General features: G+C 35.9%; 2 protein-coding genes, 1 long non-coding RNA gene and 1 pseudogene across 5 annotated transcripts; 2 read left to right on the forward strand and 2 right to left on the reverse strand.

Moving 5' to 3' along the window:
• Positions 1 to 18,851: 18,851 nt before the first annotated feature.
• LOC132287245 (U2 spliceosomal RNA) lies at positions 18,852 to 18,961 on the reverse strand (annotated as a pseudogene).
• Positions 18,962 to 25,466: 6,505 nt separating this feature from the next.
• LOC132283532 (uncharacterized) lies at positions 25,467 to 38,844 on the forward strand. Of its 3 annotated transcripts, XR_009472053.1 has the most exons (6): positions 25,467 to 26,721; positions 28,078 to 28,166; positions 28,300 to 28,397; positions 31,977 to 32,246; positions 32,552 to 33,741; positions 38,587 to 38,844. XR_009472053.1 is itself a non-coding variant. In XM_059785492.1 (4 exons), the coding sequence occupies exons 1-4, from the start codon at positions 26,712 to 26,714 to the stop codon at positions 38,675 to 38,677; spliced, it is 288 nt and encodes a 95-aa protein (XP_059641475.1). In that variant the 5' UTR covers positions 25,477 to 26,711; the 3' UTR covers positions 38,678 to 38,844. The 3 variants fall into 3 exon arrangements, 1 of the variants encoding a protein (XP_059641475.1); XR_009472052.1 differs by lacking the exon at positions 31,977 to 32,246; XM_059785492.1 differs by lacking the exons at positions 31,977 to 32,246; positions 32,552 to 33,741 and having other exon boundaries at positions 25,477 to 26,721.
• LOC132283533 (uncharacterized) lies at positions 33,748 to 36,091 on the forward strand. Its single transcript, XR_009472054.1, has 2 exons — positions 33,748 to 34,714; positions 34,800 to 36,091. It is a non-coding gene; the product is annotated as an uncharacterized LOC132283533 (long non-coding RNA).
• A 1,784-nt stretch (positions 38,845 to 40,628) lies between the features above and the next one.
• On the reverse strand, positions 40,629 to 63,567 carry LOC132283531 (protein MODIFIED TRANSPORT TO THE VACUOLE 1-like). Its single transcript, XM_059785491.1, has 5 exons — positions 62,875 to 63,567; positions 61,520 to 62,269; positions 61,017 to 61,172; positions 41,564 to 42,532; positions 40,629 to 41,112 (listed from the first exon to the last, which is right to left on the reverse strand). Exons 1-5 carry the CDS (start codon positions 63,079 to 63,081, stop codon positions 41,071 to 41,073), a joined length of 2,124 nt encoding a protein of 707 aa, XP_059641474.1. The 5' UTR covers positions 63,082 to 63,567; the 3' UTR covers positions 40,629 to 41,070.
• Between the last annotated feature and the right edge of the window lie 8,522 nt (positions 63,568 to 72,089).

Raw genomic sequence — 72,089 nt, forward strand, 5'->3', positions numbered from 1 at the left:
GCCACACCTGGTTGCTGTTGAGTCGACATCCTCTTCGCCTTAACTTGTGTCAGCATATAGCATTCCTTCGCTGCGACTTGATCACCCCATAGATTAATTACTTCTTTCCCGTCCGGAGATAAGCACCGCATCACCTGGTGGAGGGTGGACGGAACTCCTCTCATCCGATGTATCCAGCCTCTTCCCATGATGAGATTGTAAGAATGATGGATCTCTATTAAAAGAAAGTTCTCCTTCAGAGTCCTCTTCGCCACGGTTACGGACAAGTCTATTACTCTAAGGGGATTTACTCTTGTACCATCGAATCCCATCAACGGGCTGGAGGTAGGTCGAATAGATGATGACGAGATCTCTAACTGATCAAAGACCGTCTTTGTGACTATGTTAGTGCTACTTCCTGGATCTACCAAAACCCTCCTGATCATACAATTGGCCACTAAAAGACTGCTGACTAATGGATCCTCGTGAGGGAGTTGCACTCTGGATAGGTCGCCATCTCCGAATCCAATACTAATGCTACCAGAATTGATATCATTGACCGAGGATATCTTCCTGAGCTTGTGGGTCGCCCTCAATCTGGATCTGTACACCTCCTAGGACTCTTGATCATCTTCAGACCTGCCATGTATTGCATGGATGACTTTTACTTGCGTACCTTCTACCTTGCGGGGTTAGACCTCGCGGGGCTTTGCATGCTCCTTTGTCATGAGGTAATCTGTCAGCTCACCTCTGGCGATCATATTCTCCACCTGTCGCCTGAGGGATCGGCAATCGTTAGTTGAATGCCCATAATCTCGATGATAAACGCAATGCTTGCTTTTGTCCCTTTGCTCCAGGGGTTGCTTTATTGGCTGCGGAGTTGTGAACTTCGTCTTATTCTCTTGGAAGAGCCGAGCCAAGGTAGTTCGGAGAGGTGTAAATCCTTCCTCTACCCTTTGCCTTTTTTCATGTGCCTGGGTGACCGGCGTTAAGGAACGTTGGCTTTTTTGAATCTTTAGAGTTGGGATTCTTTCTCGAGGCTTGTTTTCCACTGTCATGAGGGTAGCGTGCTGCGCTCGGTGGGCTATATTTTCCTCAAGCCGAATGTAGATCTGGGCCCTGGCATTTAGAGTCTGCATGTCGGGAGGAGAATACTTGACTAGGGAAGTGTGGAACTTCGTCCCCTGAATCATTGCGAGTTTAAATGTCTCTATAGCAGTTGCGGGATGACAATCCGCTATTTCTGATGCCTCCATGTTGAATCTTGATAAGAAATCCTGCAATGTTTCCCCCCTTTTCTGCCTTATGGTGAAGAGGCTGGCAATGCTCTTTTTTTGCTTCTTATTTCCGCAATACTGTGCTAGGAACATGGTGCATAGAGTTATGTAATCCGGGATGGATTTATACGGTCTATTCCTGAACCACTCTAGTGCTGTTCCTGTCAAACTGGTAAGAAAAACTCTGCACATCCAAGGGTCATTACGATCATCTAAAGCCATCTTTTAAGCATAATGATCTAGGTGCCGAGAAGGATCCCCTGTTCCATCAAACTAGGTGAAAGAAGGCATGGTGAATTTCTTGGGCCTCTCAACCAGATACATATCGTCAGTGAAAGGAGTTTTGATCAAAGAATTTTTGTGTTCTCTAGCCATCTCGGCAGGTGTTTGAATCTTCAGGAGTCTCTTCTAGTCAAAGGCATCCTGAACACCTGCACCATCTGGTATTCCATTGGACCACACCGTAAGCTTATGGCTGGATTCGACTTACTCATCCTGCGTGCGACGAGGGACGTTATCTGAAGCCGTAGCCTCGGATCTTGCCTTCCGTTGCTGCTGAACCTCATTGGGTCGTGCCCCATTAGGTGGAACCCCATCAGGCGGAAGTCTAGTAATCGGAGGAATATTCTGACTAGGGGGTGCTGCTGTGTCACCCACTAGTGGCGGTGGTGCCAACTGAGCCAGCGTCGTTTGCAGAGCGTTATTCTGCTGTTGAAGCAAGGCGATATGAGCCACGCTTGCTTCGTTTGCCTGACAAAGTACGTCAAACTGGTGCAAAAACTCTTCACACATCTTTTGCATTAACTCCGTCTGTTGATCTGCTAAAGATCCTCCGTTCGACATTCTGGATGGTTAGCTGCAGGATTCACTTGTGAAACAAAAACAATAATGGGAATATATTTGCACACGGTTCCCACAGACGACACCAAAGTGTGGGTGCAAAATTCTGCTCAACCAATAACAATTGAGAAAAATAATACAACACACTCAAGAATAGTAAAAATAAATAAGAACAGTGTATAAAGAAGCGTAGAATTGCTTGGATCCCTTTATTGGAGGTCTGGGCCTCTATTTATATACAAAAGTTAGAGGAATTATGGTAGGACTCACGTTGCTTGTCCTCTAATTCTTTCCATATATCAATTTCTTTACAAATAGAATTATTTCCTCTTTATAATTCTTCCCTTACAGGATTTTCCTTACACAGAACTTACTTCTTTTGATGAATCCTTTTCCTTGTAGGACCGGCTCCTTCTTTAAATGGATTTGGGCCGCATCTAACTTGGTACACATGATTGCTGGTGTCTTGATTTGAGCTTTAGTAAAGCCCGTAGTTAGATAACAGGAGTTTTGGGCTAATGACCAACTCAACTTGGGCTTCTGACGAGATGGGCTTTGACCTTTACTGAAGATAGAGTTATATTTATGATGACGTGGATTGCTCTTATTGGAGGGAGATTTTTCCCTCCACACTGTCAAAATACTTCGATCTGATCGAGGAGGTGAATACTTCTTGGGGGATTTCAAGGATCATATAGTCAATGAGGGTATTGTGTGCCAGTTATCCGCACCTGACTGCCCCTAACAGATTGGAGTGGTAGAAAGGAGAAAACATAACTTTGCTTGACATGGTTAGATCTATGATGAGTTATGCCACATTACCTCTATCATTTTGGGGATTAGCTTTAGAATCAGTGATGTACATCTTGAACTGTGTTCCATCCAAGTCTGTTTCAGGAACACCATATAAGTTGTGGTTTGGACGAAAACCTAGTTTAAACCACATGCATATATGGGGGTGTCCAGCGCACGTGCTTAAGAAATAAGCAAACAAATTGGAAGTAAGATCAGATGCATACTTATTTGTTGGCTATCCTAAAGGCACTAGAGGTGGATTATTTTATGATCCCAGGGACAATAAGATTATTGTCGGTTGTACACCTAGAGGAGGATTATATTATGAACCACATACCTAGTAGCTGAATAATGTTAGAGGAGATGGTTGGTACATCAGTTATACCCCCTATGATGAGACACAAGAAGTCCCTGTTGAAATACCATCGTCTAGTACATCAAATCCTGCACCGGTACTTCGTCGTAGTGGGAGGTCTATCATCTGACCCGACAAATTAATGCTTTTAGGTAAAGCTTCTGAGGCTGTCCTCGATAAGCATGAGTAGGACCTAGTAAGCTATGCGGAAGCGTTGACCGATATAGATGCAGATCATTAGAAAGATGCCATGAAATTAGAGTTGGAATCTATGTATTCTAACAAAGTCTGTGAAATTGTACAACTTCCTAGTGGGATTCAGCCCATTAGTTGTAAGTGGATCTACAAACGAAAGAGAGGAATGGATGGGAATGTTGAGACATTCAAAGCTAGACTAGTTTCCAAAGGCTTCACTCAATGTGAAGGTATTGATTATGAGGATACATTCTCACCAGTTGCAATACTTAAATCTATTCGCACTCTTTTGGCCATCAATGCTCATTATGACTATAAGATATGGCAAATGGATGTTAAGACGACATTTTTGAATGGCCATCTTGAACAAGACATCTACATGAGGCAACCAAACAGTTTCATGGTAAAAGGTCGTGAGGACTGTGTATGTAAGTTGAATAGGTCCATTTATGGACTTAAGTAATGTGACGACCCTGGTTTTTAGGCCAGCGTGTCCTGTAATGAACCAAAAATTGACCCGATAACGAATCCAATATGCAGAAGCGAAAACAGAAAACAAGACTCTAAGAAGTCAAAGTGACCTTCCATGAGGTCGTGGAACTCAATGAGAACTGATGCGGAAGCAAAAAATCAAAAATATGACAATTAAGCCCCCAGTGGCAAAATAATCATCTCGTATAGAAATGACGTCCCTAGAATGTAAATTGTTCTCGAGACACATCCATGACTTCCCGTGAAGTCACGGAACTCAAAAGAAAGTAGCGGAAGCGAATTACACGAAAATCGGACAAAAATAGCCTCAATGGCAAAATGGTCATTTCTGAAAAATATGGATTTAGGTGCCACCGAGCACACCGCTGAAAAGACAAAAAAAAAATAATAATAATTGGGATGGACTCAAGAATCACAAGATTCGGAGTCTGGATGAAGGAGAAACGGCCTGACGAAGAAAAACGAGCACTTAAGGCTAAAAGGGTAAACTGGTAATTATCCAGGAAGATCCGGGTGCAACTGAGCACACCATTGGAAAGACAGTGAAAAATTAGTCAAGTACAAAAAAAAGTTCACTCGATTTGGAGTCCGGATGAGGAAGAAGCGAGGGTTTGAAGTTGAGACGTCGCGGCGGCCCAACGAAAGCCATGGCGCACACGGCTCCCATGCACGAGCCCACCGGCGCCCGATGGCATGCACATGCTGACAGCAAGAGAAAAAAAATGAGCTACCAGAACTGAGGCTTGAAAAAGAGGTCAAGATGAGTTTTTCTAGAAAAACACGAAGAAGAAACCCCCCCTAAAATCGAGTTTTCTACCCGACTTAGTAGACGGAATCAAGAAAAACTCACTGTGAAATCCCCAAAATGCCCCTAGATCAGAACTGGACAAGAGGGCAAAAAGCTGCTACAGGATCTGTCTACATCTGAGATCAAAAACGGGCAAGAAGATGAATTTTTTTAGAAAAACACAAAGAAAAAACCCCCCTCAAAATTGAGTTTTCTATGTGACTTGCGGAGAATTAAAAAAAAAAACGTAATGTAGAATGCCCGAAATTCCCCTCCATGAAATCTGGTCATGGAGGTCCAAAAAGTTGCTAAATAAAAAAAACAAAAATCTAAACTTTGCGATGGATTTCTGATACCAAGAGGATATTTTCTGGAAAAACATAAAAAAAAAACCCCCCCCTAAAATCATGTTTTCTATGCGACCATATTGAAAGAATAAAATAAAATTGATTTGAAAGGTCTAAAATACCCCTAGAACAGATTATGCAACAATAATGCAAAATGAGTCCATAGGAGGCTCATTTCACCAAAGAAGAGGGTTTGCCCGGAAACGACCATGCACGTAAACGTAACTTACCTATTTGGACGCGCTATTATGATCCACGGCTTAAAAATACCGCCGATACAAAATCCGATCCCCCAACGGCCAAAAAGGCAAAAATGGACTTGAAATGGAAAATATGGAAACCAAAATTAGGAAATGGTTTCAAATGACCGTTTGGCCCTTGGCCACACTTTATACAAGAATATAGAATCCCTATGAAAAAGAAAGAATGGAATTCCCATGCCCAATGCAAAAGTTATGAAGAAAAGACTTGTGAATTTTCAATGTTTTCATAATAACTTTGAAAGTAAAGTGCATAGAATACATAATGCATGTTATTGGCCTCCGGCCTCATCTTATACATGTTGAATACAATGAAAAGAGTATATTTATGCCCACTTTACATATTTAGAATCAAAGAATACAAGTTACATACATTAGGCTATGAAATGGTATTTCGTGCTAACACTAGCGTGAAATGGAAACATAAAAGTTATAAGCCATCTTAATGAACAATGAACATCACGAACCAAGTCTTCGTACCTGTTAAAACCCCCAGTGACTTCGGGGTGAGTAAACAAGACTAACAAGTTTACTCGTAGAGAATGAGCATGCATCGACTCGATTTCTTTAGAGATTTTTTGGACTAACATGATATAGTTCAAAAGGGATCATGCTACCTAACATCTATGTTAAAGATTAGACTCAGGGATCATCCTAAGCTACCATAGAGTATAAGCAACAAGAATCATGATTTATATACATATATGAACCAAGTCAAGATTGGGATAATCCAAAGACACGATAGGAAGGATACTAGAACATAGATTAACATGAATTGCATTATCAATACAATTAAGCAAGGTTTACTATAATCTGTATAACACGATAAGGAGGATACTTAAATACAAGTTAACAAGAACTACATTATCGATGCAATTAACATGATTAGTACATACCAATTAACACGACAGAAATAACACACGAAACCAAGAGTAAGGCATAAAATCTATGCAACTTAACATGATTGGAGCATTCCAATTAACACGATAGGAATAATACATGAAGTCAAGAACAAGACATAATATCTATGTGATTAAACAAGATTGGAGTATTCCAACTTACAAAATATGAATTACACATAGAATCAAGAGCAAAGCATAAAATCTATGCTATTTAACAAGATTGGTGCATTTCACATAATACTACAAGTTTAAATCTTCAAGGAACAGCAACTTGAAATTTAAAGAGAAAAATCAACCAATGTGGAAACTCGGATATCGCCCGGATTAAAACCGTACTCTTGAGATCACTTTAGGGCTACTAACCCATGGGTACCTTTCCCCTAGTGCACACTATAGTGTAGGAGGACAATCCCCCGTACTAGAACCAAGTCCTAGCCATGACAATTCTTGATTGATATCCCAAGTCCCAAAATCAACAAGTTGTGCAAGTCAAGATTGTATCAAAATACAAAAAATGCATTAACCACATATCATGCACAACCAAGATTTTGGAACACACAAGTCATGCCTTAAGTTCTCAACTATGATGGCATGTGAAATGTCAAGAAATCAATGTGTGCATTTATATAGACTACAACCAAGATAAATAACACATGGAATCCATTGAAGCAAATATAACATAAGTATAAGATACATGATTTAATTGTATACTAAATAACACATGTGTGAATAAACCATTCCGAAACAAATGAGCATGTTCATTAAGCACATTAATGAAACCAAGATCCAAAAAGTCTAGATACATAATATCAAGGCATGATTAACTCGAGAGAGACATAAAATGAAATTTAATCTACTTAAGGGATTAAATTATCAAGGTTACATGGCAAGTCCAAATGTTCTACGAACAAGTTATTTCAAGGGTCATGTCAAGGCCAAGTTCATTGTCAAGTTACAAGTCCATTACATACAAGATGCAACCATGTGAGGAAATTAATTAAATATAAGTTTGAAGACTTATCCGATTATTCTTGATTTGATACACGTGAGAGAACTTGCCAAGGAAATCATGAATACAAGGTTAAAAACTTAATCTAGCTCATGGAACCGTTGAATGGAGTTTAATTAATTCATTAAATTAAAATATCTAGATTTTGAAACTCATCCAAATGATCTCAAATTAATATATGTTATTAAACATGTTAAGACTTGATTTAAGAGCATGATACAAGTACATTCTATACAAGTTACGGCCATGTGTATTAAACTTTAATACAAGAAAAATAATAAATGAAAGGTTTCAAAACCAAATCAAATATTCTAGATTTAATATATGTGAAACTATATTGCATGCACATCAAGAATTTCAAGTCGAAAATCCAACGGGATGAATAGTACACTTGGAGCAAATTAATTAATCTAATAAATTAAATATTACTAGATTTCAAAACTTCTCCGATTACTCTCAATTTAATCTATGTTGAAGAGCATGCTAGGGCCTAATATAATATGCTATCACATGTTGATTTAAAGCTAGATAAGGTCACATGATTTAATATTTTATTCAAGATAAATATTAAATAAAATCTTCATTTCTTGTCCAAATAATCTAGGTTTAATATTTGTCAATCTACATATCAAGGGTTAATATTCTATCATGCCACATGATTAAACAAAGCTATGGATAACCAGAAAAATTAAATCCTTCACAAGAAAAATAAATAATAAAATCTCTAAATTTTGAATCCAAGCATGTAATCAAGTTGTATAAGCATCACAAGCACATAGTATAGCAAGAATTTAAATTATAACACCTTCTACCTCAATTTGAGATGAAAATCCCAAATCCCCACTGGAAGAAAAGTGTTCCGAATCCGCCGAAACCGAAGGGTTTTGTCGGGGGCAACAAGATCTACATGAATCCGAAGGAAGCCCCATGAAAATCAAAACTTGACCTCAAACCCAAACTCAAAATTTGGCCAAAAATAGATTCCAATAAGGGTGAAAGAAGCGCGTAGTCAACACGAACACAAAACGCAAAGACACTTCAACTTTTTAATAAAGGAATGATGTTCAAAAGAGGAGAGAGGTGGTGGCAGCCTCCCTTGGGCTGCCATGGGAGCTCTGGTCGTGCAAGGTGAGTGGGGAAGATGAAAAATAAAATATCTCCTCCCACTTTTATAGAAAAATCTAAAAAGTGCCCCGAAAGGGCCCCGCCAAGTCCGGAAAAGTGCATTTTGAGCAAACGCGCTCAAACGGCAAAACTCCATTAACAAAAAAGATTCAAAATGAGAAAATATAAACAACGGAAGAAACAACATCAAAAACTGAGTTCCGAGCAGAGAGTTATGCCCCGAACAAGTTCGGCGGCAACCGGATCCAGAAACTCTGAAACAGGAGAAAAATGACCAGAAGGGAATTCTATGAATTTACGAGTCAACGAAAAGTGAAAATGAATCCCGTACGAGAATTCAGGCCCCAGACGAGATATTTTGCAATAACTTTCGTTAATTGCACAATGGCCCCTACAGAAAGGGTTAACTGCGAAACTGCCCCAGAATGAAAATATCTTCCAAAAGATATTTTCTTACATACCCCTAAAATAAAATATCTTCAAAATATATTTATGAAAAACACCCCAAGAAAAGAAAATAATTCCAAAGAATTGTGCATCCATGTCCCTATGGACACCGGGAGCAACCAGAGTACTTTCTTGCAAAAGTAAAGATACGTATTTCGAGGAAACCACTGAAGATGAAGATACGTGAAGTCAAAAACCAACTCCGAGCATGAAAAGTGAGGTTGTGCCAAAAACTGGCAAACGGGAAAAAGACAGAATAGGGAAAGGATGAAATAGGGAAAAGGACAAAAGTGAAAAGTGTCCCAAAAAGTGAAAATGCGAAAATGACTCGGTCCTCAAAGGAAATTGTCAATCCACACGAAAGAGTATCAGAAGCCAATTCTGAGCACTTGAGATGATACTAAACGACGAGAAACAGATCTCAGAAAAGAGAATTAAACGGAAAAAATCCATCCGTAAAATTTCAGGAAAAAGGAAAAGAAGGAAAATGACCTGGTCATTACAAGCAAGCTTCACGCACATGGAACATCTATTTTGATCAGACAGTCAAATTATTTGGCTTTGAACAAAACGTGTTTGAACCCTGCGTTTACAAGAAAAAATAGGGTAATGTCATCATGATTCTCGTTTTATATGTTGATGACATCTTACTCATTGGTAATGATGTAGAGGCTTTGTCATCAGTTAAAAGGTGGTTGTTCAATAAATTTTAGATAAAAGATCTTGGAGAAGCAAGCTACATTCTTGGGATTAAGCTTTTGTGAGATCGGGTTAAAAAGAAAATATGCTTGTCTCGAGAGTCTTACATTGATAAAGTTCTGACCAAGTTTAGAATAGAGAACTCTAAGAAAGGGTTTTTACCATTAAGATATGGATTGGCTCTTTCCAATGACCAGTCTCCCAAGACTGATGAGGAAATTGAGCAACCGAGGCGGATACCATATGCTTCAGCAGTTGGCAGTCTCATGTATGCGATGGTCTGTACCAGATCGGACATCTGCTACACTGTAGGGATTGTCAGTAGATATCAGTCCAATCCTGGACTTGATCATTGGTCAACTGTGAAGAATATCTTTAAATACCTTAGAAGAACTAAGATTCTCATGCTCAATTATAGAGGTGATGATCTGGTTCCAATTGGATATACGGATTCTGATTTCCAATTGGATCCAGATGCTAGGAGATCTACATCTGGATATGTGTTCAAACTCAATGGAAGGGTAGTTAGTTGGAAGAATGTGAAGCAAGGTTATACTACTGACTCAACTATGGAAGCAGAGTACATTGCAGCCTCTGAGGCAGCAAAAGAAGCTGTTTGGTTGAGAAACTTTCTAATTGAACTAGAGATTGTGGAGCATATAGATCGGCCTATGACGCTTTATTGCGATAATAGTATGGCTATAGCCCAAACCAAGGACCCAAATTTCATAAAGTAACATGACACATTTAAAGGAAACATAATGTGGTTCGTGATATAGTAAAACAAGGAGATATACTCGTGGCCAAGATTGCATCGGAACACAACCTTGCTGATCCATTCACAAAGGCTTTACTGATCAAGATTTTTTATCCTCATATGGAAAATATGGAAGTTAGATGTGATTTGAATTGGCTATGAGGGCAAGTGGGAGCTGTTGGGATTTGTGTGCCCTAGCATATCAAATTTTTGCTTAGACTGAAAAAGTCATTGTTCTTTATCTGAATATTATTATTAATGCATTATACAATTGGTAAATGTAATGTATTATTTATATATATATATTATGGAATTGATTATGTCCACTTAATTACAAGATATATTTATATATGTCTGTGATGTCAATTAATACAATGTTATAAATAGTAATCATAAATGGTTCAAAGTCGGTAATTATGAATGGACATTTAATTAACTAAGACTTGAATCGAATCCACAATAGGTTGAGATATATTGCAAGAACCATCGTATGCAATTACTCTCTATCACTATCATGTCATTTGACCCTCAAGCATAAGAGAAGTATAGAATTTTTTATTAATTAATAATTATTTTGATTTGTTCGGTGGATACTTCAGGATCCAATGATCGGCACTTTGGGTATTTATGTAATTAATAGTTAGAATGTTATATTCTCAATATTGCATCAGTTCTACTTGTATTTATTTTGTATTGATTATGGTTGATCACAAAGTAAATTCGAAGGTCTTCGTATATTTTAGACAAAATGTTTTCTATGTATTAATTTACTAAATTATTATTTTTGTCAAACAAATTTTTATTGTGATCAAGTTGGATATAATCAAAGGTACCAAAATAAATATATTAATTATTTAGTCGGATTGATGGCTTTATAATCCGATAAATAATTATGCATAGAAGGGTAAAAATGCAACATTGACTTAGAAGTTATTTACTATTTAATTGGAGTTCTATTAATTTCTTTTAGTGGAGTATAAATTAATTTATGAATTAATTGAATTGGGTCCATGGTTTAATGGACCAGGCTAATTATTAATTTATAGTAGCCAAGAAAGTAGTAGCCCAAGAGATTCTCACCCATAACCTAATTTAATATTGGAGGCCCATTAGATTTAAGATATCACGTGAATTTTAGAGATTGAGAAAAAATATATTGTCTTTAATATTTATTTTTATTTTGCCTACATATACATGGGTCCATGTATATTTTAGGTTACGCCTTTGCAAGACAAAAAAAATATATTTTCTCTCTCTAGATTTTTAGGGTTATCTTTCTTATCTAAAGGAGGCTACCACAAACCTTGCCTCCAAGGTTATTCATCAAGGTTTATGGGTGATTCTTAAAGGGAAGATCACTACCAAGAAGAATGAGATCATAAGAGAAAAGATTTTGCTAAGGGATCTACAAAAAGTGAAAACATTCACTTTAGAGGAAAGATTTAAGGTTTACTCAAACATTTGATGTAAGTATTTAATCTACTAATTAAATGATTCATCATCTTATTTATGCATAAAAAGTTTTAAAAACTTCAATTTCCCCAACACTTATTGTTTCTGGAATGCAATACATAAGAAAGTCTAAATCTATCATCCATGAATATCATAGAGCACTAGCTTTTTGGCATTTATAGCCTTCTAAGTTGAATTTTGATAGGGATAACATAACAGCATCGATACTTTATTCAGTAGTTCAAAATACTATCATAATCCTAGGGCTTTAAGGCATTTTTTCTTTTCTTTTCTTTCTTCGTCTTCATAAAAGTAATTGTCATTGTCACTCTCATCAATTAATCTAACTTTTGCATTTAGTTTGCAGTTACTTGAGGCTAGCCACTGCCTTTCGTGATCCCTCGGGTCTGTATAACTTCCAAGGTTTGATTTCGAGTTCCCTTCTTCTCTGCAGCCTCTTCTGTTTTCTCTCATTTGCTTATAGATCTAAAAAGACAAAATAAAATAGCAGTGAAATAATGTAAAAAGCACCGAGAATTAACGTTGTACAGAAGGACAAACTCAAAGGAGAATGGCCCTCAAACTCAAAGGATGTTGTCCTACTAGATCTATTGAAGATTTAATGGAGGAATCAGTGGAGGAAAATATTTTAGTAATTGATGTTATTTCTTATTATTGAAGATTTAATGGAGGAATCAGTGGAGAAAATCCTCATTGTTTCATATTTTCTAATTCTTTCCATTCTCATAATTTCTTCTCCAATATAAATGAGCATCCACCATTGTATTATATATGAATTGAGAGAGTATTATAAAAATTATATTGTATATAGATTGAGAGAGTATTATAAAAGTGATGTAGCCCTCTGGACTCTTTGTGCCGTGGATGTAGGCCTTAGTGGCTGAACCATGTAATATATGTGTATTCTACTTGTTTTATTTATCTATTCGCTTCTGTTTTATACTTTACAACATGGTATTAGAGCTTAAATCTCTTTCTAGATTCAGACCTCTATTTTGGGGTATTCCCTCAGCTTCTGAAATGTTGCTAAGGGTTTCTCGGTACTATTTGTGACTTGTTTAGACTGCCGGTGTGTTCGGTAGTACTATTCTTTGCCTTTGCCGTGTCTCCGGTAGTTTGTATTGATTTGTTTGGGCTGATGGTTTGTTCGGTAGCTTTGTCTTCGCATTTGCCGTGTTTCTGACAATTTTTGTTTGACTTGTTTCGGCTACCAGTGTGTTCGGTAGCATTGTCTTCGCCTTTGCCGTGTCTCCAGTAATTTTTGTTTGACTTGTTTGTGCTGCCGGTGTGTTCGGTAGCATTGTTTTTTGTCTTCTCTCATCTCTCTTCATCATTCGCATATGTTGTTACTTGTCATCTCAATGACAAGTTGTGTATTCATACTCCAACTCGAGAGAGAGTATCAATGGAGGAAAATCTTTCAGTAGTTGATGTTGTTTCCTATTATTAAAGATTTGGTGTTACTAAAGGAATCAGTATAGAAAAAAATCCTCATTATTTCCTATTTTCTAATTGTTTCAATTCTCATAATTTCTTCTCCTATATAAAGGAGTCTCCACCATTGTATTGTATATGAATTAAGAGAGTATTACAAAAATTATATTGTATATGAATGAGAGAGTAATATAAAAGTGATGTAGCCCTTTGGGCTCTTTGTGCCGTGAATGTAGGTCCTAGTGGCTAAACCACGTAATATCTGGGTGTTCTACTTGTTTTATTTATCTCTTCGCTTCCGTTTTATGCTTTACAATAGGATCCTATCACCAGAATCTTTAAGTTTAAGAAATAGAGTGATCTAATTTAACACAGTGCCACACACACATGAAAGTTTTGAAATAATGGCTAGAAACGTGGGGTCTTATTGGTAAGAAATGAAGCTAGCAAGCAACTAGTGTGATTTGCAGAGAAATAAAGCTAATTTCTTGTTATTTACACAAAGAATATGTTGTAATTAGTAATGTTTTTTATTATATCATTTTCCTTTATATTCTAAATGTAAATTTAACATATATGAGAGTCTAAAGCTATATGTGGGGGCAAAAATCTTCCCTTCCAATTAAGACAAGACACATCAACTCATAAGGGGACCACCACAAATACTGAGACTATTCAACTTTCATATTGGGCTTCTACAAGAAACTTGGGCCGGGTCAACTAATCATAATGGGCTGAACTCATTAAGGAGGCCCGAGATGATGAGACCCCGAGCCCAATTACGAATATATTACTAAACCCATTTCAGTAACAATTCTTTTAGAAGAATAATTATTATCTATGGAAACCAAATAATGTAAATCCTTCTTATAAGGAAAGTATGATGTAATTCAGATTCTTAAGGGACAAGCAATACGAGTCCTAAAAGGAATCGATTATGGTTTTTTCTATATAAAAATGGCTCAGGACCCTCAATAAAGGGCAGATAGAAAAAAGGGCAAAGCCCCCGAAAAGAGAGATCCAATTCTCATTGTCAGAACTACATTCCGACCTGATTCCTATGCTCCATGCGGGATACGTAGGTAATCATAGGTTCGGTCATATCATCAAAATACCCCCTCATCTCTATATAATTTCTCTAGTTCATTGTTTGTTCTATATTACTATTTTGAGTGTAGTAATTATAGAGAATTCGTTGACTTGTCAAAGTCGAGCGAATTTTTGCACCTACACTATACATTAACTGCATTTGAAATCTTTTCAGGAGTTGCCAACATGATGATATTATATACTTGTAATGGATTCGAAATCAAGAAAGCGAAAAGTGTATTCATTAACAGGTCAGGCATGAAGTTTAAAAGGAAGAACAACAAGGCAGACATAAATTTCCTGAGTTAGCACCAGTGAAGGTTAAAAGTTGAATTGTTTCATTTTTGTGATCATTCACCAATAATTTGTAAAAAAAAAAAGGTTTGGTTTAATAGTATATTGCATTATTGGTTGTAAAAACAAAGTATGGGACTTAGCTCTTCCTTGTTCTCTTAAGTCACTTGAAGAAGTGGATTTATGAAATGTTGCTTCTCAGGTCAATTTTCATCTTGCTAAATTGTTCATGATAATCTTGCAAAATGAACTAAGAGGGATGATAGGAACGGATTAAACCTATTGGTGAATCGAATATGATAATAAATATTTGTATTCAATTCGATTATCTTATCAATTATATAATATTCAATTTATATACATGCTTCTTCTTTTTTTTATCTTTTATGAAATTAATTTTTTATTTTCCGGAGTCCTCCCTTCAAGAAGTACCTCAATATTGTCCAACCCCTAACTTAATCTAACTTCAGGTTAGGTACTACTAGCACAAGTAGTATCATGGATTAATTTTTATTCAGCTCGTGCTATGAACAATGTCGTCTAAGCCTGAATTGAATGTGACTTCAAGTTAGGTATAACTAGCGCAAGCTATATCATGGATCAATTCTAATTCAACTTATGCCATGAAGAATGTTGTCCAAGCTCGAATTGAATGCAACTTCAGGTTAGGTACAACTAGTGCAAGCCATATCATGGACTTTTTGAACCCTCGACATTCCCAAAGGATGAAGTAGCTTTAGGCTACAAGCTCGAGTGACCTTACACTATTACATACATATATATACTAGTAAAAGATACGTGCGATGCACGTGATAAATGTTTTGTAACTTATTGAATTTTTCTTTTCATATATTTTTAACTTATTTTATAGAAATTATTTTATTTTATTTATATATATCCTTATCTAATTGGATTTTCTTTTATTAAAAAAACTTATAATAAATAGATAAGTACATAGGTTATATGTGATAGATTTCTATTTTAAAATTAATTAATAAATTTTTTTATATTAAAAAATAAATACTGAAATGCTAAAATCTTTACACTTTTATACTTTATTTATATGTATTATTATATTATTATATATTTTCTTTAAATATGTCATTGTCTAATGTGATAGAGTTTTATAAAAAACAAAATAGATAATTTGTGGTAGAGTTTTATAAAATAATTTGTCATTTGTGGTAGAGTTTTATAGAAATTATTTTATTTTCTTTAAATATATCCATATATTGCTTGTTTTTATTTTCTTTTAATAAAAAACTCATACTAAAAGGTAATTTGAGGTAGAGTTTTAGAAAAATTATTTTATTTTTTATATCAATTATTAAATATTTTTATATTAATAATTCTTGTCTAGTTATTATTTTCTTTTATTAAAAAAATCATAATAAATACATAAATAGGTAATTTGTATTAGAGTTTTATATAAACTCTTTTAAAAGAATATTTTATTTTCTTTAAATATATCGTTGTCTAATTTGATTTCCTTCATTAAAAAACTCATATAAATAGATAAAAACAGGCTATATGTGACAGAGTTTTAAAGAAAAATAGAATAAATAATTTGTGGTACAGTTTTATAGAAATTATTTTATTTTCTAGAAATCTATTTATAATATATAAATAAATAGGTAATTTGTGTTACAGTTTAATAAAAACTCTTTTTATATCAATTAATAAATATTTTTTATATTAATAATTATTGTCTAATTAGATTTCATTTTATTAAAAAACTCATAATAAATAGATAAATAGGTAATTTGTGTTAGAGTTTTATAGAAACTCTTTTCAAACCTCTTTTTATATCAATTAATAAATAATTTTTTATCTTAATAATGCTTATCTAATTAGATTTTCTTTTATTAAAAAATTCTTAATAAATAGATAAATAGGTAATTTGTGTTAGAGTTTTATAGAAACTCTTTAAATATATCTTTGTCTAATGTGATAGAGTTTTATTGAAAATAAAATATGTAATTTTTAATAGAGTTTTATAGAAATTATTTTATTTTCTTTAAATATTTCCTTCTCTAATTAGATTTAATTTTATTAAGAAAAATAAAAATAAAATATGTAATTTGTAATAGAGTTTAATAGAAATTATTTTATTTTCTTTAAATATATCTTTATCTAATTAGATTTAATTTTACTAAGAAACTCATAACAAAAGCTAATTTGCAGTAGAGTTTTAGAAAAAAATTATTTTATTTTATATACCAATTATAAATATTTTTATATTAATAATTCTTGTCTAATTAGATTTTATTTTATTTAAAAATTCATAATAATAAATAGATAAATAGGTTAATAAGAATTTTATTAGGTTGATTTTAGAGTTTTATAAAGTTTTTTTTTTTTTAAAAAAAAAACTCTTTTCAGATCAATTAATAAATATTCTTTTATATAAATAAATAAGTTCTGAAATACTAAAACTCTTTGCACATTTAATAATAAAACTCTTTTTTGGCATAGCTTCTGTATTTTATAGATAAAAACTATTTTTATATCAATTAATAAATATTTTTTTATATAAATAAATAAATGCTGAAACTTTTTGGTAGAGCTTCAGTAATTCTGGGTCTATGCCCCCTCTGAATTTCTAGAATTCTCAATTTTTTTTTCAGAAAAACTATTTTATTTTTTATATCAATTAAAAAATATTTTTTACATTAATAATTCTAGTCTAAATAGATTTTCTTTTATTAAAAAACTTATAATAAATAAATAAATAGGTAATTTATTTTAGAGTTTAATAGAAACTCTATTAAAAATGCTTTTTATATCAATTAGTAAATATTTTTTATATTAATAATTCTTAATGAATATTTTTTATATTAATAATTCTTGTCTAATTAGATTTTATTTTGTTAAAAATATCATAATAAATAGATAAATAGGTAATTTGTGTTATAGTTTTATAGAAACTCTTTTAAAACCACTTTTTAGATAAATTAATAAATAATTTTTTATATTAATAATACTTGTCTAATTAGATTTCCTTTTATTAAAAAACTCTTAATAAATATATAAATAGGTAATTTATGTTACAATTTTATAGAAACTCTTTAAATATTATATCTTTATCTATTGTGATAGATTTTTATTAAAAATAAAATATGTAATTTGTGATAGAGTTTTATATAAATTATTTTATTTTCTTTAAATATATCTTTATCTAATTAGATTTGATTTTATTAAGAAACACATAATAAAAGTTAATTTGTTGTAGACTTTTAGAAAAATTATTTTATAATATATCAATTAATAAATATTTTTTATATAAATACATTTTGTCTAATTAGATTTTCTTTTATTAAAAAATTCAAAATAATAAATAGATAAATAGGTTAATTTAAATTTTTTTAGGTAGATTTAAGAGTTTGATAGACTTTTTTTCTTTTATTTTCTAAAAATAAACTCTTTGCATATAAATTAATAATTTATTTTTTTCTGTAAATAGATACTTAAATACTAAAACTCTTTACATATTTAATAATAGTATAGATAAAAACTTTTTTTATATCAATTAATAAATATTTTTTAAAATAAATAAATAAATACTAAAACACCTTGGCAAAGCTTCTGTATTTTATTATGAAAATTATATTTTCTTTTATTAAAAAATTCATAAAAATAAATAGGTTAATTTGAATTTTATTAGGTAAATTTTAGAGTTTTATAGAGTTTATATATATATATATATAAACTCTTTTCATATCAATTAATAAATATTTTTTTATATAAATAAATAAATACTAAAATAATGAAACTCATTGCACATTTAATAAATATTAATAAATAAATAGTGACACTTTAGATTTACTTTTATTAAAAAAATTCATAATAATAAATAGATAAATAGGTTAATTTTAATTTTATTAGGTAAATTTTAGAGTTTTATAGAGTTTTTTTAATTCTTTTGTTTAATTTTTTTTATGTAAAATCTCTTTCAATTAATAAATATTTTTTTATGAGAAAGTAGTATTACACTTGATTTTAGCCAAAAGGCTAAGAAAGGTTAGCCAAAAGGCCAAACCAAAAAATTTAGTACTACACTTGATCTTAACTAAAGGCCGGGAAGTGTGATTATTATTTCTTTAACTCTATAGTTTTATAAGAGACTTTTATATAATCCTTTTTATTTAAAATCAATGTGAAACTTTGTAATTTGAATTAAACTCTATTTATATTTTGTTAATTTGAATTAATTTTAATTTTATTAGGTAATTTTGAGTTTTATATAATTTATATCAATTAATAAATAAATACTGAAACTCTTTGCACAAAGGCCGAGAAAGTAGTATTATACTTGATCTTAAAAGGCCAAAAGATGTTAGCCAAAAGGTCAACCCAAAAAAATTTAGTACTACACTTGATCTTAGCCAAAAGGCCGAGAAGGTGTGATTATTATTTCTTTAGCTTTATAGTTTTATTAGAGGCTTTCATGTAATCCTTTTTACTTAAAATCAATGTGGAACTTTGTAATTCGAATTAAACTCTTTTTATATTTTGTTAATTTAAATTCATTTTAATTTTATTAGATAATTTTGAGTTTTATAGAATTTATATCAATTAATAAATAAATACTAAAACACTTTACACATTTAATAATAGTATAGATATAGATATAGAATTTATATCGTGGGATATAATAATTAATGAGAGCTCTTTATTGTGAATTAAACTCTTTTATATTTTGTTAATTTGAATTACTTAAAACCAATATGGGATTTTGTAATTTGAATTAAACTCTTTTTATATTTTGTTAATTTGAATTAATTTTAATTTTATTAGGTAATTTTGAGTTTTATAGAATTTATATCAATTAATAAATAAATACTTATTTTGTTAATTTGAATTAATTTTAATTTTATTATGTAATTTTGAGTCTTATAGAATTTATATGGATATAATAATTAATGAGAGCTCTTTATTGTGAATTAAACTCTTTTATATTTTGTTAATTTTAATTAATGAGAGCTCTTTAATTAATTTGAATTTTATTTGGTAATTTTAAGTTTCATAGAATTTATATCAATTAATAAATAAATACTGAAACTCTTTGTACAAAGGCCGAGAAAGTAATACTACACTTGATCTTAGCCAAAAGACCAAGAAAGGTTAGCCAAAAGGCCGATTCAAAAAAATTTAGTATTACACTTGAGCTTAGCCAAAAGGTCGAGAAGGTGTGATTATTATTTCTTTAGCTCTATAGTTTTATAAAAAGCTTTTATTTAATCATTTTTACTTGAAACCAATGTGGGACTTTGTAATTTGAATTAAACTCTTTTTATATTTTGTTAATTTGAATTAATTTTAATTTTATTAGGTAATTTTGAGTTTTATAGAATTTATATCGTGGAATATAATAATTATTGACAGCTCTTTATTGTGAATTAAACTCGTTTATATTTTGTTAATTTGAATTTTATTAGGTAATTTTGAGTTTTATGGAATTTATATCAGTTAATAAATAAATAATGAAACTCTTTGTACAAAGGCCGATAAAAGTAGTATTACACTTAATCTTAGCCAAAAAACTGAGAAAGGTTAGCAAAAAGGTCGACCAAAAAAATTTTAGTACTACACTTAATCTTAGTCAAAAGGCCAAGAAGGTGTGATTACTATTTCTTTAACTCTATAGTTTTTTATAAGAGACTTTCATATAATCCTTTGTACTTAAAACTAATGTGGGACTTCATAATTTGAATTAAACTCTTTTTATATTTTTTTTATTTGAATTAATTTTCATTTTATTAGGTAATTTTGAGTTTTATAGAATTTATATTAATTAATAAATAAATACTAAAATACTGAAACACTGAAACTTTTATAAAAGGCTTTTATGTAATCCTTTTTACTTAAAACCAATGTGGGACTTTGTAATTTGAATTAAACTCTTTTTATATTTCGTTGATTTGAATTAATTTTAATTTTATTAGGTAATTTTGAGTTTTATAGAATTTATATCAATTAATAAATAAATACTTATTTTGTTAATTTTAATTAATTTTAATTTTATTTGGTAATTTTGAGTTTTATAGAATTTATATCGTGGGATATAATAATTAATGAGAGCTTTTTATTTTGAATTAAACTCTTTTATTTTTTCTTAATTTGAATTAATTTGAATTTTATTAGTTAATTTTGAGTTTTATAGAATTTATATCAATTAATAAATAAGTACTGAAACTCTTTGCACAAAGGCCGAGAAAATAGTACTACACTTGATTTTAGCCAAAAGGCCAAGAAAGGTTAACCAAAAGACCAACCCAAAAAAATTTAGTACTACACTTGATCTTAGCCAAAAGGTCGAGAGGGTATGATTATTATTCCTTTACCTCTATAGTTTTATAAGAGACTTTAATGTAATCATTTTTATTTAAAATCAACGTGGGACTTTATAATTTAAATTAAACTCTTTTTATATTTTGTTAATTTTAATTAATTTTAATTTTATTAGGTAATTTTGAGTTTTATAGAATTTATACCAATGAATAAATAAATACTTATATTGTTAATTTTAATTAATTTTAATTTTATTAGGTAATTTTGAGTTTTATAGAATTTATATCGTGGGATATAATAATTAATGAGAGTTCTTTATTGTGAATTAAACTATTTTATATTTTGTTAATTTGAATTAATTTGAATTTTATTAGGTAATTTTGAGTTTTATATAATTTATATCAATTAATAAATAAATATTGAAACTTTTTGCACAAAGGCCGAGAAAGTATTACTACACTTAATTTTAGCTAAAAGGCTAAGAAAGTTAGTTAAAAGGCCAACTCCAAAAAAACTTAATACGACACTTGATCTTAGTCAAAAGGCCGAGAATGTGTGATTATTATTTATTTACCTTTATAGTTTTATAAGAGGCTTTCATTTAATCATTTTTACTTAAAACCAATGTGGGACTTTGTAATTTGAATTAAACTCTTTTTATATTTTGTTGATTTTAATTAATTTTAATTTTATTAGGTAATTTTGAGTTTTATAGAATTTATATCAATTAATAAATAAATACTGAAACACTTATAAATATAGATATAGAATTTATATCGTGGGATATAATAATTAATGAGAGCTCTTTATTGTGAATTAAACTTTTTTATATTTTGTTAATTTGAATTTTATTAGGTAATTTTGAGTTTTATCGAATTTATATCAATTAATAAATAAATACTGAAAGTCTTTGCACAAAGGCCGAGAAAGTAGTACTATACTTGATCTTAGCCAAAAGACCAAGAAAGGTTGGCCAAAAGGCCGACCCAAAAAAATTATTGTGAATTAAACTCTTTTATATTTTGTTAATTTGAATTAATTTAAATTTTATTAGGTAATTTTGAGTTTTATAGAATTTATATCAATTAATAAATAAATAATGACACTCTTTGCACAAAGGCCGAGAAAGTAGTGCTACACTTGATATTAGCCAAAAGACCAAGAAAGATTAGCCAAAAGACTGACCCAAAAAAATTTAATACTACACTTGATCTTAAGCTTTATAGAATTTATATCAATTAATAAATAAATACTGAAACTCTTTGCACAAAGGCAAAGAAAGTAGTACTACACTTGATCTTAGCTAAAAGGCCGAAAAGGTGTGATTATTATTTCTTTAGCTCTATAGTTTTATAAGAAGCCTTTATGTAATTATTTTTATTTAAAATTAATTTGGGACTTTGTAACTTGAATTAAATTCTTTTTATATTTTGTTAATTTGAATTAATTTTAATTTTATTAGGTAATTTTGAGTTTTATAGAATTTATATCAATTAATAAATAAATACTGAAATTCTGAAACACTGAAACATTTTGCACATTTAATAATATATATATATATATATATATATATATATATATATATATATATATACAGTCCCGTTCAGTTGTTCCCTGATGTGCAGGGAGAAATATACGCGACTTATATTTCAGTCGTTGAATTTCATCCAATAATTGAAATTGAGAACAACTATTTTAGTTGTTTCTTGTTTTAAGACTCCGATTCTAAAACCACTCAATTTGTGCGTTTTAAATAAAATAAAATACCTTATAATAAGGAAGTATTAATAATGAAAAAATTAAACAAATACTTCCACTAAAATCGTGGAATCCTTCTATTATGGAAAAAAACAAAAATGGATTTCTTTTGTATTCATTGTTTGGATTTCTTACAAACTCTGCAAACAAGTTTTGAATATCATCTAGCTTACTATCAAATGCATGAAACTCTTTAGTAATTACATTTAGTTCTCTGTTTTTTTAAGCTTGTTACTAATTGGACTGTGGATTCTGTTAAAGATTTAATAGAATCTGTAATAATTCTTCATTTAGTACTTGTATATCTTTTCAAGGTTGGATTTCTTTTTCATTTAATGGTCTTACTAGATTAGTACTATTTTTGTCAATTTAAATAAATTGTATTTCAATAGTAAAAGAGCCTAATATGGAGGGCTAACTACTGGGGGTTATGTTTGTGTTTGAAAAATGCTGTAATGCTGTATTGAAATGTATATGTTCACCTTTATTTACCCATCATTTGTCTTGCTCAAAAACATTGGCCACTAGAGTTACTAACAAATTTTCTTCAGTACATATAGAGGAACATTTATAAATAAAAAATGTCATTCATCAATTAGTTAAGGTGGCCTTATTCAAATTACATTTCATCAAAATTTTAATAAAATTTTTCAAAAGACACAATATAAGAAGAGAGACTTAGGAATTTTTTTTTCCTTAAGGAAGGTTTTTTATTTTATTTTATTTTTCAATTTCGTTGAGGAAGATTGGTTGTTTTTTTTTTTTTTTTTTTTTTTTTTTTTTTTTTTTTTTTTTTTTTCGTTAAGGAAGTGTTAAAGGTTTTTTTTGTTTCTCTCTTTTCAATTTTCTTTTTGGTTAGGTGGAAACAACTAGAAAAGAAGAAAATTTTTAATTTTTTTTAGAGTTTGGATAGATAAAAAGAGAAAACTAATGGAAAAGTTTGTTTCCATACTTTTATTTTCTCTCAAAACTTTTCATGCACAAAACACAGGGAAATAATTTTTTCGCCTAAAATGTTTGCCTTTTTATTTGACATTCCTATTTTACCCATTAACTCAATTGTGAAAAACAATTTATTCCTTTATTTTTGTACCGGATTTCTAAGATGCAAGTTATCTGCAAAACAACTTTTTCTTTGTTTTTTTTTCCCTCACCCCTTTTTTTTTTTTCACGAGTTCATATATAACTCGCAACAACAAAATACAATCAATCTCTCCGTGTTTTTTTTAAGTTTTATTTCTCATACACTAATAATTAGTTCTACTTCTGCCTTAGAAAATATTATGAAGTCTTATTTTAAATATAAATAAATTATAAATAATTATATTATTAAATTTAATAAACCATTATTTTACTATTTCCTTGCTAAAATATACATCAACAAATACAAATTCATTTATTTATTAGTATTTAAAATTATAAGGGTAAATTTGGTATCTTCAATCGATTTTTTTTTTTTTTTTTTTTTTTTTTTTACTTTCATGCTATCTAAAATAACAAATTAATATTTTTCTACAATTTTCTTGAATAAATTTTCATTCTAACCAAATGTATGTTAGAAAATAATTTTTTTTTCAACTCACTTCACTTTTCTTTCATTTTCCATTTCTTTTCTTTTCTTACTTATTTCCATCTAACCAAAAGAAGTCTTAAGAAAGGTTTTTATTATTATTATTATTATTATTATTTTTATAAGGTATTTTATTTTATTTAAAACACACAAATTGAGTGGTTTTAGAGTCTTAAAACACCAAAACAACTAAAATAGTTATTTTCAATTTTAGTTTTATATATATATATATATATATATATATATATATAATTTGAGTTGATTATGGATGCACTCTGTACAAATGTTCATTTTATGCAATTAAAGGACCTTGCATTATTACACATATAAATTGAGTTGATTACAGCATCAATTAATTTCGGATTGAATTATTCCTAAGCATATAATATTCTAGAAGCTTAATGTTCAAAAAAAATTACAAAGAAAATATGAGAATTAATTCTCCAAAATATTAGTATACAATAAACCAAGATTTAAACAAAAATAAAATTGAAAAGAAAAGGGTGATGTTGTTTAGGAGTTATATTTCAATCAATGCTCCAGTTATTTTGAACTGAATTTTAATTAAAATTTAATTTATTAATAAATTAATCTAATTAACTTTTGACTTTAAAATAATACAAAATTCACATCTAAATAAAAAATAACGGTATAATTTAATGACATTATAATAATATCATTTCATACTCATCTAATTCCGTAACTTATTATTGGTGACATTATTCACACAGTAATTGTCCTTAGAGAGAGGAAAAAACGAAAAAATAAAAAACAAACAAAAAATTAAATTGTTGGAAGCAGCCCATTATATGTAAGGGTAATGCTAGAGCGAGGGCGTTCTCATAAGAGTACCCACGAGCTCTCCTTTTGCAGCCGTTGGATGAAATTTCCTAGAAATTCTCGAATGCCAGACAAACGTCGTCAGTTTCACTCCTCCTTTCCCTAAAAAATCACTCTGCACAACTCTCCATCCCCAATTTCTGTAAAGGTGTGTTTGGTAGGGTTGGTTTAGAGAAATAGGAAGAGAAAAAAAAAGAGAAGATAGTGTAAGTTTGTGTTTGGGTAAATTAAGTGGAGGATAACTATCCTTCCTTATCTTTTATTTGTGTTCTCTTCAATTTTGAAAAGATAGGGAAAGATAGGAAGAGAAAACATAGGACTTTTAAGTAGTATTTTAATAATACCAAAATTAGGAAAAGGAAAAAAAGTAATTTGTTTACTAATTTTTTTTTTAATTTTTATTCTATTCAAATAAGAATTACTATAATTTATTTTCTTTTCTTCCTATTTGTCCAAACACTGATATAAAAATTAGACTCGTCCCAAAACAGAACAACCCAAACTTCTTGGACGACCACGACATCACCGCCGCAGCTTCACCACCGAATAGTCTGTGGTCGCCGCCGCTGTGGCCCGAACACAGCAATCCAGTAGTTCCATCACACGACGTCGCTGCTCCATCACACGACGTCGCTGCTCCGATCGTCGCCACCGAGCGCTGTAACACAGAAATCAAAACCCGCGGGTTGCTGTTGACGCCTCGGAATTATCGGGCTGCGGCGTCATAGGCACGCGCCGCCTATTCTGCCGTGTCGAAGGAAACCTAAATCAAAGATATACTCCACTGTAGAGTGATTTTTCAGAGAGAGAGGAGAGAGGAGAGAGAAGATGAGAGACTTCATTATCACTGAGAAAGTTAGTTCAGAGTTTTTGTTTTGGTGTTGATTGGTTGGTCTCTGTGCTTCGTCGGCGCCATAATTAGGGGTGTAAAAGATTGACAGAAATCGATCACCGTCTGTGAAAGTGATTGTGATTTGGGTTTGCCCAGCCCTTGATATTTTGATTCGGGGGTTTTATTTTTCTCTTGCGACCCAATTTGGAGGATAGTAACCGGAGGGACAATACAGTAGCCGAAGACTTCTCTGTGTGTTGGCGTCTCTTCATCATCGACGAGTTGTCTGTCAGATCGTGAAATTTCCGATCTGTTTCTTCGTGCCGCGACCTCATTTTTTGCTATCGCCGGAGTTTCCTTTCTGTCGTCACCCTGTGTTGTGTCCCTAGCTTCATCACCGGTCGTCTTCTTGCTTCATACATCGGCGCAGGTGTTTCTAGCTTCACGCGACTCGGTTCGTTGGTCGGTGGCTGCCGTCTTTTGTTTCTGGCCGGTAGTTGCAGCTTTCGTTGAAGAAGAAGAAGAAGTGGTTGTGCGGTGTTTGGCTACAGGGGTCTGCTATCCCAAACCCAGAGAAAAAGAGAGTTGCAGAGTGGTTTTTGAGAGACAGAGAGACAGGACAGACAAGAGGAGTTGACGGCGTTTGTCTGGCGTTTGTGAATCTGTAGGAAACCTCATCCAACGGCTGCAAAAGGAGAGCTCGTGGGTACTCTTATGAGAGCGTCCTCGCTCTAGCATTACCCTATATATAATGTAATACAGTTTTGGGTTGAGCCGTAGCCCGCAGGTGAAGTCTTTCCAGCTCCAGTACAGGGTTTATCTTCAGTTTTTTTAACAAATGAAATCAGAGTCCAAATTTATCAAATGAGCGCAGGTATGAAATCACCTCTCTCTCTCCTTTACATCATTCTCTTAGGGTTGCGTTTTTCTAGTCTTCCTCATCTCGTTGCCATATCTGATGTTGATGATGATGATGATTCATTTGATTCAATAGGTATAATAACTAGGTTTTTTTTTATTTTTTTGATCTCACCCTAATTGGTTGCTACATATAACTTCGATATTATTAATTGAGCTATCGAATCCTTACAATATCTCACTTGATATATATATACTACACACATATATCTTTAATGTGTCCTCTACTATTGAATTTCATGTTTGTAAATCCGATTGAACGACCAAACTAGAAAGTCACGATTTAATTTTGTTTTACTGTAACACCAATTTAATGTTATTGAAAACCCAATATCCATTTGATTGATAATTCTCACTGGTGAAAACTCTGATCTTTTGGGTACCATCAATCTGCAATTTTCTGCAAAAACCTCTACTCTTACCGGCACTGCGTTTACTTGAATTATGCTTGTGAATGATGGTCGGTTTATAATCAATTTTTGGCCTGAAACAAACCTGCCCACTTCCTCTTGTTGACACATTAAAAACAGTTGATTTGTGTCTCTCTACACAAACATTGAGAGAGAGAGGCAGAAGTGAAGATTAAGTCCTATATTTTATACACCTTCAAGTCAAAAAGTAAATGAGAAATAGATTCATCGGGCATCGATATAATCACGACGAGAATCACATACATGGTCAACTTGGCGTTCTATAAGAGAGCCGATAGGTGTAAGGTGTGAAGTGTGAATGTACAAGTAAAGGACACAAAAATAAGGACACAAAATAAAGATGAGACTATGATGGCTGAAAAAGAGTATAGCTCAACTCTCCATTTTTATGTATACACTAGATACATCTATTTATATGTAATGTGAAATTGATTACAAGCATATATCATCATCATTATTTCCTTTTTCCCAAATTAACGGGGGTCATCTAGATTTCAAGCATATATAGAGAAGTAAATTGCAAGAGTCAAAAAGAAACTACTTCAATAAAGCTATACTTTTTTATGTGCATGAATCCAATTATAGAACCCTTTATCCGATGCTGGGTCTCAATAAAGGGTGAAATGTAACTGCCCATGTACCAAATAGGATATGCCCTCATGTTCTATTGCTCTATGTATAGCTTTGATGGGGTTGATCATTTTACTAACCAAATTGGCCTTCATGTGATATAACTGCTGACACTCTCATTTTTATTTATTTTTCATAATCTTTATACATGTGAAAGAAAAAAGAACCTTCTCATAGATGTGGTTCAACATTTGTGTGTTTTCTTTCCATTTTTCTTGTTGTATTAGGAAACACCATATTTATTTTTGCAGGCGGAGCTTTTGGTGGGAATAGGGGAGCGAGTCCAGTACCACCAGAAAAGGGAGTGTTCCCTTTAGATCACATGCATTTATGTGACCTGGTAGTCTCTTCTTCAAAAATTTCCAGACACTGATTTTTAGTTCTGATACTATGTTTTTTAATTGTCTATATATATATATATTTATATATATATATATTCTCTGATATGATGTCCTCATTATCGCTCTGTTCAGGAGAAGAAAGAATACATCACTTGCTTAAAGTCTTCTGGACATAAATCTGAAAAGTGCAGGAACTTCTCAAAAAAGTACCTGGAGTGTCGTATGGAAAAGTGAGTGAATTAGTTGGTTTTCTCTGAATATTTTAGTTTGCATCATACATGTGATTGTAATAAAACCTTTCTTGTGAAGTCATATCTAGAGTCATTGACTTGTGACATTTAATAAAATCATGTCTGATGAGGCTACTTGTATGCTAGGCCTAAATGTTGTTTAACCTGATGGCAAGATGTTTTAGTGCTTTATCAAAAGGCGTTACGTACTCCAATTCACATCACCGAACTTGTTGTAGTTTTGTGCTTTACTGCTTATACTACAGAGGTCATCTCTCAGTTTCAGTTCACATGTTGTATTAACTCTTAGTTATTTTTTATTACTGTAATCATAAAGACCTACGAAATCTACCAATCTATAGTTAAGGGGAAAAAAATGACCATTCTAAAATGCTGTGAATAATGATGATGATGATGATGATGATGATGATGATGACGACAACGACTCTGGTTCTGCCTCGTTCTTGTTACAACCTCTCGTATATGTAAGCCAATTTTAGGGTAATATAACTTTTAGGAGACAATTATGCATCTTTATCTTATTTCTTTTCCATATTTACAGCTTGATCTTTGTGCCGTATTATGTGGACATCTTTATCAAAATTAGGTTTTCTAGAAAATGATGATAGGTGAACAATGCTCAATTTACTAATTGGAAGGACTAAATTTTGTGCTGTTTTGTTGCTATGATGCAATTTGATGCAGTCATTTGGCAATGTCATTCAAACGACTGAAGAAGCAACCAAATAGGCTTCGGTAGTACCGTTTCCTTTACCTACGCATTCATTGGACCATCTTTTCTTTTCCAGTTATGAAAACACAAGGCAGAAAGAAAGTCTAGGGCATACCCTTCGACTACGAGAATCAAGTAGTAAAAACATTAAAAATAGCTTGCAAATCAGCCAAAGAAATAGTCAGAGAGGTGAGTCCTTCATGGCAGGCATCTCTGGCTACTACATCAGCTGTGGAGGGATCTCCACCATGCAATACCTTATTTCTGTGATCCCAAATACTCCGTTTAATGGAAGTGCAAAAGCATTTCTGAAGTTTGCTTCTCATGGAGCTGTCCTTAGTTTTGGAGATGAACCAGATTATGGCTTCAGAAAAAGAAGATGAAGTTAAGAGCTCTCCCCATTTGCAAATGTCACTAAACCACTCCCATAGTTGTTGAGCAAATGGGCAAGACCAGAAGAGATGAACATTACAGTCCTCATCATTATAGCAGTTGTGGCAGATAGCAGTGAGTGTGATCCCTTGCTTCTTGAGATGAACAAGGGATTTGTTGGCCTGCTGCATAACTAGCACAACAAATAAAGAAATGCGTGGTCTGCTATCATAACATACTAGTGTATACCAGGTACACTAGTACCATGATGTCTAACACAGGTTCCATGCAGCCTTGAAACTAAACTGTCCATTGTTCCATACTATCTCATCTTCTACAGAATGGTTGTTGAAGGGACTTAAGAACTGAGAGATTTCCAATGGCCATGAGGAAGGCACAATCCACTCAGAATTATGCCGAAGCACACTAAGCGTATCATCATGATGAAAGCCTGTAATAAGATACCTTAAACCAAATCTCTGTTGAAGGGAAGTCCCTCCATACCAAGGATCAAAGAATAAGCTGAAAGATGTACCATTATGAATTCGGAATTCCAAAAACTGCAGCATTGTTTCCCTGACAGAAAGTATGGCCCTCCAGATTTCTGAGTCTGAGGTTCTGCCCTGCAAGTTCCAGAAACAGGTCTTCCTGAGATATTTATCTCCGAACCACCTTGTCCAGAGGGCTTCTTTAAGCTGAAGGAAGTCCCATAACAACATACACTTGCTTACATTGGAGATAACTTTGTAGGCAAAGTGACTTTATCCCAACCAAACAGAGGGTTTACCTTTTGATCAGCTTTCCCAGACCATAACATTGTCCCACTTTCTTCTCAATGCAATGTTGAACACTGATTGGAATGGAGAAAACAGTGGACCAGAAATAGTAGTAAGAGGTAAGAACTGATTTGATTAATTCCACTTTACCTGCTAATGAAAGGTTGAAAGAGTTCCATGCTGTCAGTTTTGAATCGATCTTGTTAGTCAATTTGGTGCAATGGGATTTAGTCAATCTTCTGTCCACCAATGACAAACCTAAATATGTAATGGGTAGAGAGCCCTCTGTAAAATTCAGGATGTTTTTTATGCTGCTTTTTTCTTCTTACAGAAGCAGAGAAATAAACCTCATTTTTTTGAGTAATAACACTCAGACCTGTGAAGTCTGAGAATTGCTTCAACAGAGCATTGAGACCTCTAGCATTTGGAATACTAGCTTGAATGATCATGAACAAGTCATCTGCAAAAAATACATGTGAAAGCTGAGTGTGTGATACTTCTGGACGGCCTGACAAAGTTGCAGATCACCTCTTTGAACACCTTTGTTAACCATCTGAGAGAAAAAATCAGTAACAAGACAAAATAGCAGAGGTGAAAGAGGGTATCCTTGCCTCTAACCTCTCCCAGCCTTGAAAAACCCTTCTGGCACACCATTAACAAGGATTGAGAAATGGGCGGAGTGACACACTTCATGACTCAATCTGTCCAATTCTCACCAAAACCATACCAGATTAAAATATATTTTAGAAAGCTCCAAGAAATACTGTCAAAGGCCTTTGTCAAATCAATCTTCAATGCCATTGTGGGATGTGTACTTTTGGAGTTGAAACCCTTGAGGAGGTCATGAGCGAGTATAATATTCTGATGAATTTTCCTCCCCTTGATGAAAGCAGCTTGTTCAAGATCACCACAGAACCAATCACAGAGGCTAATCGTTGGCCAAAATTTTTGTGATAAATTTATATATAGAATTACACAATGAAATAGGCCTATAATCAGTGATCTTCAGACAATCATCCCTTTTAGGAATAAGAGTCAAAAAGGCGCTGTTTACTCCTTGAGGTAGGTTGCAGTATAAGAAATAGCATATAGCAGCAACCAAATATGATTTTAGCACAATTCAAAATTGCTGGAAGCAGGGGTGGCTCAATATAATTTGAGGCCTTAGGCAAAAAAAATAAAGTTTCAATTTAATAGAATCTACCCATATGTTCATGCTAGTATCTTTTTTCGTTACTAAGTGGCTGATTGAATCCATCCCTTGACTATACCCTCCGCTAGCATTTCGTTTTGACCCCCAAGGGTGGAGTGTCATCATAATGAGTCCAATAGCCATGGTTAGACCTTTCAAAAATGTTACATACATATTAGCTGTTGTACAGTATTGTATGAGTTGTCACATGTGTACAGTTAATATTATATGAGTTGTCACCTACCCCTCATTACCATATATACAATTACCATGTATAGGATTTTCTTGTTCTCCACTCAGCTACTCCCGTAGCTTCTCCTATATAAACACCATTGTATTATTGTATTACAAACTTAATAACATATACTTTTTCATATATTCTCTCTCTCTTTCAAGTTTCAACATGGTATCATAGCGGAAATCGATCCCTCTTTAATTTTTTTTTTTTAGTCTTATTTAGACTCTGATCTTGATTCCATCTCGGCTTTCTCTCAATCTCTTCTCAGCGATCTCTCCTCGGTGATCTCAGTTCTTGTCTCAGCAATCTCTCTCGGATCCCTCCTCGGCTCTCTCCTCGATGATTTCTCTCGGGTTCATCTCGGCTAGATCTTGGTTCTCTTATTTCGGCTCCCTCTCACTACTATATCTCATTTGTTCAGCAACTCTTATGATGGATACTAAGGAATCCCATATTCTTGGGTCAATCACCAGCACCAAACTAGTAAAGCGTGAGCGTGCAAATCAGCCCTCCTCCACCTCTACTATCGTTACTTCAGGTAATACGTGTCTCCATGCTTCATCTTCTACACCTTGGATCATTGATTCAGGGGCATCTGATCACATGACAGGTAACCCATCTCTTCTTTATGATATTTCTCATGTTTTCTCACCATCGGTTGTTACTATAGTGAATGGTGCCAAATCATCTATTCATGGAATTGGTACCTTCCGCACTTCGGGTCTCACTTTTTCATCAGTTTTATATGTCCCTCCATTTTCATTCAATTTGTTGTTAGTTCGCAAAATCATATCAGATTTAAATTGCTCAGTTACTTTTTGTCCTTCCCGTTGTGTCTTTCAGGATCTTAAGACGAAGAAGACGGTTGGTGGGGGATTTGAGAAGGATGGTCTTTACTACTTCTAGCCAACTGCTGCTCCGACCGCTCTACATTCCACCTCCTCTTTAGCTTACCAGTGGCATTGCCGCCTTGGACATCCCTTTTCAAATAGTCTTCAAGCCTTGGTCCCTTCTTTAGTTGATTTTTCTAAGTTTAATTGTACTACTTGCGAACTTAGTAAACATCGTCGGGCTACTTTTAAGTCTTGTTATGATAAAAATTTAAAACCTTTTGAGTTAGTACATTCAGATGTTTGGGGACTAGCTCGTACTACTGGTTTATTTGGTGCTCGTTGTTTTGTGTCATTTATTGATGATTATTCACGTTTATCTTGGGTTTATATTCTTAAAGATAGATCTCAAGTATTCTCTATTTTTCAATCCTTTTATGCTGAAATTCAAAATTAGTTTGATGCAAAATTACTTGTTCTTAGAACTGACAATGCCCTTGAATATCAACTTAATGTTTTTCAAAAGTTTCTTGAGTCGAGGGGCATTATCCATCAAACATCTTGTGTTGATACCCCTCAACAAAATGGAGTTGCTGAATGGAAGAATAGCCCACTCCTAGCTATCGCTCGTGCCTTAATAATTCAAATGCATGTTCCAAAACATTTTTGGGCAGATGCAGTTCTGGTTGTTGCTCATCTTTTAAATCGCATGCCTTCTAGGGTCCGTCCAAATGATGTTTTCTGACAAAAATCCTTTTTCCATTCCTCCAAAGGTGTTTGTGTGTGTCTATTTTGTTCATAATCTAAGCCCAGGACGAGACAAACTTGATCCTCGTGCTCACAAATATATTTTCTTAGGTTATTCTCGCACTCAAAAGGGATATAAATGTTAGTCCAACTCTTCGTAAACAATTTGTGTGTGCAAATGTAACTTTCTTTGAGGATGTTCCTTATTGTTCTCAGGAAGGCAGTCGTCTAGAGGACTCTGTTTTCAAGAGGTTGTTTTTCCAACTCCAGTTTTTGATTCTGATATCCCACTAGCTCTTCGTGTTTATGCTCGTCGCCAGAAAAGAGTAGTTAATCATGTTCCAACGACTGAAGTAGTAAACCCAGCCTTGCCACTTCCACCAGTCGCTTTAATGCCTGAAGATTCTTCCATCTCTTCGGACTCTGATCTTGATCAACCTATTGCTGTTCGGAAAGGTAAGCGTTCTTTTACCAATCACCCTATCTCTAATTTTGTATCGTATAATAAATTGTCCTTCTCCTTTCCTTTTTCTTTGTCATTATCCTCTATTGCTCTTTCTAAGTCCTACAGGGAGGCACTTTTTCATCCAGGGTGGAGGAAAGCTATGGAAGAAGAAATAAACACTTTAAGATTGAATCATACTTGGGACCTTGTTCCTAAGCCTGCTGATACTTAGGTTGTTGGTTGTCGTTGGGTTTTTACTGTTAAACAGAAGCCTGATGGTAGTATTGATCGTCTCAAAGCTCGACTTGTTGCTAAAGGCTACACTCAGACTTATGGCTTTGATTATACTGAGACGTTCTCTCTTGTGGCCAAACTGAATTCTGTTCGTATGATAATCTCTCTTGCAGCTAATCTAGACTGTCACCTTCATCAACTTGATGTTAAAAATGCCTTTCTGCACGGTGACCTTAACGAGATAGTCTATATGACTCAATCACCTAGGTTTGAGTATAAGGGGGAGTGTGTGTCATCTCAAGAAGTCTATCTATGGCCTTAAATAGTCCCCTCGTGGATGGTTTGATAAGTTTTGTAAAGCAGTGGTAGCTCATGGTATGACCAGAAGCCAAGTTGACTACTCTCTCTTTTTTAAGAAAACGAAACGTGGTATTGTGATTCTTGTGGTGTATGTAGATGATATTGTTATCACTCGCAGTGACAAAGATGGGATACAAGTTTTAATCCATCACTTGAGTTCTAGCTTCCTTACTAAGGATTTGGGCAAACTTCGGTATTTTCTACGAATTGAGGTGGCTTGGTCAAAGCAAGGCATTAGTCTTTCTCAGCGGAAGTATACTCTTGATCTCTTACCGGATACTGGATATCTTGGTTTGAAACTTGTATCTACACCCATGAAGACTAATGTAAAACTTAAGGTGGATGATGGTGACCCACTCGATGATCCAGAGATGTATCGGAGACTTGTAGGTAAACTTATTTACTTTTTTGTTTTTTTGATAAGTAGGTAAACTTATTTACTTCACAATCACTCGTCTAGACATCTCCTATGCAGTTAGTGTTGTGAGCTAGTTCATGACCAGTCCTCAGGTACCTCACATGGAGGCGGTTGTACGCATCTTGAAGTATCTCAAGGGTGCTCCAGGACGTGGTCTGCTTTATTGATCTTCTGGACATCTTCGGATTGAGGGATATACAGATGCAGATTGGGCTTGTTCTCCTTCTGATCGATTGTCCACCACGGGTTATTGAACCTTCATATGAGGAAATCTAGTAACTTGGAGGAGTAAGAAACAGTCAGTTGTGGCTCGTTCCAGTGTTGAAGCAGAGTATCGTACCATGACACACTGCCTGTGGACTTACTTGGTGGAAAACTCTTTTACAGGAACTTGAGATTTCAGTCCAGTACCCATTTCCTCTCCATTTTGACAATCAGGCAACTATTCATATTGCTAGCAATCCAGTCTACCATGAGAGGACTAAACACATTGAAGTAGATTGCCATCTCATTCGATCTAAAGTTGACTCGAATGAGATTGTTACACCTTTTGTTCCTTTTGGCAGACAGCTGGCAGACATCTTCACTAAGGCACTTCCTAAGAACTCTATTGATTTTATATGTAGCAAGCTGGGAGTTTTTGATATTTACTCTCCAGCAGTGTTGTATGAGTTGTCACACGTGTATAGTTAGTATTGTATGAGTTGTCACCTACCCCTCATTACCATATATAGAATTACCATGTATAGGGTTTTCTTGTTCTCCACTCACCTACTCCCGTGGCTTCTCCTATATAAACACTATTATATTATTGTATTACAGACTCAATAACATATACGTTTTCATATATTCTTTCCCTCTCTCTCTCTCTTTCAACATCAGCTGTGGCGCAAGTAGCGCTTTTCTCGGCTGGTTCGATTTCTGAAATTCTTAGACAGAATAGCCTCGCCACTTGGCGAACCAAAGACATCCAAAGAGAGAGCCTTGCATTGTGATTTTTAAACTTTAGCACTAATATTTTTTCAATCTCTATTTCCATCATTAGTATATTGGCTATGTGCTTTCTAATAGACATATTCAACAATATAAATAAAAATGATGACAACAATAAACAAAATATATAATTTTATAATAAAATTAATAAAATTATAAACTAATTTAAGTTATAGAACAATAGAAACTGATTTTGAAAATTTTGGTCCAATGATCCAACAAATTCTTCAATAGAATAGAAGTGTTGTATTCAAAGTCTTATTGTGAGATTGTAAATTGTAAGAGTGGAGAAGATGAAAAGAAAAAGGTTCTAATGAGAAGAGAAAAAATATGTGAGAAATAAGAAAAAAAGAGAAGATAGAAGTTAATAGGAGTATTAGGAAAATATAGAAAGTTTCACCAATTCCCACCACAATGGTTAAATATATAATGAGGAGAAATATGTGTGTGTGTGTGTGTGTGTGTGTGTGTGAGCTGATGTAATGAGGATGAGGAGAGACAGAAAAAAAAGGTAATATACGAATAGAAATATTTTGAATTTGGGGGCCCCTTAAGAAAAAGGAGAAAGGATAGAAATCTTTTAGGCCCGCTATCAGATCTCTCTGTTCGTTGAGATTTAATAATTAAAGGAAATAATTGTTTTAGGAAAGTTATAATATTTATTAAGAAATGAAAAATTATGAAGCCTTCTTATTGGTTGGGGCCTTAAGCGACCACCTAACTCGCCTAAGGCTCCAGCCGGCCCTGGCTAGAAGAACCTATCAGGAAAGGCATCCGGACCTGGGGCTTTATCAGGGGCCATAGACATAATGACAACCTTGATATCCTCTTCAGTCACAGACACTTGAAGGGATTCACAAGATTCACAAGAAAGCACAGACCTGGAAATGAGAAAAGTAGGAAGAGAGGTTGTACTAGCAGCATATAAGTCCTTGTAGTACTGGACCAACCAATCTCTAATGTGTCCTTGATCTCTGGAGCAAACCCCATCATTATTCTGAAGGATGGATATTGAATTGGAAGTCCTCCTCTGTTTCATTTTTCTGTGGAAAAAGGATGTACATTTATCATTGTCCTTGATCCACTGACTTCTAGATTTCTGAGCCCAAAGAATTTCCTCAAATTGAAGAGAGGATTCCAACTCTGCTTTCCTGCCTGTTCCAGATGAATGAGCTCGTCATTCAAAGGGTCTTCCTGAAGCTTAATTTGAACCTCCTCTAAGAGTCTTCTACAGCATTTCACTGCCTCGGGAATGGGGGGTCCAGATAAGTTCTGATTGCCTCTTTGACTAATCTCAACTTTTTCTGAAGGATATACATTGGGGTACCAGTCACCTTATTAGCCCAAGCATTAGATACTATGCCTTCCACACCATCCATCAAGCACCAAACTTTCAAGAATTTGAAAGGTTTGGGGCCTGAAGAACAGTGGGTGGATGAGGACAATACAAGTCCATAATGGTCAGAAAATGAAGAGGAAGATAACATCACCTTAGAGTTTGGGAAGAAATCCAGCCAATCAGTATTGACTACACTCCTGTCCAACTTGGCACAGATTCTTCTCTTAACAAATTGTTTATTAGTCCAAGTCCACTTGCCATTCAACATAGGGACCTCCTGAAGATCACAAGCATCCAGAACTGAATTTAATTCATCTAAGACAGTTTGAGGGACATGCTTACCACCAAGTTTGTCCCCATGGTTCATCACAACATTCCAATCACCAATGGTGAGCCATGGGCCACTATTGTTACTGGCTTGATTAAGTAGTGACTTCCATAAAAGTCTTCTCTCCCTTACTGTATTTGCTGCATAGATGGCTGAAAGAGAAAAATGAATAGGAGAATGTAGATGTTGTATCTTTACTAGCAGAACTTGAGCATCCTCAGAGACCACATCAACATTCAGGGACATGGGATTGCATCCAATCCAAGTACGGCAATTTGGATGACTGGCATAGTTTGCACACCATCTTCAGTTTCTATTAATTCTATTTGTAATTCTCTGGAAATTATCAATTTTAACTCTAGTTTCCACTAAAACAACAATCTGGATGTTAAAGTATTTTAAGCTAGAAATTTACCTCCTTGTGAGTGTTTTTTAGTATAAGGTTCCTTGCATGTTATTCACCAAAGAAGACGAAGACACCGTTGAGAACCATGTGTATTTGTTTTTCTTTTGGGACACACACACACACACATTTAGAGAGAGAACCTTGGTAACACTAGAAGTACCAAACATATTATTAAGCTTTTGTCAGGGTAAGTCCATATTACATTAGATCGTCTAGTTTACTCTTCATGAGTTAAGAAATGATGCTTGTGTTTCAAAATCTGGCTTGCCTTAAGTTGCTTCAGGTATCAATTTAAAGTAGAAGGCTAATTTAATTTTTGGAGCTAGTCGAGTTATTTGATTCCCTGCAAGAACTGCTTGTGAAATTAATTTCAAATAGCACCATTCTAGCCTTATCTGACTGCTGACCAAGTCAGTCAATATAATAGAAATTTGTTGATCATATCTGTGTCACTGTGATAAGGCATACTTATGTTGTTCAGAGAGGTTAGTACATAAAACTTTCATATCTGTGATGTTTCACTCTCTTTTAGGGTGCCTTTCAAAAACTTCAAGAATCAAGAAGAATAACAATGAGAATTGAGAATGATTGGTGTTTGTGAAACATCGAACTGTATGATTACTGCCGAATGAGATTATACTTGATGATCATCATAGTGTATTCTTTTCCCCATTCTTAAAAACTGTCATGCATTTGTTCAATCAGTCCTTTCCAACTTTAAGAAAATGTTTTATCTTGTACTAACAGCCTCTCTCTCTCTGTGTCTGGTGCCTTTCAGGAACTTGATGGCAAAGCAAGACATGTCAGAACTTGGCTTTGGTAAGGAACCCAACATGGAAACTACCGGTGAAAAAGAAAATAATAAATAACTGAAATCTCATCACTGGATTTTCAAACTATTTTTTAGGGGGGGGGGTTTTATGATTGGTTTATTTTTTTTTTTAATCATGGTAACACGTGAAATTATATGAATGCAGAGAGTTTAGAGTTGTTTGTATTATGAACTTATTGAGCAAAGTTGAAATTTGTTTCTGCACATCCATAAATTGACATCTTTATTTCATTGCACAAGGAACTGTGGAAATGCACAACTGCCAACAATTACAATATTATTTTATTTTATTTATTTATTTTGCCTTAGACAAACTAGGAGTGTGACTCAAACCCGGACACACCGACACTCCACCTGAGCCCTCTACCAACTAGGGGGATATTGCCCGTCAGTTACTCTTGTAATGAGCAGACTGACATTACTTAGAAAAATCTGGCTTCTCTGTAACACTCCCTATAGAGATGAGTCATCTCAATTATTTGGAATGACTAAAAGAAAATCAACCTTAAGCGTACCCAACACTCCTCGAAAACCATTCTTGCATATACGTATTGATGCTTCTGAAGCATATTCATAATTTAATTTTTATTTTTTAATTTTTTTAGTTTAGACGCGTATGTGATACTACTTCTCACACACTTTTATCATTTATTCAATACTTTTTAGATGTTGAATGACACACATTTAACAAGTCTTAAATGCTAAAGGTGTAGAAATATTTAAAAAAAATTTAAAAATATAAAATTATTAAGATATATATATTATGGCTAATTTAATTTAAAATGTATCGATGTAATATAATTTTCAACTATCAGCTTGTCTTTCAAAGTGGATAGTAAAGATTTTGAGTCTTTGAAGGAGTAAAGTGGGTGTGTGAGTTTTTTTTGCCAGTGACCAAAAAAAAAAAAAAAAAAAAAAAAGACAAGAAAGAAAGCTTATTTCTCTAATCTTTCATAAATAAATGTTAGTTTTAAAACAAATTATGTTAAAACAAAAGTTGTATCACTATACTCATTTCGTGTAATCGTATATTTTTTCATCCGACACCTCACAGTACGACGCATTGCTGGAAAACGCCATAGCACGAGACACAGAAAACGAAGAAATCACCAACGATGCGACATCATCTAAAATCTCCAGTATCCACAAACACCCACCGATCACAAAAAGGCGCAGATATATCAGGAAACGAGAGCTTGCCCACCGGAAGAAGAAGTCCTGCAACACCCTTTCCATGGTCCAAAATTCAATGGCTACAGAAGTATGCACATCGCTGCCGATCGGGTGGCCCGCCACAGAGAGACAAACAGCAAAAATAGAAAGTTAGCACAAAATGTAACCAAGAAAACTGGAACAATGCCCGGATCAAAGGTAAATAGCGGCAAAGATGGAGCCACAATCCTTCCACCGCTCAGATAGCCAAATTTAATGACCAACAGCTCACCGGAGCCCCTTCGGCTAGACAATACGAGCTGCAATAGGTATGGAAGTTATCCCACAGAAAAAACACCTTGGAAACATCTCCATCTCTAATGAACAGAGAACTCGACGGGGTGAGGATCTGAAAAACTCTGATTAATAGAGAACATGATCATGGAAAACTCTGGTGAACAAAGAACACTGACCAAGAATTTAATAATCTTAGAAGAATTTTGGAGGAAAGTGCAATGATCTAAGTCCGAATGTTGTCTCTCTCTACTTTTCAACCCAAACTGGAACCAACTATTAAATCCAAAAACCAAACCAATACATACAAAACGGTTGTAACAGTTTTCAACCCACCCTTAATTCGATGAAATGCTTACTAAACCTTTTCTCCCGTGTACCATCTTTGTGATCATTTTTTCACTATTTTCCTTTCCTGTTGACAACTGCATATCGTGAAAAAAAAAATAAAAAAATAAAACGGGAGAATTTAGAAGATGCATGGTCAGTCATGATGGGATACTGTTCAACTGCCGAAGAGAAACACCCACCAATATAAATCCTTTCTATACAGCCAAACAAACAACATATTGCTATCCATTGCCTGTCTGGGATACATGTGCCAGAAGTACACTTACAAAATGTAATTAACCAAATAACCAAGAAAAAGGAAAAGAAAAAGAAAAGAGAAAGGGAAGAAAATAGAACACTAAAAATTCGTTACAAGAGATTTAAACAAACTGCTCAACCACACACACTGTCTTCCATCTCAGAATTCAAGAGGATGACGGTGAATTTCACCTCTCCTACCAGTTCTGGGATCTTCTCTGGATTTTACCAATTACCATGCAGTTTCCAAGAGAACATGATTCTTAATATCTGCATACGGAGCATTATTGCAAAAGAATATCTAATGTAGCTGAAGGAAAAACCTGGTTCAATCATAAATAAGCTGCCGTTGGAGTAGAGCAAGGTCCTACTTGGTCAAAGCATGAGCTCCAAGATTCAACCCACTCTCTTAGGATCACGAGCTGCAGCCAGATGATCCTGGCACAATGGAAATTTTACGAACACAATCAGGGGAGTCGTCGGATGTGATGATGCCATTACATTTTAAGGGAAGCTGAAATAAACAAGCGTAAAGAGAATCTTTCTTTTCTCAATGGGGATAACCAATATTAAACTCCAAATGAATCAAGGTGGTGGCAAACAAGCAGATCTTGTAATTGATCAGTAGCTTATATATGCCACAATCCAAAATCCCATTTAAAAAGAGAAGAAAGAAGAAGAAGAATTAAAATTAAAAAAAAATATATAAAAAAATTGAAAAAGAAAACAGAAAGATGCCGTTGGAAGAACAAAAAATTTTGAAGGCGACAACTCAACTAGGAGCACTGTCGTTGACCTTGAGAACAAGTACTTGATAAATTCTTCCCAAAATTCATAATATAAAGCTGGTACCAGAAAGAATTTGTAAAGAGAGAGTACTCAAACTTACTGAGATAAAATCAAATGCTTTAGTATCCTCTTTCTTCAAACTGTTTATCATCGAAATGGGATTTTGAGTTGGAATGCTAGGATTAAAAATGTCAGGAAGGGCTGAAGAATATGCCACTCCTCCAGTTCCAGCAGCATGACTGGCACCAGCATTATGCATGTGGAGGTTCCCCAACTGCTGGAAGTTGGACATTGTTGCTAGGAACTGTTGCTGTGCAAATAAACTTCCCATGGCACCATAATTTATTGGCTGAGAAGGAAAAGCTGGATTGAACAGTATGCCAGGTGGTAAATGATAAGGCATAGTACCCAAAGGAAACATAGCATTTGCATTCATCCCGTCTGATTGAGAACCAAGTATGCCATTCAAAACTTCGTTAGAAACCTGATGTCTAGGACTCACAGAGGAATCTGAGAACACAGTTGGTGAGAGTACTCTAAGGGAGGCTCCATTCTGCTTCACTGATGCATTTTCATTGACGGACAAACCAGCCATAAAATCATTAACATCTTTGCTATGTTTCCCTTGCTCCTGTTGAAGTTCAGAAGTCGACCCAAAAATATCGAAAAGTTCAGGAGCATTATTGTTTGCAGCAGTACCGACTTCAACAGCCCCTGGTTTATCAACAGTCATCCCAGAAAAGTGATCAGCTACGTGCTCCTTATTATTGCTGGTATGGAAAGAGACATCTGCAAATGGGTCGTCATCATTTTTATGTTCATTTGTGCTCACACCAGTACCAAAACTATCTCCAAATAAATCATTGATTAGCGCGGTGGTTGATGATGATGTATTTCCAATGTTTTGACCGCCTTGCACTTTCATAGAATCATCTGTTACATGCATGTCATCTGGATCACTAGCATCTATCAAGTCAGGCATCAGAATGGCAGTTGTCTCAGCCTTTAGTGGCTTTTCTAGATGTCCCTCCCTGGTGCCAAGTCTGTCCCCATCCAGAAGGCTTAAAACCTGTCCAAAGACCACATGATTATTAAACTGATATACTCCAGGAACTAACAGATTCTTCAGCAAGCTATATATTGGTATTCACCATCACCGCAAAAAGTTAATAATTGAATCATTCTTGTATAGTGTAAAAAGAATCAGTGGTCTTCTTTATAAGAGAAACATGAAGAATATAAAATGAAGGAAAATAAAGTTAAATTTCGTTAGAACTACATCATTTATGAATCAGAAGCTAAAAATTGCCTTCTCAACCAGAAATCAAAAATTGGACAACTCTCAGAAATTTCAGGCCAATGCCATATAGTTTTCGAGGCCAGTTGCTAAGTCCTGGCTTGAAAAGGGTTGCTACTTCTTCAAGCCTTCAGAACCCTTTACTGAGCCACTAATGGTGTATTTTATTAAATTGGTTTGAAGCACTAAAATGTGAAGGAAAGAAGATTCAACTCAACATCGGATGGATTTAAGGGCAACTAAGGGAGAAGATGTTGGTATCACTGGAAAACCTCCAATTATTCACCAACTGTGACTTGTCAAAATAAATATATACTCACCGTGTATCTCTTCCAAGTTCGAAGACAAAAACCTCCAATCAAGTTCTTATTTTGTCTTCAGTTACAAAGTTAAACTGAGAGAAGGAAAGATGGCCTCCCTGCCTATCACGGATACATAGAACTGACTTTTGGATACTTTAATCAATAATGCATCATAAACAGAGGATAGATCATCGAATCAATTCCAACAATGAAGTTTCAATTCTAGAAGTAGAGACATGACTTCTAATTTATTATTGTCCTACTCTTTCTTAAGGTACATAAACCCCGTATCTTAAGATTTTTCCACTCCAAAAACTCAATTGCAACTAGAACTGCATCCAAACCTGTCTGCCTTTTGTAAAGAGCTCCATGAGAATCATAGATGCTGTCACCAAAGGCTTTCCCAATCCCAGAAGAGGAGACCTCCATAATGATTTTGTAATAATACACGTAACTGAAGTTAATGGATTAGATATCTCCAAGACCTAGAGGGATATTTGTTTTTCATGGAACAAGTATAGAACAATTGAAATTGTATTCTGCTTATAATTCTTCTAATATAGACTATAGGATATCTCCAAGGCCATCTATGAAGTCTTCACCTTAATTGTAAAAGAGCCAGGGAATGACCATACAGTCTCGGTGCTTCTTTTTATCAAAGATTGAAAAGCTAATTCCTATTGTCCTATGTCTAAGAAAAATAAAATGAGGGGCCTGTTGATACGAGAGATCGTTGCCCAAGGCGTCAGAGTAAGTGGTGACTTAGACCTAGAGGAGAGGGTGAATAAGTCTTATGGATTTTAGTTTGCAACTATCCTTCTGAATTAACATCAATCCTTGTCTAAAATTTAGTCAATTAATTGATCAAGTGTCTCAATTCCAATCATATAAACATATAAAGTAATAAATAAAATAAAGCGTAGACACATTATTTTTATGTGGAAAATGTTTAACAGGAAAAGACAATAGGAACCACCGATCAATGGCCCAACTTTACCAATCCCTTACTTTCCAAAGGAAGGTAAGAGGTTCAAACCTTAATGGAGGCATAAGTGTGTAAGTACCAGCTAAGAAAAAACAAAAGACCACAAGACCTAGTCCAAACAAATCAAAATCCACTATAATCTGTCTGTGAAAGAGGTAACTAGTTAAGTTACCAGACTCTAACCCAAGAATCACTAGTCCCTCCTAACTTAGACTTACGCAAGATTTTCCCAGATGATCCATGACAAACTACTACTCACACAATCTGCTTCTACATGGACTTCTAATCTCCATGATAAGTTGTGAGATATATATTTTGTAATTGGCTAATTTCTGCGTCAAAACAAGTCCGATCGAGTTGTATTTTCAAGTTCAAAATTCAAGATGAAGATCGGTTGCTGAATTGAAGAGATGTTCATGTTTGATAGATTGAGGTCTACGAAAAAGGTATGAATAACACTTTAGGAAGTTGAGTTAGAACGTTAGGACACTTTCATACATGGTATGTTTTCAAAATTTTCAAAACAGGAATTTTTTCTAAGTGTTTACACATTCAAGTTCAAGTCTGGCCAACTTGAACCGGTTCCATGCAGCTGAACTGGTTCAAGATTCATACTTTGAATCCAATTCAACACTGGCCATCTTGAACCTGTTCCAAGACCCTAAATCGGTTCAAGACCTTCTACAGATTTGGTAACGTTTGTTTCCTGTTTTGTCTAAACTTCCTATTTGATATAGATTTCTTTCCAAAAGACCTATGCACGAAATTAACTCTTTTTAAAACATATCTAGGTTTTTAAAAGTCTATATAAACATATTTTCTCATATAGGTTTTGCGTGGCTTTTGCATTAAAACTTCTGATTTCTTAAAAGCCTTTGAGAGAGATTTTGCAGAAAATCAAATCTGATTTTTCTGTTTTTATTTTTTGAACACACACATAAACATAAGAGTGATTTTAGAGTATTGTTCAATTCCTAATTGTGTTCAAAATCTATTGAATATTGCATCTACAACGATCAGAGAAAGCAGATCTATTTCTTCTACATCAAATTCAGATCTTAAAGAAAAGGGGTAAAGCGATCACACTATGGAAGGGTGAGAGCATTCGAGGAGTGTTGTTTGATCTACCATCAATCCTTCTACAAAGATCAAGAGTAAGCCTGGAGTCAAAAGCTATTGGACGGGACGTCGCAAAGCCGAAGATTGTCAGCAATTGGTTTTTGGTACAACGATAGGGTGTAAGCCTGAGTCAAAGTCCATTGTACTTTGTTTCATACATATTGGATCGTTTTGCCCTAGACTGCACAATCCACGAGATTTTTCCCACAACAATTGGTCTATTCTGCTAATTGGGGTTTCCTCGCTAAAAATCCTGGTGTCATCTCTCAAACTCTATTTACTTGCTTTTATTTTGCATGTGATTGTTTAATTATTTGCTAATCTAACTAAAGCCAATTGAGTTGAAAGACACTGATTAAATTCTCTCTGGATAAAAACTTAAACTTTCCACAACTTATTCCGCTGCACAAACTCACATAAGTGACATCTGATCTAGTCAACGTATTCTTTGCAAACCACTCAGTTTCCACTCCGATAAAAAAAATATATATATATCCTTTGATTCTCTTCATCACATATAATATATTAATCAATGAACAACCCTAGATTGATTCTCAAAACTCTCTCTCTACAGATATAATTTCTCTCAAGCATACATAAAGAGTTGAAAGCTCCACTAACTATATCCCATATTTGTAACCCATATAGATAGCCCATACATTTTAGGAGTGCTTCGATCAATGCTCTTGGTATTACTCCTACAAATTCAAACAGTCCCCCGATCAATCGACCTATCAATCAATCCCTGAAATGCTCAATCAATCAACAAACCATGTTGTTCAGGTTAAAACTCAATTTTGAAAAATGTTTAAATCCTTCAACTTCGACAAATACATTTTTCAGAAACTCATTTAAAACAAAACTTTGAGCCGCTCTAAAATCAATTGTCATTTTAGATCTTCCCAAGGTAAATTTATCTGTGCCATATATTAATTCTTTTTTTTTTTTTTTTTCCTTAGTTGGTACTTACACACTCGTGCCTCCACTGAGACTTGAACTCCTGACCTCACTTTGAGAACTAGGGGCTTGGTACGACCGCATATGTGAATAAGAATGCAGATTTCTCGCCGTGTTCTTCTGAAATCTGGGTCTTCCCTGACTTCATGTACTCGAATGATTCAAGACACTTTGACATATTAGAAACGAAAGTTTAAGTAGAAAATTGCCAACACAAACTTGTGTACCTAACAAGACTAATTAGGGCAATTTGGAAACTACAACTCATCAGGTAGACTCAAAATAAAGATTGAAAATATTCTCTTTCTCTGTTAAATAAAGATTGAAAATATGTTTTAAAAGTTGTAGGGCATCTTCATGCCTCGCTGGCACGTTGACTACAAACCTGGTAACAACATTTCCTTGTTCCTTATTATTTGCATCAATGTGAGAACATCTACTATCACTTTCTTCGATACTCTTAACTTCGATTTCTGCCCCAACTAATTCACTCTTAAATCAAGTCTCTTCAAAATAGCTTGTAATCTTACTCAGCTTTGGTACATTTATTTCTTTGAAGACTGACTCTTTTGAGATTCTTTTTTATATAAGGTATCACCTTGTCCAATCTATTCAGTCTCTCAATTTGCTTTGAAATGTTATCTTCGGTCGGACAAAAGGCCAACATTTGCTTTGACCAATTCTCCAATATGTTTTACATGGAGGTCACACAATTAAAGGAATTAGAAGAACATGGAAATGGTCAGAAAAAAAAAAAAAATAAAAAAAAATAAAAAAAAAAAAATAAAAAAATATTGACAAATCGTAAATTATAGTAAATGGAAAGGAAAAACAGTCAATAGATCAACAAGATTCTGGACCAGTTCTTTCATCGCTCCATAGGAACAGCACAGTTCTTTGAGGATGGATAACATTTATGATCTTAATCTTTTTTTTTTTTTTTTTAAATATTAAAAATAAATAAACAAATAAAAAGAAGAAGAAGAAGACAACTCATATACCTCGAAGAATGCGACAATCTTTAGATAACAAACTGTAATTTTAGCATAAAATGTTTTAAGCCTGCCATTTCTTAATGAGAAATGAGAATATGATAGATGTTTAGACATAATCCTTTATTTGAGTACATCAACAACTACCAAACCCTTTTCCCAACTACTTGAGGTCGATCCTATGTTTCCATTTCGCTTTATTTAAGGCCAAAGCCTCAGTCAATCCACAAGCTATCATATCCTTCCTTGCTAACTCAACTCACGTTAACTTTGGTATTCCTCTTCCATTATTATTAGCCTCAGTGTGGACTATGTCACTTTTCCTAAATGGTGCACTTAAAGGTCTTCTTTGCACATGTCTAAACAATCTTAACCGATTTTCTCTCATTTTATCCCCAATTTGTGCTAGTCCAACCATCTCCCAAATGAGATCATTTCTTATTCTATCATTTCTAGCCTTACTACACATCCACCTCAACATTCACATTTGCACCACTCACTTTATGCATATGTTGTTTCCTAGGTGCTCAACATTGTGTGCATAAAGTAATACTAGTTTAATAGTTGTTCGATAGAACTTCCTTTTCAATCGTAAGGGGATATGCCTCATCATCACCATCTTTGCCTTATCCCACATGAATGGAGTCGGCCGCATGAATTCTTTTTTTCCATTATTTGCTATTATACACTATGTCTTCTCTTAATTTTAAGTTTTTAAAGTTGTTTTTAATTACTTCATGCCAAGTAAGCTTGGGCCGGACTCTTTGTCATTTACCTTCTAAGCAAAAAACTCTTCCTCTTTTAACAGGCGCATCATTGGGTCTACATTGTATATGACCCATACCACCTAAGTCTACTTTCCTTAATTTTATCATTTATAGGTGCGACACCTAATGTTCCCCTTTCACGATCATTATTTATCTTTTCTAGTGACTCCTATCATCCAATGTAGCATCCTCATTTCCGCTACGCTCTATACCATTTATTTATTTTTGATAAGTACTCTACTCCTTACAATATTGACGGCGGCCTAATAACCATTATTTATTTGGTATTCGTTTGTCACGAAGGATACCACTAGCTTGCCTCCATTTTGTAGACACAACTCCCAATCCTTCTTACAACATCACCATCATCTCCCCATCTTTTTGTAATGCTGATTCTAGGTAACGGAAATAGTTCTTTTAGGTAACTCTTGGTCTTTAAATTGTAATCATTTTCTACTTTATCAAATTTACGTTCCATATATTTCATTTTAGTTTTACAAATTCTTAGGCCCCTTGATTCAAGTGGCTTTCTCCATATTTCTAGTTTTGTTGTTAAGTCTTCCTTAGAAGTATCTATTAATACTATGTCATTTGCAAATAACATACACCATGGAATGTCTTCTTGAATATCTTTTATTATTTCATTCAATATTTTCACAAACATAAAGGGATACGGCTATCACACACAATATACTAGATGCACTCCTCCATTTAATCCATCCTGTCTTGATACTATGATTATCATCATCTCCAGTTTCACCCAGTGTTGTTAAAGGCTCAAGGTACACTAAGGCGCTAAGGCCTCCTGGAGCTTGAGGCGCAAGACGAGGCGCGCGCCCGACTAAAGTCAAGCGCAAGTTGAGAAAAAAAAATAAAAAAATGGCACCCAACAAAGATACAAAAGTCTTGTAAACCAAATACTTAAGAACTCATCAATAAACATAGCACCATCTTGGTCATCACTTAAGGACTCATAATTCTCATCATCCTTTTCTGTCTCATCATCCGTTTCTCACCACCTCCCAACTTTCCAACAGAAATCGCATGGTAAACACATTTGGACCCGGGGCTTTGTCATCATTGCAACTCGACAAAGCTTTTAGCACTTCCTCTTCGGAAAAAGGGATCTCAAGACCATCTCTATCCAACTCAGAAATAGCCTCAAAATGAAGCCCGTCAAGCCTGGGTCTCCATCCTAGCGAATTGGTGTAAAGCTTCTGATAAAAAGAGATGATCTCATTACGCACCTCTTCCTCCCTCCACAACTCTGAACCATCCACCTGGATTCGCCCTATATGATTACTCCTATGGGCATTAGCAAGCTCGTGGAAAAATTTCGTATTACGGTCGCCCTCTTTAGGCCATAAAGCCCGAGATTTCTAGCGCCACAAGATCTCCTCCATACGAGCAATCTTAGCAAGAACCGCCTGACAGGAAGATCTCCTAGAGCGTTAAGACTCCACATCCCCACCTGCCTCTACAAGACGATCAATCTCAGAAAAATCAGCGAGGACTCTATTCTTTCTCCATTCAAGATTCCCGAACACTTCCTTATTCCACCTCTTAAGCTCGATTTTGAGAGCTCTTAGCTTCCTGGCTAACACAAAACTAGAAGAACCTGTAACTATTGTTTCCTCCCACCAAGACCGGACACTCCCTTAGAAGTCCTCTCTCAGCCACATATTCTCAAATCAAAACAGGGAACACCGAGATCTCAAACCCCCACAATCCAGTACTAGAAACATGATCAAAAGTGACCCTTGCTAAAACCGCCTGAATAGCATCCGGGAATTTCTCTTCCCACTCCCCAGAGATCAGGAACCTATCTGGTCTTGATAAGGTAACTGGGTCTCTGCCATTAGACCAGGAAAAGGCTGCTCCTTCCATTGGCAAATCAATGAGAAAGTGCCCATCTATAAAATCAGAAAACTGAGTCATGTCCGAAGACCACCTTCCCCCTATGGACCTCTCTAACGGGGACCTAACAGAATTAAAATCCCCAACCAGACACCAAGGAAGAGTTCACAATCCTTTAACATGGCAAAGCTCCTCCAAAAGAGTGGTCTATCACTATCAACTACCGGTCCATAGACCCCAGTGAAAACCCATCCGAAATTATCCTTCTCCATCTTAAACATGCAGGATGCAAAGAACCTCCCCATCCAGACGTCCATCCGAGACAACCATCTACGATCCCACATAAGTAAAATTCCACCAGAGGTACCTGAACCATTCAAGGCCTCCCATTCCACAAACCTTCCTCCCCAAAGACTCCTAACAGCCCTATTAGACATGGAGGCCATCTTAGTTTCTTGCAAACAAACAACCTGGGTGCCCCACTTCCTTAAAGCTACCTTCACCATCCTCCTTTTGTCCGGATTGTTAAGACCACGAACATTCCAAGTAATGAGTCGTAGCTTCATTGAGAACCAGATAAAATTATCTCCCCTCCTCCCATCCTTCCACTCCTACTTCTAGTCCTTCCCCTCCCTCACCACCCCTCTTCCCTTCATAGTTGACATAAGAGATAAGATTCTTGACCTCCTGCTCCCCTTTCCAAGACGATAAAGGTCTCTTATTCACAACCTCATCTATCACTGCAAGCTCTCTTCCTTCCACAATTGCATGAAGAAATGACAATGCCTGATCACTATTACCCTCTGATGAGACACCCAGTAGCTCACTAGTAGCCCCTATGTTTGCTACTACCCAGTCCTTGCCCAAATCAGCAGCTGTTTCAGAGCAACCGGGTCGCATAACAGCCAACAGTTCCACCAATTCCAAATTAGATTGGTCAGTCTCTGACCATGGGACTACCTCGTTAGAACAGACCTATTGAATGGAAACCAAGTCATCGATCACCTCCATAGCACTGTCCTTTCCACTTGCAGACAGTTTCATTTGCAATTCCGTATCTGTAGCAGAGTCACCCATATCATAATTCAAAAGGCTAAGAGATTCAGTTGCCTCCAGCCCTACAGGTGGTAAGCAATTAAATCCTTTTAGAGCAACACAGAGATGGAGCTCTTTAAGCAAAGCTAGGGCTGCAAACGAGCTGAGCCATTCGCGAACGGCTCGGGCTCGGCTCGTTAATTACTCGGCTCGTTAATAAGTGAACCGAGCTCGAGCCAAATTATGAGGCTCGATTTATAAACGAGCCGAGCCTGAACATTAGTAGACTCGACTCATTTGTTCATGAACCGTTCACGAACTGGACTCGATAATGCGTTCACGAACATACTCGATTATAATATATATATATATATATATATACACATATACATACCCAATTATAATATATACAAAAGTTGGGGTCAGATTGTAATTGTATATAGCATATTTATATGTAAATATATATTTATGTTGGGGTCAAATTGTAATGGTATATAGTGTGGCTATTATGCAAATAGACCTTTCTTGTCTTTGTATATAAACCTTTTTATGTTTAAGGTTGATGGAATAAGAAAGGCCTATTGTGCCTCCATCTGTTCTCTCTCTCATGTAAACTTTTTTTTCTCCTGAAGGTTAGCACAGCAGCAACAATCAACTCATCAAACACATACCCACCAACAATACCCATCTCGTCTCTCATGTAAACTTGTACATATATATATATATATATATATATATATATATATATATATATACTACCATTTTTCCGATCACATTTCTCTCTCTCCCAAAAACTCTTTGTTTTCTTCAATTAATCGTCTTTTATCCAAACTGATTTTTAGTATAAATTTTGAAATTTACTATTGATCTGTGCATCTCTCAACTTCTTCCATCAAAATCAACTCTGGTAAGTTTAATTTTAGTCGAATTTATCACTTTCTTTCTCTTTTTCTCTCAAACTTTTCTCTTTTTATTGCTGCAAATCTATTTCTCTCAAACTTTTTTTTTTTTTTTGTTCCAGATCCGTTATAACAACAGGTCTTAGATGTGAAGTACCACAAAAAAAAAAAAAAAAATTAAAAAATTAAAAATTAAACGAGCTATCGAGCTCGAAGCTCGTCAAACATAGCCGAGCCGAGCTCGAACTAAATTTTCTAGGTTTGACTTGAGCTCGAGCCGAGCTTGAGTAGCCTATTACCTGACCGAGCCGAGCTCGAGCACACCATTACTCGGCTCGGCTCGACTCGTTTATAGCCCTAAGCAAAGCCAAAGCCAAGTCGTTTGTCAGTTGAAAATGAAGATCACGTCCTATACAAACTGCCCCCTCAGGCGATTCCTTAACAGCACAAGCATCTGGGTCAACATACTTAGGAAGAACAGGCCGCAGCCATCCATCCCTTCCACATTCAAGCCAGACTCAATTTCAGACACCGATGGCAAAACCGACAGCACACCCTTTTCCTTCTCAACACCCCATAAGAAGGAGTAGAAGAAGACGGAGCGTAAAGAGGGCTCCTGAGGTGAGGGACAGAGGACATACTTGGGTAGTTAAAGAGGTGCGAGTGATCCACTTCTGTTTATCATTGCGAGACCATCTGTTTCCATGGCGAATCAGATGAGAGCCCCTGTTTGGTCTAGGTCTTCTGTCAGTCGACAAAACAAGAGCAGAGGGGAGAGACGTTGCAAAATCACAACACTGATTCTGTCGAAAAGTCTTCTCGTCTGCACTTAATCCGGCCATGTCTGCACTGAACTGCATCCATCTCCTCTTCTTCGGCAAAGACCACAGTCTGTTTGCAGAAGAGCCGTAAAGAAGACGTAAGGGTAAAAGATCATTAACCGAACGATCTTGGCTGGGTTGGAGCAAGACTTTTGGGCTGGGCTTATCATTCAGAAAGGAAATGGACAACTGATTACTGGCCCCACGTAACCTTTCTCTTTAAATCATTTGGATCCTGTGGCCCGTAACGCGGCAACGTCCCAGTATCGATGGGCTTATCAATCCAAAACTCGAATTAGGCCCAGAACTCGAATCAGGCCCAAAATTCAAATTAGGCCCATCAGAATCCAATGCATGAGTGGCGCCTATATAGCGATGTGCCCGTCCACATGGATGGTCTCCTTTAATGCGATCATATCGAGGATTTAAAAACGAGTGGATAGGGGCGTTACGCGTACAACTCGTGGAGCTTCTTCCCCCACTCACGTGCGGCATGTTGATATAGACGCGTCGCTATTCTTGAGGGCCAAGATGAATCTGCAACCGCCGTGAACGGCGGCCCCTTTCGGTTCTTGTTTCTATGAGGTGGGAGCCATCAATTGTGCCCTGAGAGGACCTCGGAAGGATAAATGGTGAAGATTCCTCCGTCAAGGCGACCTTAAAGGCCATGCTCTGGTCTTCGACGAAGATGAACTCCGGCATGGCAGCTCCGGCAGAAACGTTGAGAAGAACTCTCTCACCTCCCGCCATATCATCCGCCTCCACACCTCTAAAACCGCCGCACAAATCTCATATGGCTTCGAATAACTTCTAACACTAGAGATGGAGGGGCAAGCCCTACATCACCACCCTTTTTGTCTTGTCTTAGACTCTCACCGCTGAATATCCCACCGCAAAATACCAAACATCAATAGATAAGATAGCATCTCCCCAAATCTTCTTTCCTGAAACCAAAACCCTTTGTGCCTCAGCCTCCGATGGTAGCCTAAACAGAAAAAGGCCATTAGGTAAGGATGAGACCACCACCCCAGACGATACCTTCCAAGACTTCGTCACCCACACCTTGATCTCCTCAGAACAGAAGAAGAAGAACAAGAGAAAAAAGACAGTAGAAGATACGAGTCCAGAAAAAGAATAAGAAGCAAGAGAGAGAGAGAGAGAGAAGTGAGAACAGGAGAAAAAGACAGAAGAAGAAGAGTGGAGAGAGAAGAGAAAAGAAGCAGCAACAAGAAAAAAAAAAAACAACGAGAGGAAGAGAGCTTACTTGGTTGCCGGAAAGATACAGAGTTTGCCGAAGAGGGTTGTCGAAGAGGAGGAGAGCCTTAGAACCCCAAATCGAAGACTTGAGAGTTGAGAACTTCAAACCACTGCAATCTTTGCGTGTGTTTGAGCCATATTTTTTTGTTTGCTTTACCTTTTTGGCTTTATATAACTTATAATAAGTAAAACTCTATGACTTTTCTCTCAACCCTTTCAGACACCCGAGTTTCTACTCCGGCGCCTGTTGACTCTCCTCCTCTCCTTCATTTGGTTTTCTGTTCTCCATTGGCAAGTAATTGTGATATGCTACGGTCGTATCTCGATGTGGCGATCCTTCCACGCCTCAACCTTAATGGTGAGATCAAAAGCTTTTCAATTGGCAAAGATATGGTGTTCAGGGTTGATCATCAAAGTACGACGATCCAAGAATCTGCTCTGAAATCTTGCCTAGTCGGACATTTTGATAGAGATGTGGGAAGTATTGCGGGATCGAAGTGTGGGTGACGAAGTCTTGGAAGGTATTGTCTGGGGTGGTGGTCTTATCCTTACTTGACGGCCTTTTTCTGTTCAGGCTACCATCGAAGGCTAAGGCACAAAGGGTTTTGGTTTTAGGAAAGAAGATTTGGGGAGATGCTATCTTATCTATTGATGTTTGGTATTTTGCGGTGGGATGTTCAGCGGTGAGAGTTCGAGATAGGACAAGAAAGGTGGTGATGTACGGCTTGCCCCTACATCTCTAGTGCCAGAAGTTATTTGAAGCCATAGGAGATTTGTGCGGTGGTTTCAGAGGTGTGGAGGCGGACGATATGGCGGGAGGTGAGAGAGTTCTTCTCCACGTTTCTGCCGGAGGCGCCGTGCCGAAGTTCATCTTCGTCGAAGACCAAAGAATGGCCTTTAAGGTCGCCTTGATGGAGGAATCTTCACCATTTATCCTTCCGAGGTCCTCTCAGGGCACAATTGATGGCTCCCACCTCATAGAAACGAGAACCGGAAGGGACCGCCATTCACGGCAGTTGTAGATTCATCTCGGCCCTCAAGGACAGTGACGCGTCTATATCAACACGCCGCACGCGAGTGGGGGAAGAAGCTCCACGAGTCGTACGCGTAACGCTCGTATCCACTCCTTTTCAAATCCTCGATATGATCATATTAAAGGAGACCATCCACGTGGAACGGGCATGTGGCTATATAGGTGCCACTCATGCATTGGATTCTGATGGGCCTGATAAGCTGGACGTTGCCGCGTTACGGGCCACAGGATCCAAATGATTTAAAGAGGAAGGCTACGTGGGGGTCAGCAATCAGTTGTCCATATCCTTTCTGAATGACAAGCCCAGCCCAAAAGTTTTGCTCCAGCCCAGCCAAGATCGTTCAGTTAATGATCTTTTACCCCCACAACGTCTTCTTCACGGCTCTTTTGCAAATAGACTGTGGTCTCTGCCGGAGAAGAGGAGATGGATGTAGTTCAGTGTAGACGCGGTCGGATTGAGTGCAGACGGGAAGACTTTTCGACAAAATCAATGCTGTTTTAATTTTGCAACGTCTCTCACCTCTGCTCCTGTTTTGCCAACTGACAGAAGACTCAGACCAAACAGGGGCTCTCATCCGATTCGCCATGGAAACAGATGGTCTCGCAATGATAAACAAAAGTAGATCACTCGCACCTCTTCAACCAATGACCCAGGTATGTATGTCTTCTGTCCCTCACCTTTGGAGCCCTCCTTACGCTCCTTCTTCTTCTTCTTCTTCTACTCCTTGTGGGGTGTTGAGGAGTGGTGTTGAGAAGGAGAAGGGTGTGCTGTCGTTTTTGCCATCGGTGTCTAAAATTGAGTTCAGCTTGAATGTGGAAGGGATGGATGGCTGCGGGCCTGTTCTTCCTAGGTATGTTGACCCAGATGCTTGTGCTGTTAAGGAATCGCCTGAGGGGGCGGTTTGTGTGGGACGTGATCTTCATTTTCAACTGACAAACGACTTGGCTTTGGCTTTGCTTAAGAGCTCCGTCTCTGTATTGCTCTGAAAGGATTTAATTGCTTACCACCTATATGGCTAGAGGCGACTGAATCTCTTAGCCTTTTGAATTATGGTATGGGTGGCTCTGCTACAGATACGGAATCGCAGATGGATCTGTTTGCAAGTGGAAAGGACAGTGTTGCGGAGGTGATCGATGACTTGGTTTCCATTCAACAAGTTTGTTCTAACGAGGTAGTCCCATGGTCAGAGACTGACCAATCTAATCTGGGATTGGTGGAACCGTCGGCTGTTATGCGACCCGGTTGCTCTGAAACAGTTGTTGATTTGGGCAAGGAATGGGTAGTAGCAAACATAGGGGCTACTAGTGAGCTACTGGGTGTCTCATCAGAGGGTATGAATGATCGGGCATTGTTCATTCTTCATGCAATTGTGGAAGGAAGAGAGCTTGCAGTGATAGATGAGGTTGTGAATAAGAGACCTTTATCGTCTTGGAAAGGGGAGTAGGAGGTCAAGAATCTTATCTTTTATGTCAACTATGAAGGGAAGAGGGGGGTGTGAGGGAGAGGGGAAGGACTAGAAGTAGGAGTGGAAGGAGGGGAGGAGGGGAGATAATTTTATCTGGTTCTCAATGAAGCTACGAATCATTACTTGGAATGTTCGTGGTCTTAACGATCCGGACAAAAGGAGGGTGGTGAAGGTAGCTTTAAGGAAATGGGGCGCCCAGGTTGTTTGTTTGCAAGAAACTAAGATGGCCTCTATGTCTGATGGCGCTGTTAGGAGTTTTTGGGGAGGAAGTTTTGTGGAATGGGAGGCCTTGAATGCTTTAGGTACCTCTGGTGGAATTTTACTTATGTGGGATCGTAGATGGTTGTCTCAGATGGACGTCTGGATGGGGAGGTTCTTTGCGTCCTGCGTGTTCAAGATGGAGGAGGATAATTTCATATGGGTTTTCACTGGGGTCTATGGACCGGTAGTTGATAGTGATAGACCACTCTTTTGGGAGGAGCTTTGCCATGTTCGTGATTGTGGACTCTTCCTTGGTGTCTGGGTAGGGATTTTAATTCTGTTAGGTCCCCATTAGAGAGGTCCACAGGGGGAAGGTAGTCTTTGGACATGACTCAGTTTTCTAATTTTATAGATGGGCACTTTCTCATTGATCTACCAATGGAAGGAGTAGCCTTTAACTGGTCTAATGGCAGAGACCCAGTTACCTTATCAAGACTAGATAGGTTGGGGAGTGGGAAGAGAAATTCCCGAATGCTGTTCAGGCGGTTTTAGCAAGGGTCACTTCTGATCATGTTCCTGGTACTAGATTGTGGGGGTTAGAGATCTCGGTGTTCCCCGTTTCAATTTGAGAATATGTGGCTGAGAGCAGAGGACTTCCAAGGGAGTGTTCGGTTTTGGTGGAAAGAAGCAACGGTTACATGTTCTTCCAGTTTTGTGTTAGCTAGGAAGCTAAGAGCTCTCAAAATCCAATCTCTATTACGGGAGGAGTTGGTGTGTGGAAATTCATTAGGAAGGGTTGGGATGTTTTCTCTTCCCATATTAGATTCAAGGTTCGTGACAGTAGATATGTTCGATATTGGGAGGATTTATGGTGCGGTGACCAGCCATTATCTTACACTTTTCCTAGTTTGTACAGCATCGCCACTGACAAACATGCCTGCATAGTTGACTGTTATCGGCTTGATAGCAGTGGGATTATGTGGGACGTTAGCTTTCGGCGTTCTTTTCAAGATTGGAAGATGGACGAGGTCTGTGTTTTTCTGGATATGTTGTATCAGCAGGAGGCAGTTGGCAAAGGTAGTGATGATATTAGGTGGATCCCTTCTTCCCATGGTCGATTTGAAGTACGATCCATGTTTCGATGCCTCTCTAACTTCGTTGGCATTGATTTTCCATGTGTTAGAAGTGAAGAGAGAGAGAGAGAAACGTATATGTATTGATGTGTGAGATATGAAGAGTACATGGGGGTTTATATATGAGAGGTCATGTGTGGAGAGCAAGTCAATACCATATAAGGTAATGTTATATATGGTAATGAGGGTAGGTTAATACAACTACCATATAAGGTAATGCTATATATGGTAATGATATATTATAGAATATATTCTAACAATACATGATAACGATATATTATAGAATATATTCTAACCACCCCCCTCAAAGTCAAGGTGGGTTATATGAAACCATCTTGAGTTTGAAGATAATCCTTTCACCCTGATGTAGTTGACGTGGCACCGATGCTAACGTGGTTGATGACATGGCAACTGAAGTGAAAGGTGACTTGCTGCATGGCAACTGACAGGGTAGGTGACTTGGCATAACTACTGGCACCGTTGCAGAATGTGTCTAACGTTAGACTGATGCTGACATGTCAGGTGACGTAGGGTGGATTTGTGAAGATCTTGGAGGTAGATGCGGAGCGTGAATAGGTTGAAGGCGCTCACGTGTGAGCGCATGATGACCACTAATGGGGTGACGAAGGTGATCCAACACGTTAAGGTGCGGGATTACCGCTGGTGCGTGTGAAAGCGCATGGAAGAGTGGGATTACCACTTGAGGCGCATGGTGGCGCGGTTGGAGTGCGGAAGCGTGAGTTTGCAAGCATGATTTGCCGGTTAACCGCCGCCGCCGCCGAGGATGCGGCTAATGGTGCCATCCCCGGTGGTGACTACGATAAATTGGTAGATTGCTTACCAGAGATCGAAAGGCTCTGATACCATGTTAGAAGTAAAGAGAGAGAGAAACGTATATGTATTGATGTGTGAGATATGAAGAGTACATGGGGGTTTATATAGGAGAGGTCATGTGTGGAGAGCAAGTCAATACCATATAAGGTAATGCTATATATGGTAATGACGGTAGGTTAATACAATTGCCATATAAGGTAATGCTATATATAGTAATGATATATTATATAATATATTCTAACAATACATGATAACAATATATTCTAACACCATAGAAGACCATATGGCATTCTACTGCTCCACCTAGAGTGGCATTCTTTGTATGGACTACTGTTTGGGGCAAGATCTTGACGATTGACGATTTGAGGAAGAGAGGCAACTGGATTGTTAATTGGTGTTACCTTTGCAAACGTGATGGTAAGTTAGTGGATCATATCCTCCTACATTACCCTGTGGCGTATGACTGTTGGAACCTTATATTTGGCTTGTTTGGTATGTTTTAGGTAATGCCTCGATCTTCTAAAGGTCTGATTAACGCATGGAGGGGATGCCGTGTGAGAAGTAGTGTTCGCGACTATTGGAGGATAGTTCCGCATTGTGTTTGGTGGTGCATTTGGAAGGAGAGGAATTGCAGAATGTTCGAAGGGAAGGAGTCGTCCATGGTGACGCTGAAACTTCATATTATTTGCTTTATCTTTAGTTACGTGAAGAGGAGTTCTTGTTCCTCTTCCGATCACTTAGTTAATTTTTTGGATTCTTTGGGTCCTTAGATACCAGTTACACTTTTGTTTAAGGGATGCGTTCCCCTTTTGAACGCTTTTTAATCAATTATTATTTATCAAAAAAAATATAACTTATAATAAGTGGTAGGGTCCACCACTTAACATATGCATACCAATTATATTATGTAAACAACTCTTTAAATAACATAAAAACAAAGCCCTTCAAACAGGTGCGCCCCATATGCGCCTTGGGCCTATCGCCTTTACCAAATAGGCACGCGCCTATGCAAAGACGCCTCGCTTGGGTGCATGTAAGGCGCTAAAGCTGCACCTTGATGTGCCTGGCGCGCGCCCGGAACGCCTTTAACAACATTGGTTTCACCTTCATTTTTGTTCACTTATTTCGTTTAATATTATTATTATTTTTTTTTTTGCAAACATAAAGTGAAATGTTCACTTTTGAACCACTTGATTCTCAATCCTCACTACGTCCTCATTTATATTTCTAAATTTACTAAAGCTAGCTCATCCATAACCAAGGCAACCTTTATTTGAATACATAAATCTAAAAAAAGCATGCCTACTCCACGTAAAGGATGACATATGTTGAGCATCCCATTATTTACATTTCCCTAATTTATTTATATTTTGATATTTTGGCTTTAAGTTTAAACCTTAATAAATTACATTTCTCTAATTTATTTATATTTTGATATTTTGACTTTAAGTTTAAACCTTAATAAATTGAGGTCGTTGTGAACAATGGGATCCTCAACGTATATTAGTATCATTGATAGATGGTTAGAATCCTAGTTCATCTTTGAGGAAAGATACAAATCAAACTTGTCTATAAAGTGAAGCATCAGTTGATCTCAGAGTTTCCGTGAACCCATTCATTTAGAAAAAACAGTCAGTAATGTCGTGGAGAGCAAAATCAACTCATTGACACTTTTCAACACCCTCCAGAGCAGCATGTTATTCAGTCCTCAAATAATCCTCAATACCACTATTTAATAATTCTCTCCAGGCACTTGAAAAAAAAATAAAAAATTTATCTCTAGACAATCACTAATACGAATATCAGATATCTATACAAGGCTTATTATCTATCATACATCAATTCCAGTTAAAAATAATAAAATACTGTTACTTATTAACCTGCACTGGAAAATCACTTGACAGCAATGCCTAAGATAATACTCTGTATTTGAGTTGCAAGGATATTATCTAGATAAGCATCTTCCCAAGAGTACACATGAAACAGATTTAAAAGCCTTAATACTAGCTGGATAGGTCTTCCTAGCTCTTCAAGAAATGGAACCTCTACCATCTTTGAGGTGTTCGCTAGTGCAAATCAAAAACCTTCGTTAGAGTAGTGATTTTGCCTCAAGAATTTGACGTAATAGTGATCTTACCCTCTAAGGATTTTTGTCCCTGGGTGGCGTTCTAAAACTATATACTCCAGAGGTTCTCGAGCAAGAGGATAGTGATTGTTCTCTTTTAACGGGAGCATTGTATTCCGAGTTGAATGTTTTCGATGAATTGCTCACATCCACCAAGCCTTAGACTGCACATTCAAAGGAGACTAAACAGCCATTATTCACTCTTCAGGTGCCTTTATGTGGAAAGCAACGAAACAAGGTAGTCCTTCGACGGTGCTTGGGGGGCTGTTCATAAGGGCAGTATTCTTTACTTTTTCTTTTTTCATTTTTTCTTTGCTTCCCCAGGATTATTTTTAGAGGATTATTTGGGTTTCTTTGAATATCAGCTTTTTTGTAGGTGTTAAACAAAGGAATCACCCACCACCAAAAGTTCTAAAGAGAAATGAAACACAAATACAAAAGAAAAATCTCGAACCCATGCATGAAATAATTACCTTGCTCGCTTTTTCCCTCAAAGAAGCTTGGGGAGACTCGGAACATTTTTCCACAACATCTATATTTTCGCAGAAATAAGATGCTACAATCGAGAAATGTTCATCATCTTTTCTCCTCAAAATTGCCTCAAGAACGCAGACTGCTTTCATTCGTACCTGATAGAAGTCATAATACCAAGAAAGAAAAAACAAAAAGAAGAGCCAATAAGTTCAGTCTCCCATATGTTATAAGGAATATATTTCAGTTGAAGAAAAAGCTACAACCAGATTTGTTTTAAAGAAGTAAAGTATATACAGATTAAAACCAATCAGCATGTTTAATGCAGCCTAGAGAATTTTATCATGATGAACATATGTCGATGTATATATTCGTTGTACGGTCAAACTTCTACAACTTATGCATCAAGTAATCGCCTACGCAAAGAGCACACCAGCCACACAAATGGGTGAGTAATTACATTTTTATGCATCATCTAACCAGTAAATTGACAAAATGATCATACCTGCCACAAATGAGATTGAAGCTTTGATTTGAGGGCATCGCTTAAACCTTGTGCATCCAACTTCAAGGACTCTGCAAGAAAAACCTGAAGGGCATCTCGAGTGGGTTGTAAACGGACGCCACCAGACGTTACAATGGTCTCCAATAACCTCTCTTCGCGAGTTTTATTCTCAGCATGACTTGAATAGGAATCCCCATTGGTTGTTTCTGGTTGGGTAACCCTCAAATCCTGACCCCAAGGTCCAGCAGTCCCATTCTTTGAAAAGCGAGAAGAGCTTTGAGTTTCAGCGTGATTTTCAATGCTGTTATTTCCATCTCGGTAATCAATTTCTGTTGTCAATGACCTTCGAAGAGCAGGACTCTTATAACTTCCAGTGTCATTCTTCCTTAACGACTGAGCTTGCGTTATACTATTCAATCCCTGCTTTATTGTGGCACTTCCAATGCCAACCACCTCACTGAGAAAAGATTTCTTATCTTCAGATGGCAATTCAAAGTTTGTATTTCCAAAACCTTGTATCCGCTTATTAAGATCTTCCACAGGTTGTGGCTTACTCTCATCTGCAGAAAATATTGCAGATATTGTTTCATGGGCAGTGTCTCGCACAGCCTTGTTCAGTGCATCTCCCTTCAAAGGATCCAACTGACCCTTGTAGTGAAATAACTGGCGCACAGCCACAGAATTTCTTTGCATTTCCCTCCTGAACTCCACGCCAGACTTTACCACCGCATATTTAATCAGCCTTAAAGCCTATGCAAGATGTAAAAATAATAAGTATTTGAATTTCTTCTTCTTCTTCTTCTTCTTTTTTCTTTTTATTTTTTTTTATAAGTAGTAAGTATTAGCATATCTTAACAATTATAATCGCTGACTTACAATCATATAACTCCTTTCATCAGTAACCTAAATTTTACAGTATATTACTACATATCACTGTGAAATACTAACTATATTTTCCTCATATATTTAGTGAAATTAATAAATAATTAATTAAAATACATGAGTTATAGCTTCCAAAAAGACTTTCCTTGCAGAACCTTTTATAAAGCAAACCCGAATAAAATATACTAACTAAGATAAGTCATTTTTCATGGCAGACCAAACTAAGCCCAAATAACAAGATACAAGTAATTGATTCCTATTTTCTATGATGCAATCAAAGAACATACTACTCTGCTTATTCAACTAATTAGATCAGCTCAATCACAATATATGGGTCTTGAATAACACTGAATTCTTCACAAGTGGTAATATATGAAACGCAAATTTCAACAAATACAGAATATAGATCTGCTTACTGCAAGCTACAAAGTAGTAATTAACAAAAAAAAATCACTTTCAAAGATGTACGATACCTTCTGTTTGACAATTGGGCTTTTGTGTTCAAGCCGTTTCAATATAAATTCAGATACTTCCTTGACAATACTGACATGCGAAGAACGAAGAAGCTCGCAAATCTCCTCCAATTTGTACACAGGCGCCACCTTGTCTTCATCCGACGTTGCGCCATCGATCATCCGCGACCTCCAGTACGATTCCACCGCTCTCCTGCTCGAATCCATACCTTTGGTAGCTCGAATTCAATTCGAAACCCTAAAAACTAAGAACTTGAAGAGATGTGATACGAGTCAATCGAGAATTGGAGGGTAACTGATCGATCTGAATAGCAATTTGGCTTCACCGATCAAGTGATACCTCCGTATGATGCAAGATCAAAACCCTAATAACCGAATTTGATGATTTTTTGTAAATCAAATGCAATCAATTTGATTGATTGATTGATTGCTATGGATTATTGGTTGTTATATGAGCCCTAGAAATTTTATTTACATTTCAATTCATGCATGCATGTAAATAGGGGGAAGAAGATTCAAATGGGCACTGGAGACTGGAGAAAGAGCGAGAGGGATTGAAATGTGGAAGAAGCTTGTTCTCGAACACGCACAGTTTTAATCACCTGTGGAGAGCTTTACGATAAGAGCGATCAGAATCAGATTCATCAGAAGAATAGGGACAACGCTGCGTTCGGTTAGGTTTTTGTGGGTGAAAACAAGATCGAACCTAGTCAACCGGTGCTCGGACCACTGACATGAACCAAGCACCAATTTGGAGCGCAGGTCCTTTTTTTCCAATTTATTTATTATTTATTATTTAATGTTAGCAAATATTGTTTTTTTTTTTTTTTATTTAAAAAAATCATGTTTCCCAAAAATCTTTTATTGTAATCATAAAACTGTTTTTAAGTTTTACATTCATTTAAGAAAAATGATATATCTTCCGATTTCATCCGCCGACTACCCTTCGAATCCAACGCGACTTGCCACATCAAAATCCAAAAAGCACACGACTCTTTCTCTCTCTTCAATTTTCTGTCCCATTGTGTTTCTTTCTGCTCGCCACCGCTAGCTCCTCAAGGAATTACAGAGAAAAAATGAAAACCGAAAAATGGCTTAACTGTTTAAATAATTTTTCTCTATCATTTGAAAATTTAGGTGATAACCCCTTATTAGTGTAGGTGCAAAATTTCCCGAACTGGATTTCGGATCCAATTTGAGGAAATTAGAGACCCGAACACTCAAAATAGGATTAATCAAATGTAAATAATTGAAGAACCGTGAAGGAAGAGAGACAGATTTTACAGAAGAATATAAGCAGAAAAATGGATGCCTTTTATTAGGTTCTTGACCTCTTATTTATATATTTACAAAGAGATTTCTATGGGGCCAGTACTGGTCATTTTGTATGTGGGTATTCATCCCCCCTGATTCTTTGTGATTTCCTTTTATGATGGGTGTTACTTCCAGTGCGTTTGAATTTGGCTTGGGTTGATTGGGCTTTGCTTCCTCTATTTGGACCAACTTGAAGTCCGATGTCTTTTAAGGTGGGCTTCTAATTGCTTTTCGTTGGATGTTGGGCTTCTGGTTTAATTATACCAATACTGGGTCTTCCTTTTTCGATGACATGTGGTGTCCTTTGATTGGTGGGAAAATTTCCTTCCACACTTTGCTCTCAATTCCATTTATGAATCAAATTCGTATAGAGAATTATAACTGATTTTTGGAAGTGGAAGGGTTTTTTGCGGATGGTACTACTCATCATCACCACTTGGGGTTCTATGTTTTGGGGTCTCATGCTGTCGTCTCTTCATTGTCTCCCTTGTATCATTATATATTGCGCTCTAGTTGTCTCCGTGGATTGCATTTGCGAGAATATCTTGGCTTTGAGAACAAATACGTCTGCTTCTGTTCGGTCTTCCCCTATTGTTTAAGGTCAGTCTTTCTTTTGTTTATTTTAATTTGTGAGTTGTACACAGCGGAATATTTAGAAAGTTTTGTATTTTTAGAAACAGATCTGTGTCTTTCTAACTTTACTTATTTTAGCAATTAAACAATTAATCTCATGCAAGATAAAATAGACCAATTGTTTGCATGGGAAAACCTCGTGGACTATGCAGTCCAAAGTAAACTGATCCACTATGTATGAAACAAAGTACACTGAACTTTGACTCAAGCTCATACCCATTCGTTTTACCAAAGACCAATAGCTGACAATCCTCTGGCTTTGCGACGTCCCGTCCAACAGCACTTGACCTCAGGCTTACGCTTGATCTCTGAAGCAGGATTGCAGGTAGATCAAACAACACTCCTCGAATGTTTTGACCCTTTCAAAGTGTGATCGCTTTTACTTCTGTTCTTCAATATTTGAATTTGATGTAGAAGTAGATTTGTTTTTCTATGATCGTTGTAGATGCAAGACTTTGATCATGATCAGGATTTGAACAACTCTCTAAACTCACTCTTGTGTTTATGTGTATGTTCTAGAAAGACTGACTGAGAAATCAGCTTGGATTTTCTGCAAAAATAAACTTTCTAAGGCTTTTATGAATAATGAAGTTGTAATGCAAAATCCATACTAAACCTAGATGTATATCAGAGTTTATATAGAATATTCAACAACCTAATCCTTTATAAAATAAAGGAAATGTCGTGCATAGGATTTTTGGTATAATTCTAAACTAACTAGGAAAAAAATCAGGATAGGATTCAAAAGTTACCTAAACTGTAGAAGATCTTTGAACCGGTTCAAGAAAGGCTGAACTGGTTTAAGAATGGTAGTGAAATTTTGAAGGAACTTTGAACATCTTGAACCGGTTCCAAAAAGCTTGAACCAGTTCAAGTTTGCCAGAATTGAATCCTAAAGCTCTGAAGGTTTGAAAACATTGTTTTGGTAAGATCTGAAAATGTACCAAGTATGGAATGTGTCCTAACCTTTTTAGATTTCTTCCTAAAGTGTTGTTACTTTCTTAATGATCTCAGTATAGTATCTTTGAACAACCTTCCAATTCCGCAGCCGATTTCAATCCTAATATGGTTACTTGAAATTATAACTCGATCATACATATTTTAACACCGAAATTTGCCAATTACAGAATTTAATCTCACAATCTCCCCTTTTGGCAACTTCGTGACAAAACCCTAAAAATAATTAAGTAATCAACTAATAAGCGCTGAAAAGTGTGCATTTAAACCCCTCAAGCTTGAATGTTCTAAGACCTTTATCTATCTTATTTTTCCGTTTTAGTCTAATTTCGTGTCATTCCCCTTTTCAAGTAGTTATCTCCAAAATATATTAAATCAGCTGAATTAGATCATTGGAGGAAACAATCTAAAGTCTAGTAGAAGAAAGGAGCAAAGTGGTGAAAAAGTCTTCTATGATTGATCGAACCGAGCCATAACCGATCGTACTCCGATCGTTCCAACCATGCCATGATGGATCCTTGTCCTTATTTTCAGGAAAATTTCCTATTCAATCAATCCAACCTTTCCTTTGATCGATCGAACCTTTTGATCTTATCCTCACCTACCACTTTTGTCATTTTCCTATAAATATCTTAGCCTTTGTCCTTATCCAAATAAATGCGTCGCCTTACTTCGATTGATCAGAGCAACCATGTGATCGATCGAACTGTGACGACCCTGGTTTTTAGGCCAGCATGTCCTGTGATGAACCATAAGGATGATCCGATAACGGATCCGAATGCAGAAGTGAAAACGGAAAACAAGACTCTAAGAAGTCAAAGTGACCTTCCATGAGGTCGTGGAACTTAACAAGAACTGATGCGGAAGCAAAAGATTGAAAATATGACAAATAAGCCCCCAGGGGCAAAATAGTCATTTCTAAAAACTGTAGATTCGGGTGCCACCGAGCACACCGCTGGAAGGACAACGAAAAACTAATCAAGTGATTCGTAGTCCGGACGAAGGAGAAACGGCATGACGACGAAAAACGGACGCTTAAAGCTTTAAGGGCAAACTGGTAATTATCCAGAAATATCCGGGTGTAACTGAGCACACCGTTGGATAGACGACGAAAAATTAATCAAGTTAAAAAAAAAATTCACTTGAATCGGAGTCCGAACGAAGGAGAAAAGCCCAAAAGAAGAATTGACGTCGCGGCGGCCCGACGAGGGGCCATGACAGCCCCATGCGCACGCCCATGCTCGTGCCCATGCATGCCGCGCGCGCGCCGGGTGCACACATGGCTGGCAGCAGCCCATAAAGCTGCTGTGTGGGTTCTTTTTTCAGAAAAATCCGGAATAGAGGCTGAATTTGGAGGCATAGATGAACTTTTTTGCAAAAACACAAAGAAGAAACCCCCCTCAAAATTGAGTTTTCTATGTGACTCACAAGAGAATTTAGGAAAAACTCAATGTAAAATTCCCAAAATGCCATCCCAAGAAATCTGGTCCAGAGGGTCGAAAAAGCTGCTAAATTGAAAAACTGAAAGCTGAACTTCGTAAGCGATTTCCGATGCCAAGACAACATTTTCTGGAAAAACACGAAAAAGAAACCCCCCCTAAAATCATGTTTTCTATTCAACCATATTGAAAGAAGGAAATAAAACTAAATGACAAAGTCTAGAATGCCCCTAGATCAGAATATGCAACAAAAACGCAAAATGAAATCGTAGGAGGCTCAAAACACAAACGATGAGGTTTTGCCCGGAAACGACTATGCACGCAAACGTAACTTACCTATTTAGACCCGCTACAATGGTCCATGGCTTAAAAATATAGCCGATACAAAATCCGACCCCCCAACGGGCAAAAAGGCAAAAATGGACTTGGAATGGAAAACATGGAATCCAAAAATGTAAAATGGAGTCAAATGACCATTTGGCCCTTGGACACACTTCATACAAGATTTATAAGACCCTATAAAAGAATCAAAATGGAATTCCCACACCCGATGCAACCATGGTAAAACAATGACTTGCGATTTTTCAAGGTTTTCATAACATTTCATGCAGTTAAAAAGTTACATAGAATACAATACACATGTCATTGGCCTCCGGCCTCATCTCATACATATCAATTACATTGAAAGGAGTGTACTTAAGTATACATTATATACATGGAATCAAATATACATATTTTGACATATAAGTCTACAAAATGACATTTCATACTAACATTTGCATGAAATGGAAACTTGAAAGCTACACGACATCTAAGGAATGCTAGGCATCACGAACCAAGTCTTCGTACCTGAAATATGCCCAATATCGTAGGGATGAGTAACATAAAGCTACTCGTAGGAGATGAGCATGCATCGACCTAGCATTTTACAAATTTATCACCTTAAGGTGAAACATGTTAAAGGGGCTCATGCCACCTAACGTCTATGTCCAAGTGAGACTCGGGGAGCATCCTAAGCTACCTTAGAGTCTAAGCAACAAGAATCATGATATACATACGTGTATGAAACGAATCATGGTTGGAATAATCCAAAGAACACGACAAGAAGAATGCTTGAGCATAGATTAACATGAATTGCATTTTTAATACAATTGAACTAGGTCTAGAGTAATACATACAACATGACAAAAGCATATTTGAATACAAGTTAACAAGAATCACATTATCCATGCAATTCAACAACAAAAGAGCATGTTATACAATGCAACAAGGTTTAAGTTCTCAAAGCCATCAACTTAGAATCAAAAGCACAAAATAATAGTAGTGGTTCATGCCACCTAACGTCTGTGTTATAAATGAATCAATAGGATCAATTCTAAGCTTTATTAGAACGTCAAAACACGATTTTCAATATCGATGCAATTTAACCAACATTGAAACTTCCAATACAACGCATAAAGCACAATTTCGCAAAGTTAACATCCTGTAACTTAAAATGAAATGACAGATAAGAAACAACAAGTTACAACATCATCTAGTTATCAACTTGAAAATGAAATGCGAAGTCAAATAAAGTGGATACTCGGACGTCACGCCGGATCAGACCGACAACATAGTTACTTTAGGGTTATTAGCCCATGGGTAACCTCCCTATGTGCGCACTAGACTATATAGAGGGACTATCCCTCGTACTAGAACCACGTCCTAGCCATAGTCAAACAACGACATCCCCAAGTTTCCAAAATCAACAAGTTGTGCAACAACGCATATATTAACAGGAATATGCAAGATAATCAACTATCTACTAAGCACAACCAAATTTGGAAACCTATACAATACATGCTCTAAATTCACAACTAATATGATATGATGAATGTCGAATCTTCAGTGTGCGATTCGTTACACGCTATGCATGAAAGATGTTAAATACGAAGTGTGCAAATCATTACACAAGGCAACAATATATTCAATAAGGAAAACATATTCTCATGAGTATAAACATAGCAACAATATATCCAATGCTCAAAACATAACCAAATGAATATACAACAAGTCCATGTCCAGGATTTTGATATAGAAACGACTTTCAAACACAATTAAATCCATGGCTCAATTCGATAGAATTTAATTAAATAAAAATAATAAAATTCCCTAGATTCTAATTCAATTCCAAATAATCTCAAATTAATACATATTAAGGAACATAGCATGGTCATCACCTATATCCATTCTAAAACTCAATTAGGTTATTAGAACAACAAGTAGAACTCTAATTAAATCATGCTAATTTAATTACCAAGGTTATAAAGCAACTTCAATTGCTTTCAAATTCAACTATATTGGAGAGCATGCTAAGGCCTAATTTAACATGCTAACACATATTGATTTTAAGCTAGTTAAGGCCATGTGAATTAATCTTTCACCTAAGATAAATATTAAATAAAATCTTTAATACTTATTCAAATGTTCCAATTTTAATACACGACAATGAGCATATCAAGGGGCAATATAAAATCATGCTACATGTTTAAACCAAGTCATGAGCAACAGGGAAAATTAGATCCCGTACAAGAAAAATAAATAATAAAATCTCAAGATTTTATATTTAATCATGCAAACAAGTAGTATAAGCATCATAAGCATGCTATATAACAAGAATTTAAACTTAGAACATTCCTACCTTAATTTGAGATGAAAATCCCAAAGGCCCACCAAAATAAAAGTGCTCCGAATTCGACGATACCGAGAGGTTTTGTCGGGGACAACACCGTGAACAAGAATCCGCAAGAAGCCCCATGAAAATCTCAACTTGACTCCAAACCCGAACTCGAAAAATCGTCGGAAATGGATTCTAATAAGGGCAAAAGGTAGAGCACGTCGAGGGAAGCAATAAATGCTAAGGCCGAAGGATTTCTACCAAGGAAATCAAGTGGAGGAGAAGAAAGAGTGAAGGCAGCCCCTTGGGCTCCCATGGCTGCCAGCCAAGAGGAGGAAGAAGGCCTGAAAATCTGATTTTAAAAATTAGGGCAACCATTTTATAGAAATCTCAAAAAGTGCCCCGAAAGGGCCCCGCCGGGTTCGGAAAAGTGGATTTTGAGCAAACGCGCTCAAACGGCAAAACTCCATGAACAAAAAAGATTCAAAATAAGAAAATATAACAGCGGAAGAAACGGCGTCGAAAACTAAGTCCCGAGCAGAAAGTTATGCCCCGAACAAGTTCTGCGGCAACCGGGTCCAGAAACTCTAAAACTGGAGAAAAACGACCAGAACGGAATTCTATGAATTTACAAGTCAACAAAAAGTGAAAATGAATCCAGGCTCCAGACAAGACATTTTGCAATAACTTTCGTTAATTGCACAATGGCCCCTACAAAAGGGTTAATTGCGAAATTGTCCCAGAATGAAAATATCTTCTAAAAGGTATTTTTTTAGATGCCCCTGAAATAAAATATCTTCAAAAGATATTTACGAAAAACACCCCAAGAAATGAAAAAGATTCTAATGAATTGTACATCCATGCCTCTACGGACACCGAGAGTAACCTGAGTGAAGATACGTATTTCGAGGAAACCACTCAAGATGAAGACACGTGAAGTCACAAACTAACTTCGAGCATGAAAAGTGAGGTTGTGCCAAAAACTGACATACGGAGATAAGACGAAATAGGGAAAATGATAGAATAGGGAAAAGACGAAATGGTGCATAGTGTCCGAAAAACGAAAAATGTGAAAATGACTCGGTCCTCAAAGGAAGTTGTCAATTCACGGAAAAGAGTCTCAGGAACCAATTCCGAGCACTCTAGATGACACTTAGCGACACGAAACAGAGCTCAGAAAAGAAAATTAAACGAAAAAAATTCATTCGTAAAATTTCAGGAAAAAGGAAAGGAAGACAAATGATCGGTTCGTTACACGAACTGCCTCAAATTACGTGTAAAATAAATTTCAAACTGAATTGAAGGTGTGCTCGTGGTGCAATCATTTGGAGGTCCTAGTGCATGAGGTCTGACCATTGGGTGTGACATTTGAGCTACCTATATAAGGAATTTGGCTAATTTTAGCAAAGAGATGGTTAGTTAGAGAGAGGGAATTGGCTAGAGATTAGAGAGAGAAAACATTGTATTTTGGGGAGAGTTCTTCATTATTCTAGGGTTTCCTACCAAGAACAACCAAGAAGGAGGATGAATTTAACCATGGAAGAAGCCCTTGAGGGTTGGATGATAGCTTCCTAGACTTTGATGATTGTAATTAATGGGAATTTGTGTTGTAACTATTGTTTTGACCTCTTTTATATATGAATCTTGTTTCTACATGATTTGTGTAGTTTAATATTTCCAATTGATCATTTAATTCTATCCATATATTTATATATGCTAGAATGGATGTTCATGTGTTTATCTCTAGATTTTGTGACATTGATGCATGTCTATCTGTGTTGATATTATGAATCTAGTGATAGTCAAGGCATGGTGCTTAAATGGATTACTCTTGTAGTTTATTTGATGGTTCATACTTATTTCTTGATGGATTGTGCCACCTCCTTAGCTTAATTAGTTTAATTTTCATGTCACTAGCTTAGTTATAGTGTAATTACTTTACTTTCTTAGATAGGTGGACAATCCATTCTTGTTGTTTGATATTCTATGCTTATGAATGCAAGTGGTTTAATTCTCTAATTTAATGAGTGTGCATTAATTGTGGACTTATGGAAGGATTAATGGCTTAATTTGATATGTTGTGCTATTTACTAGATTGACTAAACAATGTATTCTTACTTGGCCATCCATGTTTAATATTTCAATTAATGGCACACACTTTCATTTACAACACACAATCCCTATAATCCATCAAATATTGAATATCTATGAAGGTA

Source organism: Cornus florida, unplaced genomic scaffold, assembly GCF_030987335.1.
Source record: "Cornus florida cultivar Cherokee Brave unplaced genomic scaffold, ASM3098733v1 CherokeeBrave_3.0.0_Hap2_Chr11, whole genome shotgun sequence".
NCBI classification, from domain to species: domain Eukaryota; kingdom Viridiplantae; phylum Streptophyta; class Magnoliopsida; order Cornales; family Cornaceae; genus Cornus; species Cornus florida.

Coding starts and splice junctions, on each gene's coding strand:
- LOC132283531 (XM_059785491.1), bottom strand. CDS start 63,081: ATGGATTCGAGCAGGAGAGCGGTGGAATCGTACTGGAGGTCGCGGATG. Junction 62,270..62,874: donor GCCCAATTGTCAAACAGAAG/GTATCGTACATC, acceptor CATCTTGCATAG/GCTTTAAGGCTGATTAAATA. Junction 41,113..41,563: donor AAGCATTTGATTTTATCTCA/GTAAGTTTGAGT, acceptor CCATTGTGCCAG/GATCATCTGGCTGCAGCTCG.
- LOC132283532 (XM_059785492.1), top strand. Junction 28,167..28,299: donor ACATGCATTTATGTGACCTG/GTAGTCTCTTCT, acceptor CGCTCTGTTCAG/GAGAAGAAAGAATACATCAC. Junction 28,398..38,586: donor CTGGAGTGTCGTATGGAAAA/GTGAGTGAATTA, acceptor GGTGCCTTTCAG/GAACTTGATGGCAAAGCAAG.